Raw genomic sequence first — 67,391 nt, forward strand, 5'->3', positions numbered from 1 at the left:
CTCTCCTCTCTCTCTCTCTGTGCCCCTCTCTCTCTCTCTCTCTGTGCCTCTCTCTCTCTCTCTGTGCCTCTCTCTCTCTCTCTCTGTGCCTCTCTCTCTCTCTCTCTCTGTGCCTCTCTCTCTCTCTCTCTCTCTCTCTGTGCCTCACTCTCTCTCTCTCTCTCTGCTTCACTCTCTCTCTCTCTCGCTTTCTCTGGCTCTCTCTCTCTCTCTCTCTCTGTCCATCCGCTGCAATCCTCAGTTTCTCCCCTGCTGTCGATGTGGAACTGTCTCTGTTCACCAGCTGACCCTTTCTGTGACCTTTGTGGTAAAACGTGACTAATGATTTCTTTTCTTTCTGTAGACAGTGAAATTTCCAATCCAATTGATGCAGACGTGCCTGATGTAGTCTTTGTGAAGGATGTTGTCTGTTACCTATCCTTCCTGGAGGGGGGTCAGCCTGAAGATAAACTCAAATGTGAGTTCTGGAATGAATCGAAGAGTTTTGGAAAGTTCATGAGAAGAGCAAATATCGAAGCTTACTCAGGGCGTATTTATTCAGTGAAGGGACAGTGTTGGGAAGATGTTACTGCATGAGTAATCTAGACATTCGGAGCTGGAATCCTGCCAATGCACATTAAGAATTTCCTATTAACTGATGACGAATTTTCAAATAGCTGTGTTACAATTGTGAGGAAACAAATGGAGTTTTCAGGGATTTATACTTGTATTGGTAAATATTAGAAATAAGGTGTGGTTTTAAGTGAGACAACTTTAATGTTTCTGGAAGGATAAAACCTGTAGTTAGATTCATGCTAGACAATGGTATGTGTGGGGGTTGGTTCTTTTCCGACTGTGGTTCTATTGTGCTTAGAGAGGGCTACCGCATGAAGGGGAAATAAACCAGCAGTGGTTGCTTAGCAACTGGGGCCTTGTAAGGTAGAGAAGCTTTTTTAAGTTTTTCAGTTTCGGTAATTTGATTGCAGTTGGAGATAGGTATTGAGAGAGGGCAGCCCTCGTCGCTCTTCTCGAAGCTGTTGGTTTTAGAACGTTAAAGAGGGATCATCTCTCTCATCCTTGCTAGGAGCTCAAACTGCCAGAGATTATTCAGTACGGCGAAGGATTCTTCCTCGTCTGTCTCTACGAAGCGCCAATTCAGGTCCAGTAGGTTGGCATCGGAATGGTCGCTGACCGCTGCAGTGTCTTCTGTATCCGTTGTCTCTGACCTAACTTCGCAATGGGCTCCGAGATTCAGAACTTCAGCCGGGATTCTCCGTTGCCTGACGCCGAAATCGGGAACGGCGATCGAGCGGCGAATAGTTCCCGATGGCGGAATTGCGGCAGGCGCCGATTTGACGCATTTGTCTGTCCTGGGTGTAGTGGATGGTGCTTCTGCCAAACTGGCTGGTGAGCGTAGAAACCTCCTCCACCCTATCGAGGCTGAATTTCCACTGCTCCCAAATGAAGGTTTGGGGCAGCAGGGCAGCAGGGTAGCATGGTGGTTAGCATAAATGCTTCACAGCTCCAGGGTCCCAGGTTCGATACCTGGCTGGGTCACTGTCTGTGTGGAGTCTGCACGTCCTCCCACTGTGTGCGTGGGTTTCTTCCGGGTGCTCCGGTTTCCTCCCACAGTCCAAAGATGTGCGGGTTAGGTGGATTGGCCATGCTAAATTGCCCGTAGTGTCCTAATAAAAGTAAGGTTAAGGGGGGGATTGTTGGGTTACGGGTATAGGGTGGATGAGTAGGGTGATTATTGTTCGGCACAACATTGAGGGCCGAAGGGCCTGTTCTGTGCTGTACTGTTCTATGTTCTAAGATTATTCCATGAAAGACCAGCGAGACGTTCGAATGATGAGCATCACTTGGTTTATCTGGGGGTCCCAGAAGTATGGCAGCATCGTCACTCACTGGATATGCATGGATTATGAAGGACATCGAGAGAATAAATGATCTGCTTCCCCTTGTAGCAAAGAGGAACGATAAACCTTTGATTGAGTGACACCTGCACCTTGGAACATCGAAGCCTTGAATTTGGACTGTAGCTGACCAATCGTCTGAATGAAGATTGTCAATTTCTGCGAGGACCTTTGTAATTTCATCTTTATCTTGACTTGTCATTTCCTGGGTAGAATGTGTTTCATCAATATTTATTGGTCTGCGACTTTGGTTAAAATTGTCGGATTCGCAGGAATGATTGAAATGTCCAGCTTTGCCACACTGGAAAATTCCCCACCTCCTGTTGGCCAGTAAGACACGAACCAATGGTGTTTGTTGCATTTAGAACATAGAACATAGAACAGTACAGCACAGAACAGGCCCTTCGGCCCTCGATGTTGTGCCGAGCAATGATCACCCTACTCAAACCCACGTATCCACCCTATACCCTTAACCTTACTTTTTAGGACACTGCGGGCAATTTATCATGGCCAATCCACCTAACCCGCACATCTTTGGACTGTGGGAGGAAACCGGAGCACCCGGAGGAAACCCACGCACACACTTTGTTGGAGTTAGACCATAAAATCTTCAATAATCTTTATTGTCACAAGTAGGTTTACATTAACACTGCAATGAAGTTACTGTGAAAAGCCCCTAGTCGCCACATTCCGGCGCCTGTTCAGGTCACAGAGGGAGAATTCAGAATGTCCAATTCACCCAACAGCACGTCTTTCGGGACTTGTGGGAGGAAACCGGAGCACCCGGAGGAAACCCACGCAGACACGGGGAGAACGTGCAGACTCCGCACAGACAGTGACCCAAGCCGGGAATCGAACCTGGGACCTTGATGCTGTGAAGCAACTGTGCTAACCGCTGTGCCACCAAGCTTGAATAATTCTCGCAGTTAATAATTGGAGGTTTGAATCTCTTTAAAAATGATCGGTCTCTGCGGAGATTGGAACAGGTGACAACAGCAAATGAGATCATAAAACTGTTGGATTGTCGTAGAAATGCTCCTGCCTCACTTGAGTCCAACCAGGAAGAAGCATCTACTTTGGTTCACCTGTAGTTCCAGTTCAGTGGTGGGCGGCGTACGCCGTAGGGTTCTGAGTGCGGCCCAGAAGACATTTTGTTGACTCTTGCTCAAGAGTGGCAATGTGACTCGCGTACCGTCCGTGTTTTCCTACCAGTGTGACTGAAGTGATTCGCACGTAAAGCGAGGACAAGTGAAGTGAGGTGTGTGCTGATTGCTCACAACATTGAGTGTGAGAGCCGTGCGCTCCCTCTGTGTCCCAAAGTGGAAATATTTCTATTGTTTCCACCATTTGAAGTTGATGAGAGTTCCTTTAATATATAAACGCTGAAGCATTTTCTACAACTCGTTATGAAATATTCGGCGTGTATTAAATGGATTTAATCTTATTCATGGGGCCACAGAGCTGGGCTGAGAAGTGGCAGACGGAGTTCAACCTCGATAAATGTGAAGTGATTCATTTTGGAAGGTTGAATTTGAATGCTGAATACAGGGTTAAAGGCTGGATTCTGGAAGTGTGGAGGAACAGAGGGATCTTGGGGTCCATGTACATAGATCACTCAAAGTTGCCACCCAGGTTGATGGGGTTGTTAAGAAGGCGTATGGTGTGTTGGCTTTCATTAACAGGGGGATTGAGTTTAGAGTTTAAGAGCCGTGAGGTTTTGCTGCAGCTTTATCAAACCCTGGTTAGACCACATTTGGAATATTGTGTCCAGTTCTGGTTGCCTCATTATAGGAAGGATGTGGGTGGTCACCCCTGGAGTAGTGAAGAATAATGGCCACCGTTGAGTGGAATTATGAGCAAAATGGCAGGTTGCTGGAATAGAGTGGGCAAAAGCATCCAGTCCTGAGAGTTAATGGAAAAGAGAATATGAACGACGAGAGGGATTTGGAGTTTGAACGAAAGCTGAGGTGGGTAAATTCACACAGAGAGCCAATGAGTCCGTGTAAACTGGGAGCCAATGATGGAAGCAAACTCTTCTTGAGGAGGAAATAGAAAGTCAAGCCTAATATCTTGTTATATTTTTCTGTTTCCTTAATAGTTACCTTTAAGTTGTATGATACCGATGCAAATGGACTGCTGGATAGCACGGTGAGTTTTGTGTCCACTCAGCACTATCTGTACATTTTACACCTCTGATATATTTTGTTTGCTGTGTCTATGCTGAATTTGGGAATCGTTAGCAATCACGCTGGGTTATGGCCAATACCGGCAAGTGTTACAAAGTACCTCCTTAACCCCCCCCCCCCTCTCTCTCACTGACTGACCGCTGCTTGGAAAATCATTGCAATGTCGTTCTGCCCCAGGGTCATCCAATCAAAACAGAAAATGCTGGTTAAACACAGCATCTGTGGAGAGAGAAACGGAGCCGACCATTTTGAGTCTGCATCTGACTTCCACGGAGCTGGAGAGGGGGAAATGTAATGAGGCTCCTACTGTTGAAAAAAGGAAGGCTCCATTTGAACGTGAAGGGAAGGTCACAGACAGGTTTAAATATCAGAATGTGTTAATAGCAGAATAAAGGTCAGCACTGTCTGACAGTAAAATGGCAGAATGTGTTAATAGCAGAACAAAGATCAGCACTGTCTGACAGTAAAATAGCAGAATGTGTTAATAGCAGAATAAAGGTCAGCACTGTGTGAAAGTAAAATAGCAGAATGTGTTAATAGCAGAATAAAGATCAGCACCGTCTGAAAGTAAAATGGCAGAATGTGTTAATAGCAGAATAAAGGTCAGCACTGTCTGACAGTAAAATAGCAGAATGGGTTCATAGCAGAATAAAGATCAGCATTGTGTGAAAGTAAAATAGCAGAATGTGTTAATAGCAGAATAAAGATCAGCACTGTGTGAAAGTAAAATAGCAGAATGTGTTAATAGCAGAATAACGGTCAGCATTGTGTGACAGTAAAATAGCAGAATGTGTTAATAGCAGAATAATGGTCAGCACTGTGTGAAAGTAAAATAGCAGAATGTGTTATTGTTTATTGTGAGGGGAATTGAATATAAAAGCAGGGAGGTTGTGTTTCAGTTGTACGGGGTGTTGGTGAGACCACATCTGGAGTATTGTGAACAGTATTGGTCTCCTTATCTAAGGGAAGATGGAAATGTGTAGGGAGCAGTTCAGAGAAGGTTTATTAGACTAATCCCAGGAATGGGCAGGTTGTCTGATGAGGAAAGGTTGGGCTTGTATCCACTGGAGTTTTGAAGAGTAAGAGGCGACTTGATTGGAACCTTTAACACCCTGAGGGGTATTGACAGGGTGGATGTGGAGAGGATGTTTCCTCTTGTGGGAGAATCTAGAACTCGGGGTCACTGTTTAAAAATAAGGAGTCGTCATTTAAAACGGAGATGGGGAGAAATGCTTTCTCCCGGGGGTGGGGGGGGGGGGGGGGTGGGGGAGGGGGGGGGAGTCTCTGCAGCTCTCTCAAAAGGATATCTGAATATCTTTTAGCTAGATCGGGGGGGTCGGCAGGAATGTGGGCTTGAGGTTACAGTCAAATCAGACACGATCTTGTTGAATGGCGGAGCAGACTCGAGGGGCCGAGTGGCCTATTCCTGCTCCTAATTCAGACGTTCGCAATAATACAGGTGCCAAAATGGTTCTCCGGCCGCACCATGTGAAATTGCCCCCGAGAGACTTCAGCTTGCTGCTTTCCTGCAGCAGTGTAACGATCTGATCTGTCGCTCCTTCTGCCCCACAGGAAGTTGATCGGATTATTGCCCAGATGATGCACGTGGCAAAGTATTTGGACTGGGACGTGACAGAACTCGAACCTGTGAGTCTTTTTTCATGTGGTTAACGCGCAAATCGCATTCACTAATTGTTACAAAACAATGAATATGCTCGTCAGAAACCCCTACCTCCACTCGTGTCAGGAATGGGCTCCACTCGTGTCAGGAATGGGCACTCTTTCTTTCTCTTTCTTTCCCTTTCCCTTTCCCTTTCCCTTTCTCTTTCTCTTTCTCTTTTTCTCTTTCTCTTTCTCTTTCTCTTTCTCCTTTTCTTTTTCTTTCTCTTTCTCTTTCTCTTTCTCTTTCTCTTCTTTCTCTCTCTCTCTTTCTCTCTGCCACTCTTTTTCTCTCTAATCGCTGCAACCGTGATTAGTCCAGATCTTGAAAGCAGGAATCCCATTGGCGTTGGAGCCATTTCCACCGTTTTTCTTTCCCATTCTTCCACTTTTACATTCCCTCCTTCACATCTCCCCCAATGGTTTTTCCCGATCGGAGCCGAGGATCTGACTTTCAAACTGATTTTTGCTCCATTTAGATTCTAAAAGAGATGATGAGCGAGATTGATTATGACGGCAATGGCACCGTTTCATTGGACGAATGGATTAAAGGCGGGATGACAACGGCCCCCTTATTGGTTCTACTCGGACTGGAAGCTGTGAGTAACGTATCAACTGAGCTCTTTGACAGAGATCCCGCTGTTTGCAAAGTGCACTCGAAAGCTGACGTTGTTGAAATGGTTCAGTTGGAGCATTTGTGTTTTGACGACAGTGGAGAGAGTAGGAAAAATTGCTCACCTCCCCTCCCCCACCTGGTAACGGTTGGAAAATCCCTCCCGCCAAATCCCTCTCATTGCTCGTGCACGCTGTTTTGATACCCTGGGCAAGTGCATCATCAATTCTAGCCCCACTGGTCCCTCCTGTCTTCAAACTTAATTTCAGTTTGTGGTTTCAATTCCTGCCTCCTGTAGTTTCAGAAATGCAGCACTCGCAGGCTTTCTGGAGAGAGACAGCAGGATCTGGTCTTTGGTTACAGCCTGTAATGTTTTCCTGTAGCTAGACTCATTCCGGTTCTCCGCAGTTTCAGGAATACAGAAACTCACAGCCTTTCTGGGTAGAGAGAGAAGAGAGAAAAGGTCCTTTCCCCTCAGTGTCCATGATCCAAACACCACCTGTTACTGGGCAGGGTAGAGCCCTTTGGGCCAATTCATGGCAACATTCTGGTGAAATTGCCTCTGCATCCCCTCCAGTGCAATCACATCTTTCCTATAATCTCTCTGTCTCCTATAATCTCTCTGTCTCCCCCTGTCTGTCTGTCTGTCTTTCCTTTGTCTTTCTTTCCTTTTCTTTCTTTCCTTTTCTTTCTTTCTTTTTCTCTTTCTCTTTCTTTCTCTTTCTTTCTCTTTCTTTCTCTTTCTTTCCCTTTCCCTTTCCCTTTCCCTTTCTCTTTCTCTTTCTCTTTTTCTCTTTCTCTTTCTCTTTCTCCTTTTCTTTTTCTTTCTCTTTCTCTTTCTCTTTCTCTTTCTCTTCTTTCTCTCTCTCTCTCTTTCTCTCTCTCTCTTTCTCTCTGCCACTCTTTTTCTCTCTGCCACTCTGCCTTTCTGCCACTCTGTCTGTCTCTCTCTCTCTTTCTTTCCTGCTGCCTTTCTGCCTCTCTTTCAGCGCCCCCACACACACAGTGCCGTGTACCAGAATTGATCTCTTTCTTTGTGGGTGACTGTTGATGACTCTGTCCCGTGATGCAATATCTTTCTTTTTATTTTTCTCCGCAGAGTTTGAAGGATGACGGGCAACACATTTGGCGACTAAAACACTTTAATCGACCCGTGTATTGTAACATGTGCCAAAACATGTTGCTGGGGATCAGAAAGCAAGGATTATGTTGCACTTGTAAGTGATTCTGTCATCTCCTTTAACACTTCCCCTTTCAGTCAGACTCTTGACCAATATCTCCTTCCGTGTCAGAATGTTCTCTGATAACACTCCTGTTGACGTTGAAGGTTCAGGGACCACTGGCTCTTAGCCTGGCCTGGAATATCTCATCCATCCTGTCCATAAAGCACTTGCTTTCCTGTTCTTGATAATCCTTTATCCTTTGAAATCATTTCTGTCATAATATACATCCAGGTATATAATGGAGTGCAGACAGGCAGTGATTGACACACAGGATGAGCAGTGAGCACACAGAACACAGCAGCCAATCACCAGACAGGACACGGCCACTATAAAGCCAGAGGGCACCAGTTTTCCCGCTCTCTCGGGATCCAGCCTCTGAGACAGTCAGAGCTCGTGAGCAGCAGCCAGTACAAACACCATGTGGTAGTCAGTTAGTCTGGTCAGGCTAGCCTCAGGTCTCCAGTCAAGTCAGCATAATGTCAACCCACAGTTGACCATGTAAAATAGTTAAATGTTAAATAAAATCGTGTTGCATCTCATCAAGCGTTGGAAGTCTGTCTCTCGCTACACTGCATCAAACGCAGTCCCCATGGACCCAGCCAGCCCAACACATCAATTTCAGCCTTAATTAAGGATGATTAGCTTGAAGTTAATCCTCCCCCTCTGACCAAGATTCCTCGGGCAGCACCTTCCAAACCCATGCCCACTGCCATCTGGAAGGACAAGGGCAGCAGATATCTGGGAACCCCACCACCTGGAGGTTCTCCTCCAAGTCACTCACCACCCTGACTTGGAAATATATCGGCCGTTCCTTCACTGTCGCTGGGGCAACATCCTGGAACTCCCTCCCTAACAGCACGGTGGATGTACCTACACCTCGGGGACTTCAGCAGCACCCACATCCCATAAATTATTATTTTTTAAAAACACACATTCACACCCACACACACACTCACGCATGCATGCACACGCTCGTTCTCGCACAAGCATTCACCCACATGCATACATGCACACCGATTCATGCACATGCACATTCTCACGCGCACACACACAGACATGTTCATTCATGCACACACCTAAACACACATTAACGCACATACGTATTCACGCACACACACACATATACCCTCAACCAGACTCGTAGCCTTTCCCATCACTTTACTCTGTCCCATTCTCCCCAGTTAGTTTGCTGCCTGCGTAGTGTTACAGACTCCAGCGGCACTGTTGCACAGTGGTTAGCACTGTTGCACAGCGGTTAGCACTGTTGCTTCACCGCTCCAGGGTCCCCAGTTTGATTCCCGCTTGGGTCACTGTCTGTGCGGAGTCTGCACGTTCTCCCCGTGTCTGCGTGGGTTTCCTCCGGGTGCTCCGGTTTCCTCCCACAAGTCCCGAAAGACGTGCTGTTAGGTGGATTGACCATGATAAATTGTCCCTCAGTGTCCAAAGATGTACAGGTTAGGTGGATTGACCATGATAAATTGTCCCTCAGTGTCCAAAGATGTGCAGGTTAGGTGGATTGGCCATGCTAAATTGCCCTTAGTGTCCAAAAAAAAAGGTCAGGTGAGGGTTACGGGCATAAGGTGGAGGTGTGTGTTTATGTAGGAATGCTCTTTCAGTGGGTCGGTGCAGACTCGATGGGCCGAATGGCCTCCTTCTGCACTGTAAATTCTATGATTCTCCCTCGCTCCTCTCCACAGGAAGTGACCAAATGTTTGTTTTCCCTTTGCAGTTTGTAAATACACAGTCCATGAGCGCTGTGCCTCAAAAGCTCCATCATCCTGCATCAGAACCTATGCCAAATCCATCAAGGACACCAATGTAAGACATTTTGTTTTGTTTTTGTTCGTCATCGCTGCTTTCCTTTCATCCGTTTCCCTGTCGCCTCGCCTATGTGGACCTGGGCAGTCACTTTCTCGCTTTGCAGAACAGACATTTGTGAGACGTTGATGTGACAACATAAGATCGTATGAATTAGGAACTGGGGGAGGTCATTCAGCCCCTCGACCCTGCTGCTCCATTCAATAAGAGGCTGATCTGAGTGTGGCCTTAACTCCACTTTCCTGTCTGTCCCCCGTAACCCTCGACTCCCTCGCCAATCAGAAATGTGCCTAACTCGACCCTGAATATATTCCCATACCATCCTCCCCGAACAGGCGCCGGAATGTGGCGACTAGGGGCTTTTCACAGTAACTTCATTTGAAGCCAACTCGTGACAATAAGCGATTTTCATTTCATTTCAGTGGCTCACAGCCTCGCTGCTCCTTGTGAGGAGAATTCCAGACACAACCCACACTCTGGGGAAAACAAACGCCTCCTCATCTCCGTCTTAAATCCTTTTTAAGCTGTGTGCACCTTGTTCTAGATTCCCCCGCAAGGGGGAACAGCCGCTCGGCATTTCCTATGTGACACCTTTCCCCCCCCTCAAGGGGGTCGTCAAGTGAATCATTTCTGAAATGGTTTCAATGCACGTATATCCCTCTAACTAAGGAGATCGTCATCAATCCACCACCAGCGAATGGCGTGCGGCCACGAAACACAAATCTGGGGGACCCGAGATTGGTCATAGCCACATTTGGTCTACCCATGATGCTCTGCAGGGCTTGTGGTTCCGTGGGCAGCACTCTTTCCCCCCTCTATTCTGGCGGTTGTGGGCTCTGATTCCACTCCAGCGGCGGAGGAACTCCATTGAGGCTGACATGGCGGTGTAATACTGAGGGGGTATTGCCCTGTTGGGGGCGCACACGGAAGTGTTCAGCCGCATGGCAACCATCCTATGGCTCCATACTGAGGAGGAGCAGTGGAGGGGGCGGGGTTGGGAGGAGTTGGCCAATATTTATCTGTCAATCACATCGTGAAGAACAGACGATCCCGATGGGATCACGTTGCTGTTTTTGGGATCTTTCCCTCCCATGTATCGGCTACTGCCTTTTCCATATCCGAATGGTACACGGCACTTAGAAGGAGGCTTCCATGGATCTTGAGGTGCTTTGAGATGCCCTGCGGTTGCGAAAGGCGCTACGTAAATGCAAGTCTTTCTTTCACAGAGTCCATGGATTCCCACAGTGCAGAAGGAGGCCATTCGGCCCCTCTGAAAGAGCACCTTGCCTGGACCCACTCCCCGGAATGGGAAGAAAAACCATTCCAAACAAAGTAACAATTGAGGCGCCAGATGATCTCCTGTGGCATTGCTCATAGTGTATCAGAGGTGGCACAGTGATTAGCACTGCTGCCTCACCGTGCCAAGGGCCCAGGTTCAATTCCGGCCTTGGGTCACTGCCTGTGTGGAGTTTGCACTTTCTCCCTGTGTCTGCGTGGGTTTCCTCCGGGTGCTCCGGTTTCCTCTCACAGTCCAAAGATGTGCAGGTTAGGTGGATTGGCCATGATAAATTGTCCCTTAGTGTCCAAAGATGTACAGGTTAGGTGGATTGGCCATGCTAAATTGTCCCTTAGTGTCCAAAGATGTACAGGTTAGGTGGATTGGCCATGCTAAATTGTCCCTTAGTGTCCAAAGATGTGCAAGTTAGGTGGATTGGCCATGCTAAATTGTCCCTTAGTGTCCAAAATGCGCAGGTTACCTGGGGTTATGGAGATTAGGCAGGGGAGTGGGCCAAGGCAGGGTGCTCTTTTCAGAGGGTGGGTGCAGACTCGATAGGCCGAATGGCCTCCTCCTGCACTCTAGGGATTCTATGGATACAGTGTAACTAATCATTGGCTACAGCACAATGACTACATGGGCCTGTGCGCACAGTATATTCCCGTCTTCACTCAGGACGTTGGGATTTTCAGCGTTAAACTTTTGACATGTAAAGTATGATCGATGATTGTGCCACAGGAAGTGACATTTCAGGACAGGAAATGCAAACTGTTCTTTCCTCAGATCGAATGTATGCAGGGTTGAAACAAAATGGTGGACAAAAACCAGTTGAGTTGAATCTGTTAACCATTGAACCATTCATATTAGTCACTTCCAGGAAACCATCCTTCTTGCCAGAAATACATCTAAGAAACAGCCAGTTGAATGCAGTGACATTTCATACAGGCCTTTGCCCTGTGGAAAGTCAAGATGGTGATTAATTGGAGTGCGGCTATAATGAAACTTCCAGTGCATTTTCCCGGGAGAATGACAATTCAGCTCCTCAAACTGCTCATAGAATTCCCCTGGCCATTTTAATTTATGGACCAATGTCGTGGATACCAACCAGACAAACGGTTTGAAGGTCGAGATAGAAAGCTGAGAGGAATTCCTCTCGATCAGCACAATCCTCCCGACTGCATTTTCTCCCTTTTTTCTCCTGAGGACATTGCAGCCACTTTGCCTGTGGTGGAGCAGGATCACCGCCTCCTTTTCGATTGCTCTGCCCTGCCTCCATTTGCTGAGATTTTGTGAGGTACCATTGGAAGGCTGCTCAATCAGGAGCAGGCCTTTAAGGCCTTGTGTCTATCTCTATGTGGAAGGTCCGAGAAATCGTTCCGCAGGAAGCTTTCATTATTCCACCCATCCGGGATGTTGAGTCTGGGTTCAGTGGCACTTTTTTGTGCCACAGGTTCTTGTTTGGATAGGAATCGGAGGGCATTGACCACAGCAGCCATAGCTGAGGCTTCTCAAGCCCGCAGCTCAGGCTGGCGGCACGGTGGTGCAGTGGTTAGCTCAGTTGCTTCACAGCACCAGGGTCCCAGGTTCAATTCCGGCCTCGGGTCATTGTCTGTGTGGAGTCTGCACGTTCTCCCCGTGTCTGCGTGGGTTTCTCCGGGTGCTCCGGTTTCCTCCCACAGTCCAAAGATGTGCAGGTTAGGTGGATTGGCCATGATAAATTGTCCCTTAGTGTCCAAAGATGTACAGGTTAGGTGGATTGGCCATGTTAAATTGTCCCTTAGTGTCCAAAGATGTACAGGTTAGGTGGATTGGCCATGTTAAATTGTCCCTTAGTGTCCAAAGATGTACAGGTTAGGCAGATTGGCCATGCTAAATTGTCCCTTAGTGTCCAAAAATGTGCAGGTTAGGTGGATTGGCCATGCTAAATTGTCCCATAGTGTCCAGGGACGTACAGGTTACGGGAATCGGGTGGGAGTGGGCCTCGGTAGAGTGTTCTGTCAGGGGGTCGGTGCAGACTTGATGGGCTGAATGGGCTCCTTCTGCACTGTCGAGATTCTCTGACTACTCTTGTCCATGTCCAGTGATTACTCTGGGTGTTGGCGGGGGGGTTGGTGGGGGTGGGGGGCACTATAGAGGGTGTGACTGGGCCATCGCTCCAAACCTGGCCGCCCTGGGGCCTGGCAGGGGTTAGCGCAGTGCGCAGGCCAGCTCGATGGGCAAAGGCGTATCAGTAAAACCAGGGCCGCAGGCACTTGCGATTGGGTGGACCGAATCGGGGCGCAGGCTGCCGGAATGGCCCCCACAGGATGGTAATTGTCACTTCATCAACGCCGAACGTGTTGGCTCGTTTGGTAACGCTTTGATTCGAGAGCGGTTTTTATTCCAATGTCTTGCAACTTTCGCTTTTAGGTTATGAAGCACGTGTGGGTCGAAGGGAACTGTAACATCACGTGCGACAGTTGCCAAAAAACCATTAAAAGCTTTCAGCGGCTGACTGGTCTGCACTGTGTCTGGTGTCACAGCACTGTAAGTCTCTCCAAATCGGCTTGTCCATTCTTAATCATACTGTCATTTTAGTAACACCCTTTGGACAAAGTTATTTTGGGATACCAGTAATTGTCAGTGCTATTGCAAAGAGTAAAGGGCTTCATTACTATGTTGGTAACCTTCCTGAATACTCTGTACAGCTCAGTAATAACCTTCCTGAATACTCTGTACAGCTCAGTAATAACCTTCCTGAATACTCTGTACAGCTCAGTAATAACCTTCCTGAATACTCTGTACAGCTCAGTAATAACCTTCCTGAATACTCTGTACAGCTCAGTAATAACCTTCCTGAATACTCTGTACAGCTCAGTAATAACCTTCCTGAATACTCTGTACAGCTCAGTAATAACCTTCCTGAATACTCTGTACAGCTCAGTAATAACCTTCCTGAATACTCTGTACAGCTCAGTAATAACCTTCCTGAATACTCTGTACAGCTCAGTAATAACCTTCCTGAATACTCTGTACAGCTCAGTAATAACCTTCCTGAATACTCTGTACAGCTTAGTAATAACCTTCCTGAATACTCTGTACAGCTCAGTAATAACCTTCCTGAATACTCTGTACAGCTCAGTAATAACCTTCCTGAATACTCTGTACAGCTCAGTAATAACCTTCCTGAATACTCTGTACAGCTCAGTAATAACCTTCCTGAATACTCTGTACAGCTCAGTAATAACCTTCCTGAATACTCTGTACAGCTCAGTAATAACCTTCCTGAATACTCTGTACAGCTCAGTAATAACCTTCCTGAATACTCTGTACAGCTCAGTAATAACCTTCCTGAATACTCTGTACAGCTCAGTAATAACCTTCCTGAATACTCTGTACAGCTCAGTAATAACCTTCCTGAATACTCTGTACAGCTCAGTAATAACCTTCCTGAATACTCTGTACAGCTCAGTAATAACCTTCCTGAATACTCTGTACAGCTCAGTAATAACCTTCCTGAATACTCTGCACAGCTCAGTAATAACCTTCCTGAATACTCTGCACAGCTCAGTAATAACCTTCCTGAATACTCTGCACAGCTCAGTAATAACCTTCCTGAATACTCTGTACAGCTCAGTAATAACCTTCCTGAATACTCTGTACAGCTCAGTAATAACCTTCCTGAATACTCTGTACAGCTCAGTAATAACCTTCCTGAATACTCTGTACAGCTCAGTAATAACCTTCCTGAATACTCTGTACAGCTCAGTAATAACCTTCCTGAATACTCTGTACAGCTCAGTAATAACCTTCCTGAATACTCTGTACAGCTCAGTAATAACCTTCCTGAATACTCTGTACAGCTCAGTAATAACCTTCCTGAATACTCTGTACAGCTCAGTAATAACCTTCCTGAATACTCTGTACAGCTCAGTAATAACCTTCCTGAATACTCTGTACAGCTCAGTAATAACCTTCCTGAATACTCTGTACAGCTCAGTAATAACTTTCCTGTTGCATTGACAGCTGCACAATGAGTGTGTACCTAAGGACGAAGATGAATGTGATTGTGGATTGTTGAAGGATCATGTGCTGCCTCCCTCTGCCATATATCCTGTCGTTCTGGTAAATATTCACCTCCTGTTCATGATATGTAACTTTATTGTTGGGTTTGGGGACCTGTTTGCCACATTGGGTGGAGGACCCAGATATAAAGTGCGTTGCTTCTCCTTCTCCTTCTACTCTTCACCGGTTTCACATACACGAAATGTGAGAAATAATGAAACGTCACTCAAAGCTAAAACCTGTCTATATCCCTTTGAAGAATCTCGACATCCTCTCGACAACTTTACTTCCTGTCTATCTTAACTGTTATCGGCAAATTTAGCTACCGCTCGTTTGGCCCCTTCATCTGAATCCATGATATCCGTGTTTTTCACACGTTTTGCCCGAGACCCGTTTTTACCAACCGGCCGACTTTCATGAGCCACCCACGCCTACCTTCACAGCCCACACTGCCTCCTTGGTCCTTGTGATCTCACTTCCTTTGTCATTCATTCTGCCCAGGGCTTTAGCTGACGATTTAAGTTCTCGGTACATCCTTTGGAAAAAAATCAAGAGGATTGTCCTCCAAACTCGTCTTCAAATGCTTTTGAAGTTTTCACGTGCCAGTACTTCCCTGCATATAACACACATGGGCTTTGCATTCTCATTTGCATTGGCATAATTAGTAAAGTGATACCTCAAGAAATCATCTTTCTACTGCTTTGTTCCCGATTTCAGCTTCTTAATTATTTGTTCATCAGAGGCCCAGGGGCTCTCCGCTCACACCAGCACTGCTTTGTCCTGTCGTGGACTCTCCTGAGAAGCTCTCTCCAGCCGATTCAGTTGAGAGTTCCTGGCCTGTTTGTGTCTCTGACCCTCTCTCTTCCTTATTTAAAAACTTATCCAACTTCAGTTCTTCACACAGTCCTGTTGCTTGCTAGCTGGCAGCCACAAAATGGAGGAATCGCTCCTCCCTTGATTTTGCGGCCAATCGCGTGATGTCAGTGTACGTGCCGGGCACGTGACCTGCTCTCTGCCGCTTCTTCTGGTGCTGTTTGTGAAAATAAATTTGGTCCTGAGACAGCGCGCTGACGTCAGGAGGAGACGGTACTGATTTAACTCGGTTGGCTGGTTCGCCATGCCTCAGGCGGAGGGGCGAGGTTGAGAAGGTGGGGCCTTCATGACTAACCTCGGCGGGCACGGGAATTGAACCCACGCTGTTGGCCTCGTTCCCTGTCACAAACCAGCAGTCCAGCCAACTCCGCTAAACCAGCCCCAGTCTTCTCATAACTCGCAAGTAAACCTCTCGCCACTTAAATGAGCTAAATCTCAGCCATTTTGGTGCCGTCCAATTTAATTTCTTAAACCGATTTAAAGTTTCACCTCAGTTTGCATCAAAGCAAAACACAGCTTCGAAGTATGACTGTTTGTTTGTTTGAGCGCTATTTTATGACCGTTGAGCCTCAGCCAAACATTCCATAGTCGTAAAGTCTCTCACAGCCTTGTTTATTGTTACAAGGTGACAGCCTGCAGCTTTTAACAGGTTACGTTAATTTGAAAAGCATTTTGGACTTTGCAATGCATGCTGGTACGGTTTGGTTCGTTTCTGTACACCTGTCCTTGGCAAACGGAATTCAGCATTTCATTTAACCTATCCATATTCTTAGATTAGATAGCCTCACTAGAATCAACCACAGATTTTGCTGAAAATTATATTACCATTTCAAACAAAGAACAATACAGGACAGGACCAGGCCCTTCGGCCCTCCAAGCCTGTACCGGCCATGATACCAACCTTGGCCAAAACCCTCAGCACTTCCTTGTGCTGTATCCCTCTATACCCATCCTATCCATGTGTTTGTCAAGATGCCTTTTGAACGCCGTTAATGTATCTGCTTCCACAACCTCCCCTGGCAACACGTTCCAGGCACTCACCACCCTCTCTGTAAAAAACCTGCCTCGCATATCTCCTCTAAACTTTGCCCCACAGACCTTAAACCTATGCCCCCTGGTGACTGACCCCTCCACCCTGGGAAAGAGTGGCCATCCACTCTATCCATGCCCCTCATAATCTTGTAGACCTCGATCAGGTCGCCCCTCAACCTCCGTTGTTCCAGTGAGAACAAACCGAGTTTATTCAACCTCTCCTCATAGCTAATGCCCTCCATACCAGGCAACATCCTGGTAAATCTCTTCTGCACCCTCTCTAAAGCCTCCACATCCTTCTGGTAGTGCGGCGACCAGAATTGAACACTATACTCCAAGTTAACACTTTCCTAAGAATGGAATTAATCAGTTTGCAGTAACTTGTTTGGTGGAAGTGAGGGGGATGTTGTTTGTGTTCTGTTAATCGAGGAGTTTAAGCACTGTTTAGTCCAGCACTAATCCTGGTTCATCCGTCATACACTCATTGATCCAGTCCCGGGTATCTCCTCTGGTGTACCACCTCTCCTCTTCAACCACCCTTCCAGTCTTTATTCAGTGCCATGCCTTGTGATGGCGAAGAATCAAACTCCCTTGTTTCGCAGAGTGACCTGCTAATATCTTAGCCACCTCATCGTCAGCTCCCTACGTCCACGCAGGAGACTGCGTCCTCCGAGCATATGTCTGTTCCGGAGCCTATCACACCCCGTTAGAATCTCAACAAATAATTAGGAAGCAAAACGCTGCGGTAAGAGTGATGTATTGAGGCCTAACTGCATTGCAGAGCAGAGATGTGAGTTTGTGTGTGTCCCTCTCTCTGTGACCCTGTCCAGCTCTGAAATCGCTCGGGACCCCTGCTCTCCTCCACGTTTGGCTCTTCCACGCGGGACCCCTGCTCTCCTCCACGTTTGGCTCTTCCACGCCCCGTGTTGCATCATTGCTGGGCCATGTCTCCAGCTTGTTGGCCATGAAACTCGACTATTCCCTCCCGAAACAGCTCAGCTTCTGTACCCGGAACTCCTCCTCTAAGACCCTCTTTAAAGCCTTGAGCGAGATTTTAGTCTTTTGCCCCCGATGGTTCCTGCTTTGTCTCGGTGTCAGTTTTACCTCCTGTGTGGAGCCTTCGGACAGTTTGCCAGCCTGAAGGCGCGATATAAATGCAAGTGGTTATTGGTGCTGATGCCATCCTGTGATCGTGTGGCCCTTTTAAGGGGGGGGGCTCCACAGACCATGTGACTGGCTCTGGGCCAATCGTGCGGGAGTGTGTGAACCCGGCAAATGGGGGAGTTTGCGCAGGGCCCTGGAAGCAGGCCGTGTGCACCAGGGAGTTGAAGTATAAAGTCCTCTTGTCCACATGCTCTGTGCCAGTTATCTAACTGCCTTTATCTTCAATAAACCCATTTTGTTAATGACTAGAAAGGTGTCTTTTTCATGCACTTAATTGGTCTGACTGTTGAAAGATTGTGTGGGGTGGGCAGACACAGGGAAACCAGGGGAGATGTTTTAAGAGGGAAAGAGAGCAGCCTGTCAGAGTGAAGTCTTGTCTCACACCAGACTTTCTTTTCCCTTTTTAAAGGACAGGCAGAACAGTCTGAAGAAAAAAGAAGATGACGGCTCGTCATTGGACACCGAGCAGCCTGTCACCACTGTCGATGGCAAAATTCTCCAGGTACTTTCCTCACTGAGAAAAGTCATCAGACTCGCGCCGCACACAAACATCGAAGATAGAGTCGGGAGGAGGCCTTTTGGCCCTTCGAGCCTGCTCCGCCATTCGTCACAATCATGGCTGATTATCCACCTCAATAGCCTAATCCTGCTTTCTCCCCATAGCCTTTGATCCTATTCTCCCCAACTGCTAGATCCAGCCGCCTCTTGAATATATTCAATGTTTTAGCATCAACTACTTCCTGTGGTAATGAATTCCACAGGCTCACCACTCTTTGTGTGAACAAATTTCTCCTCGTCTCTGTCCTCAATGGTTTACCCTGTATCCTCAGACTGTGACCCCTGTTTCTGGACACCCCCACCATCGGGAATATCCTTTCTACATCTACCCTGTCTAGTCCTGTTAGAATTTTATAAGTCTCTTTGAGATCCCCCCCTCATTCTTCTGAACTCCAGCGAGAACAATCCCAACCTAGTCAATCTCTCCTCGAATGACAGTCCCGCCATCCCTGGAATCAGTCTGGTAAACCTTCGCTGCACTCCCTCGAGAGCAAGAACATCCTTCCTCAGAGAAGGAGACCAAAACTGCAGACAATACTCCAGGTGTGGCCTCACCAAGGCCCTGTATAATTACAGCAACACATCCCTGCTTCTATACTCGAAACCTCTCGCAATGAAGGCCAACATACCATTAGCCTTCTTTACCGCCTGCTGCACCTGCATGCTTACCTTCAGCGACTGGTGCACAAGGACACCCAGGTCCCGTTGCACATTCCTCTCCTAATTTATGGCCATTCGAATAATAGTCTGCCTTCCTGTATTTCCTAGCAAAGTGGATAACCTCATATTTATCCACATTAAACTGCATTTGCCATTCATTTGCCCACTCGCCCAACCTGTCCAAATCATTCTCAAGCATCTCTGCATCCTCCTCACAGCTCACCCTCCCACCCAACTTTGTCCATGCAAACTGACTATCGTACTCTATTTTCCCCTTAATCAATCCCTTGTTCCTCCTTTGCTGAATTCTAAACTGCTCCCAATCTTCAGACCTGTTGGGTTTTTTTGGGCCAATTTGTATGCCACTTCCTTAGATGTAATACTATCTCTAATTTCCCTTGTAAACCATGCTTTGGCCACCTTTCCCATTTTACTTTTGTGCCAGACAGCAATGAACAATTGTTGCATACCCCCACGCGCCCTTTGAATGTTTGCCTATCGACTGTCATCCCTTTAAAGAATGCTCCATGGACCCAGGTTCGATTTCCCCGCTGGGTCACTGTCTGTGTGGAGTTTGCACATTCTTCCCGTGTCTGCGTGGGTTTCCCTCCGGGTGCTCCGGTTTCCTCCCACGGTCCAAAGATGTGCGGGTTAGGTGGATTGGCCATGCTAATTTGCCCCTTAGTTTCCAGAAGGGAAGGTTGGGTTACGGGGATAGAGTGGAGGCGCGGACTTAAGTAGGGTGCTCCTGCCAAGGGCTGGTGCAGACCCGATGGGCCAAATGGCCTCCTTCTGCACTGTAAATTCTATGATTCAAGAGTCAGCCACATTGCTGTGGGTCTGGAGTCACATGTAGGCCAGACCGGGTAAGGACGGCAGATTTCCTTCCCGAAAGGACATTTGTGAACCAGATGGGTTTTTACGACAATCGATAATAGTTTCATGGTCATCGTTAGACTTTTAATTCCAGATTTTTATTGAATCCAAATTTCACCATCTGCAGTGGCGGGATTTGAACCTGGGTCCCCAGAGCCTGACTCTGGGTCTCTGGTTTACTAGTCCAGTGACAATCCCACTACGCCACCCTCTCCCCTTCACCTGTGGTTACCACTACGCCACCCTCTCCCCTTCACCTGTGGTTCCTAACCTTTTATATCTCACGGCGCACCTCTGTACTATATTCTCTGTCTGTCCTCTCTTTGGGAACATCGTTTTAACTTCTCCCTGTCCTCGCTTCTCTTTTTTTGTTAAACCTCTCCCAATCTCTTGCTTCTCCCAGGGGTTTTTGTGCAGGCGCAATGGGACCTTTGTCTTCAGCTCCAAACTCTGTTGGCCAAGCGCACGGGCCTGACCAACATAAAAAATCTATACCACGCCTGTGCGGCTCTTTCCCAGCCGGCATATGCGCGGATAGCCCAAGATCTGTCGCGTTTTGGAAATGCCAACCACGGAGCTGAAGACGGAGGTTAGTTTCAGTTTAATTACATCACTTTTCCCCGGCACACCAGTGTGGCTAGGCACAGCGGTTGCTAGCCATTGTGCTACACTGCACACTGACGCCACCCAGCTCCACTTCATCTCTACCAGCACCTCGACTGCTTCTGTGTCCTTCGATTGCTCACCGAATATCCAGCACACGATGAGCCGAAACGTCCTCCAATTCAATACTGGGAAGACCGGAACGATTGTCTTTGCCCGCTGCTCGCCAGCCACTGATTTTGTTGCTCTCCCTGGTCACTGACTTGAGGCTGGAGCAGCCTATTTGGAATCTGACTGTCCTCTGACACTCTAAACTGATCGTCTGACCCTGTCACCTCATCCGGATCAAGCCCCTCCATAACATCACCGTCTTTACCCCCCCCCCCCTCTGTTTCGGACTACCTGCTGATGAAACCCTCATCCCCCCCTCTCTGCGCAGGGCACTATTCGGGGAAAGATCAAACCACAAGTCGGGCAAAAAGAACATTTCTAAGTTGCATCTCGGATAAGAGGATTGTTTGTGCCAGACATCTCAAAGAATGGGAAGGAAGGAAGTTGGTTGAAGTGTAGACCCGAGGAGCCGGAATCCGGAATGGCATCCATGATGTATTTGATGAAGACGGTGAGACTTGGAGCTCGCATGAGGAAAGATTCCAATTGTATCTCCTAGCCAATCAAACACGGGAGAACCTAATGGTCACAACGTTTGCCCGTTCGATCGGGTCTGTAACTTCGATGCTGGGATAAAATTTAGTTCATCCAGCAAAGCCGGGAAAAAAGACCAACGTCAAACGAATGGAAAGTTTAGAAGGGCGTTTTTCACCTGGACCATTTATAATTGCAGAAATATTTTAGTTCCACCGCGACAGTCAGGAAGAAACTGAAAGCAGTTTACAGTCCGTAACGACTTTAAGGAGGTTAGCAAAACACTGCGACTTTGCTGCAACACTTGATGACACTCTCGTGATAGGTTGGTTTGTGGGCTCCGCAGTGCAGCTATTCCGAGGAAGCTGCTCACCCTAAGTGATTCAACTCTTAAAAGCTGCTGTGGGGCAGCATGGTGGCCTAGTGGTTAGCACAGCTGCCTCACGGCACTGAGGTCCCAGGTTCGATCCCAGCTCTGGGTCACTGCCCGTGTGGAGTTTGCACATTCTCCCCGTGTCTGCGTGGGTTTCGCCCCCACAACCCAAAAATGTGCAGAGTAGGTGGATTGGCCAGGCTAAATTGCCCCTTAATAGAAAAAATAATTGGGTAATCTAAATTTTTTTTAAAATTTAAAAAAAAATAAAAAAGCTGCTGTGGAAGTTGCCACGTTCATGGAGCTGACAACAAGAGAAACTTCACAGATGGGCGCTGGAGCGAAGATCCACAAAATGGATACCACCAGGAACAAGACTGCAAAGGGGGACGTCAAGAGCTGAAACTATGCCGCTTGACATCTACGTTTTGGGCATATCCGAGGGTCACAACATCGAAATGGAAGTTGGATACGGGCGCAGCTGTATCATTGATACCTGAGACAATTCACCAACTTGAAGACCTTTTGACCAGATAATGAAATTAGTCAAAGAACACTTCAACCCGGGGTCCTCAATTATTCTCCAACGTTCTAAATTTAACTCTACAGTGAGCGACGATGAGTCCGTCTCGGCCTTCATAGCCAGGCTTGACCAGCTCGCTGAGCACTGTGGGTTTTGGACCGTGCTTCATGATGTGCCACGTGATCGACTGGTTTGTGGGACCCATAACTTCAACATTCAATAGAAATTCCTGGCTGAAACTCCTATGACGTTGGAAAAAGTGATCGTGATAGCTCAGTTGCCGGCGGCAACATTAAGGTGCCACTAAACTCCAAAGCTCGAAAAAGAGGTGGACTGCTGTTGTGGCAGAGGAGGGGGACCATCCCCAAGAGACCCGCCATTGTCGAGAGTTCATTTGATATAATCGTCAGGGTCACATTCACGCATGTTGCCGCGTGAGGTAAAGCGCGCCAATGCAAAACAAAACCGCAGCAGTCCACAGTGCCACTGCACATAGTGGGGAACCTCGATTATCCTCCCAAGTTTGAGATTTAACTCTGCTGTTAGGCACCCTGAAGGGTCTGTCTCGGCCTTCACAGCCAGGCTTCAACAGTGGCTGAGCTCTGAGTATGCTGTGCACCATTTGAATGCAGTTCAGTCGAGCAAGACGACCCCGATTGAAATTGTCCTTTGGAGTGGCCGCGTCACCCATAGACCATGGCCCACGTTGACTACGCGGGCAGTTTCATGGGCAGGATGCCCACTCAAAATGGCTGTCGCTAGAGGAGATGGGGACCACCGCTTCGGCAGCCATGGTGGGGCCTCGCTGCGGGTTTTCATCATTCATGGACATGTCGGAATGATACCCCACTTCCAGACTTTTGTCCGAACCAATGGCATTCGCTGTACTAGGATGGGCCCATACCACCCTGCCACCTCCGAACCCGTTAGGATTTAGTGGTTTCTGACTTGGTGAGGAGGGTGGAGCCACGTCAGTCCTCCCAGAGAGGTCAACAATGTGCCGGTTAGGTGGATTGGCCATGATAAATTGCCCCTTAGATGTGCAGGTTAACTGGGCCTACGGGGGTAGGCCAGGGGAGTGGGTCTAGGTAGGCTGGGCCTAGGCAGAGTTCAGACCTCTATGTACTTTAGGGATTCATGGCAGATGGGGAAATTTTAATTCAATAAACATAACAAAGTCTAATGGTGGCCATGAAACCATTACCAATTGTAAAAACCCATCTGGTTCACGAATGTCCTTTTGGGAAGGAAATCTGTTGTCCTTGCCTGGTCTGGCCTACATGTGACTCCAGACCCAGAGCAATGTGGTTGACTCTTAAATGCCCTCTGACATGGAGGGCATTAGGGATGGGCAATAAATGCTGGCACAGCCAGGGACGCCCACATCATGTCAATGAATTTTTTTGAAAAACCACTGGCGGCCGTGCCTTCCGCTTCCTGAGTTCTGGGAATTTGCTCCCTAAACCTCTCCACCCTCAACCTCATCTCCCTCATTTAGACACTCGCTGAACCCGACCCCCTTGGTCACCTGACCTAATATCGCCTTGTGTGGTCCAGCGTCCGCATTTGCCACGTTGTTATTGTTGACGGGACCGTCACCTTTGTCTTCTTGAATAAACTCTAATGGCAGGGGAAGCATTTTCCTTTTGAAATGATTGTTGCTGTTCTTACCCTCATTGACAGATTATCCCAGTGCCTCAGACTCACCCACTGCTGGTGTTTGTCAATCCAAAAAGTGGCGGGAAGCAGGGGGAACGGTAAGAAATGGCTCACCTTTTGTGGCCTTGCGATTCTGATTTGTGGATTGGGGAGGGGGGGAGGGGGGGCGAAGCTGCTTTTGACTGGGTTTCCTTGACTTTCTTGACCAGGGCCTCACTGACGGCCTGTCTCCTGAAGAGGTGGCTGACCAACTGCCTGCAGGCAAAGTGCAGGCCACCTGAATTCTGGCACCCAGCTCAGCTGGGGCCTGTTCTGGGAGTTTAAATTGCTGAAAGGGAAGAATGTGCAGGGTTACAGGGAGAAGGCGGGGGGAATGTCACTGGGTGAATTGCTTCTTCAATGAACCAGCACAGACACAATGGGCCAAGTGGCCTCATTCTGTGCTGTAACTATACTGTTCTGTGATTCTACATCGTTCTAGTATGGGGAGGTATTTAATTGGAGGAGGGGAGATTATACTGCTATTAGACAGAAGCTGAGGAGCATAAAGTGGGAACAATTGTTCTTGGGGAAATGCACAACAGTAATGTGGGGGTTGTTTAAGGAGCACTTGCTGCGAGTGCCGGATAGTTTTGTCCCACTGAGACGAGGAAGGAATGGTAAGGTGAAGGAGCCTCGGATGACAAGAGAAGTGGAGCTTCTAGTCAAGGGGAAGAAGGAAGCTTACATAAGGTTGAGGAAGCAAGGATCTGACTCGGCTCCAGAGGGTTACAAGGTCGCCAGGAAGGTACCCAAAAATGGACTGAGGAGAGCTAGAAGGGGGCATGAAAAAGCCCTGGCGGGAAGGGTTAGGGAAAACCCCAAGGTTTTATGTGAGAAATAAGAGGATGATCAGTGAGAGTAGGGCCGATCAGGGATAGTGGAGGGAACTTGTGCCTAGAGTCTGAGGAGGTGGGGGTGGCCCTAAATGAATATTTGCTTCAGTATTCACTAGAGAGAGGGACCTTGTTGCTCATGAGAACAGCGTGAACCAGGTTAATAGACTGAACAGGTTGATAGTAAGGAGGAGGATGTGCTGGAAATTTTTGAAAAGCATCAGGATAGATAAGTCCTCTGGGCCTGACGGGATATACCCAAGGTTACTACGGGAAGCGAGGGAGGAGATTGCTGCGCCATTGGTGATGATCTTGCGTCCTCGCTCTCCACTGGAGTAGTACCGGATGATTGGAGGGAGGCGAATGTTGTTCCCCTGTTGAATAAAGGGAATAGGGAAATCCCTGGGAATTACAGACCAGTCAGTCTTGCATCTATGGTGAGCAAAATATTGGAAAGGATTCTGAGAGATAGGATTTATGATTATTTAGAAAAACATAGTTTGATTAAAGATAGTCAGCATGGCTTTGTGAGGGGCAGGTCATGCCTCACAAGCCTCATTGAATTCTTTGAGGATGTGACGAGACACATTGATGAAGGTCGGGCAGTGGATGTGGTGTATATGGATTTCAATAAGGCATTTGATAAGGTTCCTCATGGTAGGCTCATTCAGAAAGTTAGGGGACGTGGGATACAGGCAAATCTGGCTGTCTGGATACAGAATTGGCCGAAAGAAGACAGCGAGTGGTGGTGGATGGAAAGTATTCCACCTGGAGGTCGGTGACCAGTGGTGTCCCGCAGGGATCTGTTCTGGGACCTCTGCTCTTTGTGGTTTTTATAAATGACTTGGATGAGGAAGCGGAAGGGTGGGTTAGTAAGTTTGCCGATGACACAAAGGCTGGGGGAGTTGTAGATAGTGTTGAGGGTTGTTGCAGGTTACAACAGGACATTGACAGGATGTAGAGCTGGGCTGAGAAGTGGCAGATGGAGTTCAACCTTGATAAATGTGAAGTGATGCATTTTGTAAGGTCGAATTTGAATGCTGAATACAGGGTTAAAGGCAGGATTCTTGGAAGTGTGGAGGAACAGAGAGATCTTGGTGTCCAGGTACATAGATCCCTCAAAGTTGCCACCCAGGTTGATAGGGTTGTTAAGAAGACGTATGGTGTGTTGGCTTTCATTAACAGGGGGTTGAGTTTAAGAGCTGTGAGGTTTTGTTGCAGCTTTATAAAACCCTGGTTCGACAACACTTGGAATATTGTGTCCAGTTCTGGTTGCCTCATTATAGGAAGGATGTGGATGCTTTGGAGAGGGTACAGAGGAGATTTACCAGGATGCTGCCTGGACTGGAGGGCATGTCTTATGAAGAAAGGTTGAGGGAGCTAGGGCTTTTCTCACTGGAGCGAAGAAGGAAGAGAAGTGACTTGATAGAGGTGCACAAGGTGATGAGAGGCGTGGATAGCCAGAGACTTTTCCCCAGGGTGGAAATGGCTGTCACGAGGGGACAGAATGAGGTGATTGGAGGAAGGTAGAGGGGAGATGTCAGAGGTAGGTTCTTTACACAGAGTGGTGGGTATGTGGAATGCACTGCCAGCAGAGGTGGTGGAGTCAGAGTCATTGGGGACATTTAAGCGACTCTTAGATAGGCACATGGACAGCAGTAAATTGAATAGGTGTAGGTTAGGTTGATACATACATAGATACATTGAAGATAGGAGTAGGAGGAGGCCTTTTGGCCCTTCGAGCCTGCTCCACCATTTATCACGATCACGGCTGATCATTCAACTCAATAGCCTAATCCTGCTTTCTCCCAATAGCCTTTGATCCCATTCTCCCCAAGTGCTATATCCAGCCGCCTCTTGAATCTTAGATTAAGATAAATGGTTGGCACAACATTGTGGGCTGAAGGGCCTGTACTGTGCTGTACTGTTCTTATGTTCTGTATCGGGATGCTGAGAAACTATCGTTGTCTGCTTACAGGGTCTTAAGAAAGTTCCAGTACCTTCTGAACCCACGCCAAGTGTTCAACCTGGCCAAAGATGGTCCGAAGCTTGGGTAAGGCTGAGTGAGCATTGAAATGCGTAGAAATCTCTCTTGATTGCCTGCAATGCACAAAGTGTCTGGTGAATATATTCTGGTCGCTATATCCTTGAGTGGATAGAACAAGTTTGCTGTATAACACACTATAACTGCAACTCCCCGCGATCCTTCATGAATTCCCTGTATTTGTTTTTGCTGAACCGCTTGTGGCTTTGTTCGAAGTCAGGGATGTTGAGAATTGAAGGCTGCCTCCCGTTTATTGGAGTTATGTGGGGTTAGCCCGGTGAAACAGATTGGCGGGGTGTTGCGCAACACCCTCATAAAGATAGATCTGGGTATTCACCCGCTTGCAACACACCGGGACTCGATGGGCAAGGAAGGTGCGTTCGTAATGCGGTCAAACCGGTGGAGTGTGCCATCCGCGAACCCTTCTAAACACGCTAAGGCCTAGCGGTGAGAGCGGGAGAGACTCCTGTTTCGCCATGCGTGATGGGATGGAAGTCTGCCTTAGCAACGAGAATTGCCGTTCATCCGCTTGGCGCAAGATTAAAAATGGCACGTCTACGGGATATTCTCTGATCCTCTGTCGCAATTGCAGCAAGATAGTAGTGGCGCGAGAAGCTGAACAGGCATTTTGTTTTTGCAGTTTTGCCCACTTCTCGGGGTTGTTGGTTCACCTCTTTCCCCCAGATGGGGTGGGTGGGAGGGGGCGTGTAGAGCGAAGCAGGGGTTGAGTTGATCTGAGGGGTTGCCACCTGCAGAGGGCAAGCGGTCCCAATGGGAGGTGCGGGGATGGGTCAATGTGACATTTTGGGAAGCTGTTGAACTTTCCTTCGGAAGAGGAACGCGATGGGGCATCTTCAGAGATGCAGCAGGATCAATGCGTTGAAAAGCATCCTCCGCGATGCGGAGCGAGGCCTACAGCGCGGATTCAATCCCCGTACCGGCTGAGGTTATTCATGAAGGCCCCGCCTCCTCAACCTTGACCCTCCCCTGAGGTGTGGTGACCCTCAGGTTAAACCCCCACCAATCAGCTCTCCCCCCTCACAGGGGAAAGCAGCCAATGGTCATCTGGGACGATGGTGACTTTACTTTAAACCAAAGACTCGAGCTAATGTTCTGGGGACCCAGGTTCAAATTCCGCCATGGGAAAGAAAATTGAATCGAACAAATATCTGGAATTAAAAGTCTAATGATGACCATAAAACCATTGTCGATTTTAAACGTTTAAAAAGGCATTTGGACAGATACATGGATTGGAAGGTCTAGAGGAATGTGGGCCAAATTCAGGCAGATGGGGTTAGCTTAGATTATCATAGAATTTACAGTGCAGAAGGAGGCCATTCGGCCCATCGAGTCTGCACCGGCTCTTGGAAAGAGCACCCTACCCAAGGTCAACACCTCCACCCTATCCCCAGTACCCCACCAACACTAAGGGCAATTTGGACACCAAGGGCAATTTATTATGGCCAATCCACCTAACCTGCACATCTTTGGACTGTGGGAGGAAACCGGAGCACCCGGAGGCAAACCCACGCACACACGGGGAGGATGTGCAGACTCCGCACAGACAGTGACCCAAGCCGGAATCGAACCTGGGACCCTGGAGCTGTGAAGCCATTGTGCTAACCACAATGCTACCGTGATGCATGGACTAGTTTAGGCCGAGGTCCCTGGCTCCGTGCTGTAGATTCTATTCGATGATTGTCGTAACAATCCCATCATGTTCACGAATGTCCTTTCGGGAAGGAAATCTGCCGTCCTTACCCGGTCTGGCCTACACGTGACTCCAGACCCACAGCAATGTGGTTGGCTGTTAAAGTGCCCTCTGAGATGGCCGAGCGAGACACTCGAGGCAATTAGGGTCCAGCAACAAAATGCTGGCCCAGCAAATCCATGAACGAACGAGACCGCTTGGAACCACCCCGCCCCACCCCGTACCTATGCACCAGCTAGATTCACCTCTCAGATTTGGGACTTTCACAGTGACTGAGTGACTATTGAAAGATCAGTGATTCGCCAACACACTCAACACTCATTCAGTTTGAGGCAGTTTGGATTCCCCTCCCCTCCCCTTATCTTGGGTGCAGTTCCACAGGAACGGACAGTTCCCTGGCACCCCACTACATGGCTGTTAAGCTGCAACGTAGCTCATTTTCCAGTGGTTGGTGGGGAGTAGTCACTAGAAGTGGAAGCACTGTGTTTCGGTGAATTCCCTGGGCAGTTGTGTGACGCGTTACATCATGCATTACCTAACATTCTCAGCTGCAAGTCCTCTGATTTAGATTTCCTGTGTGGTTTCTTTGTTCAAAAATTCATTCACAGGACGTGGCCGTTGATGACTAGGCCGGGCATTTGTTGCCCATCCCTAGTTGCCCTTCAGAAGGTGGTGGTGAGCTGCCTCCTTGAGCCGCTGCAGTCCCTGAGCTGTAGGTACACCCACAGTGCTGTTAGGGAAGGAGTTCCAAGATTTTGGCCCAGCGACAGTGAAGGAACGGCCGTGTGATCATCCCCACGAGGCCTATGGAGAAATCCTGATTGACCTCCCCGTGGGATCCACGGAATATAAGCTTCCCCATTGATGGGCCAAGGTCCATTCAGCTGGGGCTCAGAAGCACATAGTGTAAAGGTTGGCCCAGAGAGGGACCGTTGTTTTGGTTGTACCAACGGGACTTTACTCTGGAAATATATTCGCTGCCGTGGGCAGACATTTTGTGACCGTAAAATATCGGTGGTCACCTTGCCGCTCGGTTTCCTAAGTCTTAATAGGCCGATATACTTCCAAGCTGGGGGAGTTTGGAGGAGAACTTCCAGGTGGTGGGGTTCCCAGGTATCTGCTGCCCTTGTCCTTCTAGATGGTAGTGGTCGTGGGTTTGGAAGGTGCTGCCTAAGGAGCCTTGGTGAGTTCCTGCAGTGCATCTTGTAGATGGTACACACGGCTGTCACTGTGTGTCGGTGGTGGAGGGAGTGAATGTTTACAGTGGCAGCTGGGGTACTTCTGTCTCTTCTAAGTTTCAAACTCTTGTTCTGAAGCGCAGCATTTTACTTGGGCTTCCGAGGCCGGAATGCAAAAAAGCTGGCGCAGAAGCGAGCAGGCGGTGGCACGGGGCTGTTGGTGGAATTGTTGACGAGATCTTTGAGCGAGCTGGAAATTGCCCCACGTTTGCAATGCTGCCGCGCAAGCAGCCGCCACACTCTGGTGGACTTGTTGGCAGAACTACCCAGAAGGCTTTGCAACTCCTTTGGTCTCCCAACCCCCGAAAGGCGAACATTGCTCCCAGCTGTGTTCCCCCTCATCGCCCCTTGCAATAAACACCCGGCCTGACTCCAGAAACGGGATAGACGCTTCTTACCTGCGTTTGGACGTATCAAGTTAGATAGTTTCGAGAGCACGTTTATGGTCTTTTAAAAATGTTCTTTGCATCCTGTTCAAAAAGCGACTCAGCCTGCAAGTATCACACTCTCAGGAAATGATGTGTCTTACAAAAGGAATAATGTTTTGCACGTGCTTTATTCAGTCACGTGAAGCCACAGAATAAGAATTGGAAATGTAACTGTATAAGGTGTTAGTGAGGCCACACCTGGAGTATTGTGTTCCGTTTTGGTCTCCTAACATAAGAACTAGGAGCAGGAGTAGGCCATCTGGCCCCTCGAGCCTGCTCCGCCATTCAATGAGATCATGGCTGATCTTTTGTGGACTCAGCTCCACTTTCCGGCCCGAACACCATAACCCTTAATCCCTTTATCCTTCAAAAAACTATCTATCTTTACCTTAAAAACATTTAATGAAGGAGCCTCAACTGCTTCACTGGGCAAGGAATTCCATAGATTCACAACAGTTTGGGTGAAGAAGTTCCTCCTAAACTCAGTCCTAAATCTACTTCCCCTTATTTTGAGGCTACGCCCCCTAGATCTGCTTACCTGAGAAAGGACGTACTGGCGCTGGAGGGTGTGCAGAGGAGATTCACTAGGTTAATCCCAGAGCTGAAGGGGTTGGATTATGAGGAGAGGTTGAGTAGACTGGGACTGTACTCGTTGGAATTTAGAAGGATGAGGGGGGATCTTATAGAAACATCTAAAATTATGAAGGGAATAGATAGGATAGATGCGGGCAGGTTGTTTCCACTGGCGTGAATTAGTCTGGTGAACCTTTGGACACTCTCAACAGCAAGAATGTCCTTCCTCAAACTAGGAGACCAAGAGATGGGAACTAACGTTTTGAGAGGATGGCTCTTTGTCAAAGCTAAGAGTCATCCAGAGAGGAAACGTTCGCTCCCTTCTCTCTTTACAGACGCTGTCAGACCTGCTGAGATTGTCCAGCATTTTCAGTTTTTGTTTCAGATTCCAGCATCCGCAGTAATTTGCTTTTTAACTAGTTTGATAATCCAGTCACTTTATTCAAGCAGACACCAGAGGGAAGATTTGTTGTTGTTGCATGCCAGTTAGTGCTCACACGAGCGTTGCCTTCACGTTCAGCTTGCAGCCAAAGAATGTGGGGTGAGAGGGTTTTTTATCAGTCATGCAGCGACAGAAAAGGCTTGGGCCTAGTAATCGTAGGTTGAGCATCTGCAGCCAATCACGGTGGGCAGCACCCAAACTGTTGAACTAATTGAAAAGCCAGTGAGTTTACAGGAGGTGTCTGTTGATAATGCCGTGATGCTTCCCTCTCTTACAGACTGAAATTCTTTCACGATGTGCCGAATATTCGTGTCTTGGTGTGTGGAGGCGATGGCACTGTGGGATGGATACTTGACTCCATTGGTACTGTAAGCTTTAATGACGTTTCAACTCAATAAAAACAGGCTTTAACAATGTTATCACATTTTTCTTATAAATATTTGGCCCCCACAGGCAATTAATGAAGATGACATGGAAAACAATCCAATTAATCCCAAAGATATCTCTGCATAGCAAAGTAGGGATCCAAAATGTTGGCAAATTGAATGTTTTCCATTTCAGGCACTCGGTGCCATCTTCAAACCAGGGATAAGTACAGCACGGGGTTAGATACAGAGTAAAGCTTCCTCTACACTGTCCCCATCAAACACTCCCAGGACAGGTACTGCACGGAGTTAGATACAGAGTAAAGCTCCCTCTACACTGTCTCCATCAAACACTCCCAGGACAGGTACAGCACGGGGTTAGATACAGAGTAAAGCACCCACTGCACTGTCCCCATCAAACACTCCCAGGACAGGTACAGCACGGGGTTAGATACAGAGTAAAGCTCCCTCTACACTGTCCCCATCAAACACTCCCAGGGTAGGGACAGCACGGGGTTAGATACAGAATAAAGCTCCCTCTACACTGTCCCCATCAACCACTCCCAGGACAGGTACAGCACGGGGTTAGATACAGAGTAAAGCTCCCTCTACACTGACCCCATCAAACACTCCCAGGATAGGTACTGCACGGAGTTAGATACAGAGTAAAGCTCCCTCTACACTGTCCCCATCAAACACTCCCAGGACAGGTACAGCACGGGGTTAGATACAGAGTAAAGCTCCCTCTACACTGTCCCCATCAAACACTCACAGGACAGGTACAGCACGGGGTTAGATACAGAGTAAAGCTCCCTCTACACTGTCCCCATCAAACACTCCCAGGACAGGTACAGCACGGTGTTAGATACAGAGTAAAGCTCCCTCTACACTGTCCCCATCAAACACTCCCAGGACAGGTACAGCACGGGGTTAGATACAGAGTAAAGCTCCCTCTACACTGTGCTCCAGTAATCCATTGCGTCAGAAGAGCGTCCTTTGCTGCAAAAGTGAGAGATTTTTCAATTTGCCGTTCGCCGTGCTTGCTGCCTGGGAGTTGGCAAATGCATTCCGATCGGCGGTGGCGGGGGGGGGGGGGGGATTTGTGTTGCTGCTTCATGCTGACTGAACAGTGGATTGTTGCTGGACACAGTAACCACGCAGCCACATGGAATAGCTTCTGGGATTCCTGCTCCCCAGGTAGTTACACTCCTTGAGTTGTGCGTTGGACGTGCAGCTCGGCTTCAAGGCCACCAATGGAGTGGATTGAAATTCTCACATTCTCTTTCCTTCCAGACCAGTGGTCATTGTGTTGGCCCTCGGTAACAGCGGTTCCCCTTGCTGTGTGTGTGTGTGTGCTGGCGATGCCACACAACCCAGCGAGCTGTTCCTGAGCAGGAAGTTTGCGCAGTTTGGCTCGCTCTGATTATTCCTGCGATGCACTAGAAAGTACTGACGGTGGCTCCCAGATTTCTTGTCCCGGTTTTTCCGTGGGTTCGACACCCATTTCAAAACAAATGGGCTGGCTTGCTTGGCTGCCGTCTGATCCACACGCTGCGCTAATTTCCTGTATTTGAAGCAGGAGCAAAACCGGGCAAAGCTGCCACTGAGGTAGACCTGGGTAAAGGATGAGGTACTCGAGGAATCGGCCAAAACGGAACTTTCCTGAATTCAGCAAGGTCGGAATGAGGGCAAGTGTCCGTTTACTGGGCCTCCAAGAGGAGGCCATCTGGCTGGGAGACGCCAAGGCAATCGAGGTGAACAATACACGTGTCAGCAGTGCTGAAGATTGTGGACGGTGCAGGAAGAGATTGCACAAATCCTCACTGCAACTGGAGGAATCCAACTCGACTCTGAGCCCTTCCAAGCCCCAGCCAGGTGCATTACACACAGCAGTCCAAAATGCACAGCATGGCTGCAGCAATCTGGGAGCAGATACATGGACGTAAATAATGATGAACACTAATGTCCGGAGGCAGCTGGATCGCAGAAACTAGTGCGGCATATCCCAACGCTTTTCCATCAGGCTTGCTGAACTCTCGTCTGCTCACACCTCTTTCCCCAGTGAGGGATCATTGTTGTCCTGGCTGGGTTTCCACATCCTCTTCTCTGACCCGTCCCCTTGTTGATCTCCCTGCTATCCGTGTCTGCGTGGGTTTCCTCCGGGTGCTCCGGTTTCCTCCCACAGTCCAAAGACGTGCAGGTTAGGTGGATTGGCCGTGATCAATTGCCCTTGGTGTCCAAAAAGATTGGGTGGGGTTGCTGGGTTACGGGGATAGGGTGGAGGTGTGGGCTTGGGTAGGGTGCTCTTTCCAAGTGCCAGTGCAGACTCGATGGGCCGAATGGCCTCCTCCTTCTGCACTGTAAATTGTATGATTCCATCGCCTTCAGCTCTCCCCTCCCCCTGTCTGTGATGTAAATTGAAAACAGATCTCTCCCTGCAAAGTGAGGGGGCCGGACATTGGAGGACAGGGCCCTGGTCAGGCGAACAGAATGACCGCCCTCCCTGTGTTCAGTGATTACACATCGTAGACGCCCAACCGTGCAGAGGGGGCCATTGAGTCCATTGGCTGTGTTCTGACCCTCTGAAAGAGTACCTACCTAGGCCTATTCCCCCGCCCTATCCCTGGAACCCCATAACCTGTACATCTTTGGACACTAAGGGCCATTTTAGCATGGCCAATCCACCTAACCTGCACATCTTTGGGCACTAAAGGACAATTTTACATGGCCAATCCACCTAACCTGTACATCTTTGGACTGCGGGAGGAAGCCCACGCAGACACGGGGAGAACGTGCAAACTCCACAAAGACAGTCATCCAAGGCCAGCACACGGGTCCCTGGCGCTGTGAGGCAGCAGTGCTAACCACTGTGCCGCACAGAAAAAGGTGAGTACTCCGTTCCCTCTGTATTTGGCTACAGGCAGTCCTATCCCCACCCGTTACCCCACTCTGCCCGTACCATGTCTGCTGTCTCTCTGGGGAAAATCCTTACCAGGAATCCTCACTGAAGAGGATAACTGTGAATCCCTTTGGTCAGTGAGCTATAGCAATGCGGGGAATTGCGACGCAAGGCTGTGTCTTAGAAAGTAGCGCTCATGCGCGTTGTCTCTGATGGTCTGAGTCTTCAAGCTTGTGGTCTCCGCCCAATCTCTTCCTGCTTTGGGTTGGTCGGAAGTAAAATTGATGCACTAATCTCCTTTCCTGGTTGGAATCTCTTTTTTGCAAAGTGCCAGGATTATCGCCTCGGAATATCAGCAATATTTTGAGACACCAGAATCCTTTTTGCAGTCTCGTGTTTTTTTTTTCTCGGTGGTATTGACTCCCGGTTCATGTGGAGGTTTTTTTGGGATGATATGGAATTTCCCCGCCATGTCTATATTTTGTTCTATCGCTTGGCTGTCATTTGTTGCAAGAATGAAGGAATAACGAAACACCCGTGTTCTAACCAATTTGTTTCCCCCTTTTTTTTTAGATAAAATGCACTTTTCGGTAAAACCGCCCGTTGCCATTCTGCCGCTGGGGACAGGGAATGACATGGCAAGGTGCCTGCGATGGGGAGGAGGTAAGGACCACTTTGACTCTGCAATCCAATACTCTCCACCATCATCTCCTTTCCAATCCCATCCGCCCCGCCCCCCCCCCACCTTTTCCTCCCCTCCCTTCGAACCCCTTGCCCGTCGGTCGATATCATTCTTCTGTCTGCTTTGTGAGGGCTCGTTTAGCAGCCAGAGGAATCGGTGCACAGCAGCACGTTCTTCCCCGAGACTATCCGCTTCGTCAAGCAGCGAAGGTCAGAGGGCGTTTTGTGTTCCGTGTCATTTAGACGATCACTCTCGGGCATTGTTACTGCTGTGTTGAACGTCCAGGCCTCCATCTCTGCAATTCCCTCCCCGCAGCTCTCTGCCTCTCTCCTTCTCCCTCCCCCTGAAAGACACTCCTTAAAAGTTACCTCTTTGTCCCGGTTTTTGACTTGTCCCAACATTTGGAGGCAGAGGTAGACAGATTTCTGACTGACATGGGTGTCTGGGGAACAGGCAGGAATTTGGAATCACAGACACGATAAGATCAGCCACGATCTAGTTAGCAGTTTCAAATTCCTTAGGGTGCACATCTCCAAAAATCTGTCCTGGTCCACTCACGTCGACGCTATCACCAAGAAAGCACAACAGCGCCTCTACTTCCTCAGGAAACTAAGGAAATTCAGCATGTCCACATTAACCCTTACCAATTTTTACAGATGCACATAGAATCGGGCTGCATCACAGCCTGGGTACGGCAACTGCTCGGCCCAGGACCGTAAGAAACTTCAGAGAGTCGTGAACACAGCCCAGTCCATCACTCAAACCTGCCTCCCATCCATTGACTCCATCTACACCTCCCGCTGCCTGGGGAAAGCGGGCAGCATAATCAAAGATCCCTCCCAGCTTACTCGCTCTTCCAACTTCTTCCATCGGGCAGGAGATACAGAAGGCTGAGAACACGCACGAACAGGTTCAGAAACAGTTTCTTCCCCGCTGTTACCAGACTCCTAAACTACCATCTTATGGACTGACCTCATTAACACTACACCCTGTATGCTTCACCCGATGCCGGTGTCTATGTAGTTACATTGTATACCTTGTGTTGCCCTATTATGTATTTTCTTTTATTCCCTTTGCTTCCCATGTACTGAATGATCTGTTGAGCTGCTCGCAGAAAAATACTTTTCACTGTACCTCGGTACACGTGACAATAAACAAACCAATCCAATCCTATTCAATGGCAGAACAGGCGCAGGCTGGGAGGGCCGAAGGGCCTGTTCCTGTGCTGTAATTTTCTTTGTTCTTTGTAGGTAGGATGGGCCAATTGGCCGCCTCCTGCTCCTCCCTGTACGACCCTGTATCTTCTCACGTGACTTGGGGTCAGACTTTCTTCACTGACGCTCCTGTGAAACCCCTTGGGACACAAAATGCAAGCGGTTGTGAATTGTGCAGCTCCAGTTGAAGGCCGCTGGTTTGATGTGCACAGTGCTTCAAGAGCCTCCCCCCCCCCCTCCTCCTCCTCCTCCTCCTCCTCGAGTTCCAAGGAAATGAATCGTGTTCGAGGGTAACTTTACTTTCCATGTTTAGGCTGTTACTGGGCAAGGTCCGTCAACATCACGGACTGCGAACTCAGGAGGTACCAAGTCAGTGTGAATGACGGTTAGACTGCCCCCTGGAGGGTGCTGAGGAGATGACAGCATGCCAGGTGATCACTGTGTCTGGTCCTTTTTTCATATCCTAGAAGAATCGGAGAATCCTCACAGCACAGAAGGAGGCCATTCAGTCCATCAAGTCTGCACTGACCCTCTGAAAGAGCACTCTACCTAGGCCCACTCCCTCGTGCACCCTGTGCTATACCCGTAACCTAACCTGCACATCTTTGGACACTAAGGGACAATTTAACATGGCCAATCCACCTACCCTGCACATCTTTGGACACTAAGGGACAATTTAGCATGGCCAATCCACCTAACCTGAACATCTTTGGACACAAAGGGACAATTTAACATGGCCAATCCACCTAACCTGCACATCTTTGGACACTAAGGGACAATTTAGCACGGCCAATCCACCTAACCTGTACATCTTTGGACACTAAGGGACAATTTAGCATGGCCAATCCACCTAACCTACACATCTTTGGACACTAAGGGACAATTTAGCACGGCCAATCCACCTAACCTGTACATCTTTGGACACTAAGGGACAATTTAGCATGGCCAATCCACCTAACCTGCACATCTTTGGACACTAAGGGACAATTTATCACGGCCAATCCACCTAACCTGCACATCTTTGGACACAAGGGCAATTTATCATGGCCAATCCACCTAACCTGCACATCTTTGGACACTAAGGGGCAATTTATCATGGCCAATCCACCTAACCTGCACATCTTTGGACACTAAGGGACAATTTATCATGGCCAATCCACCTAACCTGCACATCTTTGGACTGTGGGAGGAAACCGGAGCACCCGGAGGAAACCCACGCAGACACGGGGAGAAAGTGCAAACTCCCCACAGGCCGTCATCTCAAGTCCGGAATTGAACCCGGGTACCTGGCGCTGTGAGGAAGCAGTGCTAACCACTGTGCCAACAACGTTGCGCTACTGATCATTCTCGTGCTAGTCACCACTCTTGTGTTGCTTTCTCCGTGTTGTCTGCAGCCTGATGCTGCAGACGTGCCTCTCCAGCCGGGTGCTGTAGACGTGCCCCTCCAGCCGGATGCTGTAGACGTGCCCCTCCAGCCGGATGCTGTAGACGTGCCCCTCCAGCCGGATGCTGTAGACGTGCCCCTCCAGCCGGATGCTGTAGACGTGCCCCTCCAGCCGGATGCTGTAGACGTGCCCCTCCAGCCGGATGCTGTAGACGTGCCCCTCCAGCCGGATGCTGCAGACGTGCCCCTCCAGCCGGATGCTGTAGACGTGCCCCTCCAGCCGGATGCTGTAGACGTGCCCCTCCAGCCGGATGCTGTAGACGTGCCCCTCCAGCCGGATGCTGTAGACGTGCCCCTCCAGCCGGATGCTGCAGACGTGCCTCTCCAGCCGGATGCTGTAGACGTGCCTCTCCAGCGATTCCTTCCCCACTGCGCCAATCAGACCATTCCCAAGCTGCCGTTTCAATGTGTTTTAAGCAGCTCAGATTGCAATGGCTATTCACAGAGAGTCGGCAGGCAGCAGCTAGTCTTGCAAGCTTTCAAATCCGGCAGCCAGAGAAACATTGCAGTAACCCTTGAACCTCTCTGAACTTTGAACCTGAGGTTAGAGCGGCCATCATCAAGTGGCCATGACGACGCCAAATAATCACAGTTTGAAAACTGCCTTTTGCTGTTGTCATGGGAATGTCACTTTAAGAAATGTTTGTCTGCTCAAGTGGCTGCAGTGATGTCAGAGTGTGGGTGGAGCTGAGCTCTGGCTCTTAGTTTCGCTTTGAGGAAAAGCTTGGGTGTCTGTGTTTTTTAGTTTTGTTTTAGCGTTGGAGCTGCAGCCAGCCAAAGAAGGCGTAATTTTGATCTCTCTGCCATCTAAAGACTATCTCTAGATCATTTGGTGAATTCAGAGTGATAACTGCTCTCAGTAGAGAATTTAAATCTGATGTCTTTCTGTAAAAAGGGTTCTTTTTTGTCTTATGGATGTTGCAAGGAAAGATTAAGAGTTACTTAGAGAGTACTGTATTCTTTGGGGGATTTATTGGTGTTGATAGTTGTTAAGATGTTTACTGTGGGTTTATAAAGTGTTAACTGGTTTTATAAATAAAAATTGTTTTAATTTAAAAGTACTGTACCACACCTGCAGAGTGGCCCGTGTGCTCCCCATAACCACAATCTATTAAACGTTGTGGGTCAGGTGAAGTCCATGATGCACTTTGGGGTTCTCTGAATCCTGGCCCATAACACTTGTGTTTCTCAACACTGTTTGTCAAGTGTTTCTGAGATGAATGAAGCTATTTTAGCAGTTTCAAACGTTGCCACAGGAGGGCTCCTGCTTACCCACTCTGCCATCTGATAGTTCAACAACAAATGCCAAAGAAGTCTGCCATTCACTGCACACCTTTTCGTCCAACCCTCGCCCAGCTGGCATGTGCGAGCTTGCCATGTGAGCCGGTCACAGTTGGAAAGTTGTGACCGATCGCAGTGGTTCTCTTAGCTTGAATCTCTGACCCCTGGTATTTGAACTGTCTGCCAAGGGAAACAGGTTCCTCCTGTCTACTCTATCTTTACCCCTCACAATTTTGTACATCTCAATCATGTCACCCCTCAGCCGTCTTTGTCCCAAGGAAAATAACCCTAACCTATCCAATCTCTTCCCCCCCCCCCCCCCAGCTACACTTTTCCAGCCCAGGCAACATTCTTATAAACCTCCTCTGCCCTCTCTCCAGGGCAATAACATCCTTCCTGTAATGTGGTGACCAGAACTGTCCACAATATTCCAGTTGTGGCCTCACCAGTGTTTTATACAATTCCAACATCATAGCCGTACATTTATATTCTATACCTCTGCCAATGAAGGAGAGCATTCCATCTGCTTTCTTCACAACCTTGTCTACTTGAACTGCTGCCTTTAGGGACCTGTGTACCTGTACTCCAAGATCTCTCACTTCATCTACCCCTCTTAGTATATTCCCATTTATTGTGTCCTCCCTATAACTGTTTGACGTCCTCATATACCTCACACTTAGCCGAGTTGAACTCCACCTGCCACTTTATCGCTCACTCCACTAATCCATGTATATCGTTTTAGAGATTATAACTATCCTCTACACAGCCCACCACTCTGCCAATGTTTGTGTCATCTGCAAATATCCCAATCATCCCCACATTCGGGTCCAATTCGTTAACATATAACACAAAGGGTAAGGGTCCTAACTTCGGGCCCTGTGGAACACCACTTGAAACTATCCAATTTCAAGGGCATCCATCAACCATTACCTTTTTGTTTCCTGTTATTAAGCCAACTTTGGATCCAATTGGTCACATTACCCTGTATCCCGCGGGATTTTAGTTTTTTGCCCAGTCTGCCAGGTGGGAGCTTGTCAAATGCCTTGGTAAAATCCATGTAGACAACATCCACTACACTACCCTAATTGATCCTCCTTGTCACTCCCTCAAAGAATTCAATCAAATTTGTACGGCATGACCTTCCCTGAACAAAGCCATGCTGACTATATGAAGTATTTAGCGGGTATGATGCTGGACCTGGACCATATTTTCAGACGGGACCCAAAAGCTGACAGAATTGTAAATGTTATAACCCCCATGGGGAAAACAGTGTCGATCTCCCTGTGGGATTTGTGGAGTTAGAGCTTCCCAGGTATAGCGACGGCCACCCAGCTGGAGCTTGTTAAAGACTACACCTAGAAACCGGCCCAAGCAGGGCCTGGTGTGTTTCGCTCTCTCAGCAAGGACTAGACTGGGAGAGAGTAACTGCCGTGAGCAGAATATTGCACCTAGTTTAATAAATCTTTGTTCCACTACCACCTGGCTTCCTCAAGGTACGAAATATTACAATTGTATTAGGGGCCTCTGTGATTACCAAGAATCTGGTTGAAAAGGGGGCCTTTTTCAAATGTCACGATCTACTCCATACTCTTCTTGCTGACCCTGTACAAACTGCAGCTTGTCCACCATTTTGGCTGCACACAACACGCAGACTCCCACTCTCTCACCACCCTTGTCCTCCATTTTTTTTTTTTTTTTTTCTTTTTTTTTAATTAAGGGGCAATTTAGCATGGCCAATCCACCTACCCTGCACATTTTTGGGTTGTGGGGGCGAAACCCACGCAGACACGGGGAGAATGTGCAAACTCCACACGGACAGTGACCCAGAGCCGGGATCGAACCTGGGACCTCAGCGCCGTGAGGCGGTTGTGCTAACCACTAGGCCACCGTGCTGCCCTCCCTTGTCCTCCATTGATCTGCATTGAGACTCTCCACCCTCCGATGCCTCAAGTTTAAATTCCTCACCCCCTGCCCTATTTCCCCTAACCGTCTCCGGCCCTGCGACATCATTTCCTGCTGACTCATTCTCCACCCTCCCCCCCCCCCACACCGGCCCAGCCACCACCACTGGTACCAGAACGTCAAGCTCTGTGCTTCCTCCCTTCCCAGAATCCTTCACTTCCCCCTCACTCTCTCTTCCTTTGAGAACGATGTTGCCGTATCAGCCCGACGCTGTTCGCCACCTCGTCTCTTGTTGTTTTTTGCAGGTTATGAAGGGGAGAAGCTAACGAAAGTCCTGAAGGACATTGAGGTGGGTTCCCTCGTGCTGCTGGATCGCTGGAGCTTTGAGGTGACTGACTCCGCTCCTGAGAAGGGAGACCCGGTTCCCTACAGCATCATCAACAACTACTTCTCCATTGGGGTGGTAAGTTCCAGAAGATTCCTTTTCATGTTTCAGATGAGTTTATTCTATTTTTTTCTGTTGTGGGTTATTTCTGCTTTATTCGTGCTTGGGAAGCAGGTGGTCATGGGTATGACCTTTCTTGCCCATCCCATGATGCCCTGAGGAAGTGGTTCGTCCGCCATGGTGGGCCCCGACAGGCCACTTCGGAGGACAGATGGATATAAGACTTGCTATGCTCCGGAAACATTCCTCTGATTTTTATGCCAGCATTCAGGAAATCTTTGGCTCGCACCCCCAGACCATCGGAGCTGATGAAGTTCCCTTTCAGCGGAATCACAACTGTTACACAGGGGAACGCAGCATTTGCAAACTGTGGTTGTGCCGTTGCGAATGCAGGTTGAGGGATATGGACGACACAGTCACACAGTGGCTAGCACCGCTGCCTTACAGCACCAGGGTCCCGGGTTCAATTCTGGCCCAGGGAGACTGTCTGTGTGGAGTCTGCATGCTCTCCCCGTGTCTGGGCGGGTTTCCTCCGGGTGCTCCGGTTTCCTCCCACAGTCCAAAGATGTGCAGGTTGGGTGGATTGGCCATGCTAAATTGTCCCTTAGTGTCCAAAAAAAGGTTAGATGGGGTTACTGGGTAATGGGGACAGGGTGGAGGTGTGGGCTTAATTGGGGTGCCTTTTCCAAGGGCCGGTGCAGACTCAATGGGCCGAATGGCCTCCTTCTGCACTGTAAATTCTATGATAAATTGTCCCTTATCAGACCATAAGACCTTGGAGCAGAATTTCTCATCCCCATTCTCCTGCTTTCTCCCCATAACCCCTGATCCCCCTATTAATCAAGAACCTATATATCTCTGTCTTAAAGACACTCAGTGATTTGGCCTCCACAGCCTTCTGCGGCAAAGACGTCCACAGATTCACTACCCTCTGGCTGAAGAAATTCCTCCTCATCTCTGGTTTTAAAGGATCCTCCCTTTAGTCTGAAATGGTGTCCTCTGGTTCTAGTTTTTCCTACAAGTGGAAATATCCTTTCCACGTCCACTCTATCCAGGCCTCACAGTATCCTGTAAGTTTCAATAAGATCCCCCCCCCCCTCATCCTTCTAAACTCCAACGAGTACAGACCCAGAGTCCTCAACCGTTCCTCATATGACAAGTTCTTCATTCCAGGGATCATTCTTGTGAACCTCCTCTGGACCCTTTCCAAGGCCAGCACATCCTTCCTTAGATACGGGGCCCAAAACTGCTCACAATGCTCCAAATGGGGTCTGACCAGAGCCTTATACAGCCTCAGAAGTACATCCCTGCTCTTGTATTATAGCCTTCTCGCCATGAATGTTAACATTGCATTTGCCTTCCTAACTGCCAACTGAACCTGCACATTAACCTTAAGTGAATCGTGAACAAGGACTCCCAAGTCCCTTTGTGCTTCTGATTTCCTAAGCATTTCCCCTTGGGATAACCCCTTGGGTGGATTGACCATGCTAAATTGCCCCTTTGGGGGATTGGCCATGCTAAATTGCTCCATGGGGGATTGGCCATGCTAAATTGCCCCTTTGGGGGATTGTCCATGTTAAATTGCTCCATGGGGGATTGGCCATGCTAAATTGCCCCTTTGGGGGATTGTCCATGTTAAATTGCTCCATGGGGGATTGGCCATGCTAAATAGGAAGGTAGTCACACCTCAGGTAAAAGAAGAAGGTAGATGGGTTACCGTCAGGGGAGGGAGAGGGAACCGGCAGGCAGTGCAGGGATCCCCTGTGGTCGTTCCCCTCTATAACAAGTATACCGTTTTGGATACTGTTGCGGGGGACGACTTACCAGGGGTAAGCAATGGGGCACAGGTCTCTGGCACAGAGTCTGTCCCTGTTGCTCAGAAGGGAAGGGAGAAGAGGAACAGAGCACTTGTCATTGGGGACTCCATAGTTAGAGGAACAGACAGGAGGTTCTGTGGGAACGAAAGAGACTCACGGTTGGTGTGTTGCCTCCCAGGTGCCAGGGTTCGTGATGTCTCTGATCGTGTTTTTGGGATCCTTAAGGGGGAGGGGGAGCAGCCCCAAGTCGTGGTCCACATAGGTACCAACGACATAGGTAGGAAGAGAGATGGGGATTTGAGACAGAAATTCAGGGAGCTAGGGTGGAAGCTGAGAGCTAGAACAAACAGAGTTCTTATCTCTGGGTTGTTACCCGTGCCACGTGCTAGCGAAGTAAGAAATAAGGAGAGAGAGGAGTGGAACACGTGGCAACAGGGATGGTGCAGGAGGGAGGGTTTTGGTTTCCTGGATAATTGGGGCTCATTCTGGGGTAGGTGGGACCTCTACAAACAGGATGGTCTTCACCTGAACCAGAGGGGTACCAATATCCTGGGGGGGGGGGGGAGATTTGCTAGTGCTCTTCGGGGGGGTTTAAACTAATTCAGCAGGGGGATGGGAACCTAAATTGTAGTCCCAGTGTACAGGATGTTGAGAGTAGTGAGGTCAGGGATAGGGTTAAAAGTTCGAAAGAGGGCACCGGCAAGCAAGACGCTGGTTTGAAGTGTGTCTACTTCAACGCCAGGAGCATCCGGAATAAGGTGGGTGAGCTTGCAGCATGGGTTGGTACCTGGGATCTCGATGTTGTGGCGATTTCGGAGACATGGGTAGAGCAGGGACAGGAATGGTTGTTGCAGGTTCCAGGATTTAGATGTTTCTGTAAGAACAGAGAAGATGGTAAAAGAGGGGGGGGGTGTGGCATTGTTAATCAAGGAAAGTATTACGGCGGTAGAAAGGACGCTTGAGGACTCGTCTACTGAGGTAGTATGGGCCGAGGTTAGGAACAGTAGAGGAGAGGTCACCCTGTTGGGAGTTGTCTATAGACCTCCGAATAGTTCCAGAGATGTAGAGGAAAGGATTGCAAAGATGATTCTTGACAGGAGCGAGAGTAACAGGGTAGTTGTTATGGGGGGACTTTAACTTTCCAAATATTGACTGGAAATACTATAGTTCGAGTACTATAGATGGGTCAGTTTTTGTGCAGTGTGTGCAGGAGGGTTTTCTGACACAGTATGTAGACAGGCCAACAAGGGGCGAGGCCACATTGGATTCGGTACTGGGTAATGAACCCGGCCAGGTGTTAGATTTAGATGTAGGTGAGCACTTTGGTGATAGTGATCACAACTCGGTTATGTTTACTTTAGCAATGGGCAGGGATAGGTATATACCGCAAGGCAAGAATTATAGCTGGAGGAAAGGCAATTATGATGCTATTCGGCAAGATTTAGGATGTATAGGATGGGGAAGGAAACTGCAGGGGATGGGTACAATCGAAATGTGGAGCTTTTTCAAGGAACAGCTACTGCGTGTCCTTGATAAGTATGTACCTGTCAGGCAGGGAGGAAGTTGTCGAGCAAGGGAACCGTGGTTTACTAAGGAAGTTGAAGCACTTGTCAAGAGGAAGAAGAAGGCTTATGTTAGGATGAGACATGAAGACTCAGTTAGGGCACTTGAGAGTTACAAGTTAGCCAGGAAGGACCTAAAGGGAGAGTTAAGAAGAGCGAGGAGAGGACACGAAAAGTCGTTGGCGGATAGGATCAAGGAAAACCCTAAGGCTTTCTATAGGTATATCAGGAACAAAAGAATGACTAGAGTAAGATTAGGGCCAATCAAGGATAGTAGTGGAAAGTTGTGTGTGGAATCGGAGGAGATAGGGGAAGCATTAAATGGATATTTTTCGTCAGTGTTTACACTGGAGAAAGACAATGTTGTCGAGGAGAACACTCGGGTTCAGTCGACCAGGCTAGATGGAATTGAGGTTCAAAAGGAGGAGGTGTTAGCAATTTTAGAAAATGTCAAATAGATAAGTCCCCTGGGCCAGATGGGATTTATCCTAGGATTCTCTGGGAAGCCAGGGAGGAGATTGCAGAGCCTTTGTCCTTGATCTTTATGTCGTCTTTGTCGACAGGAATAGTGCCGGAAGACTGGAGGATAGCAAATGTTGTCCCCTTGTTCAAGAAGGGGAGTAGAGACAACCCTGGTAATTATAGACCTGTGAGCCTTACTTCGGTTGTGGGTAAAATGTTGGAAAAGGTTATAAGAGATAGGGTTTATAATCATCTTGAAAAGAACAAGTTGATTAGCGATACTCAACACGGTTTTGTGAAGGGTAGGTCATGCCTCACAAACCTTTATTGAGTTTTTTGAGAAGGTGACCAAACAGGTGGATCAGGGTAAAGCTATTGATGTGGTGTATATGGATTTCAGTAAGGCGTTTGATAAGGTTCCCCACGGTAGGCTATTGCAGAAAATAAGGAAGTATGGAATTGAAGGTGATTTAGCGGTTTGGATCAGTAATTGGCTAGCTGAAAGAAGACAGAGGGTGGTGGTTGATGGCAAATGTTCATCCTGGAGTTCAGTTACTAGTGGTGTACCGCAAGGATCTGTTTTGGGGCCACTGCTGTTTGTCATTTTTATAAATGACCTGGAAGAGGGTGTAGAAGGATGGGTTAGTAAATTTGCAGATGACACGAAGGTCGGTGGAGTTGTGGATAGTGTTGAAGGATGTTATAGGATACAGAGGGACATAGATAAGCTGCAGAGCTGGGCTGAGAGGTGGCAGATGAAGTTTAATGCGGAAAAGTGTGAGGTGGTTCACTTTGGAAGGAGTAACAGGAATGCAGAGTACTGGGCTAATGGCAAGATTCTTGGTAGTGTAGATGAACAGAGAGATCTCAGCATCCAGGTACATAAATCCCTGAAAGTTGCCAGCTAGGTTAATAGGGCCGTTAAGAAGGCATATGGTGTGCTAGCCTTTATAAGCAGGGGGATTGAGTTTCGGAACCACAAGGTCATGCTGCAGCTGTACATAACTCTGGTGCGGCCGCACCTGGAGTACTGCGTGCAGTTCTGGTCACCACATTATAGGAAGGATGTGGAAGCTTTGGAAAGGGTTCAGAGGAGATTTACTAGGATGTTGCCTGGTATGGAGGGAAGGTCTTACGAGGAAAGGCTCAGGGAATTGAGGTTGTTTTCGTTAGAGAGGAGAAGGCTGAGAGGTGACTTAATAGAGACATATAAGATAGTCAGAGGGTTAGATAGGGTGGACAGTGAGAGTCTTTTTCCTCGGATGGTGATGACCAACATGAGGGGTGATAGATATAGGACAGATGTCAGAGGCAGTTTCTTTACTCAGAGAGTAGTAGGGGTGTGGAACGCCCTGCCTGCAACAGTAGTAGACTCGCCAACTTTAAGGGCATTTAAGTGGTCACTGGATAGACATATGGATGAAAATGGAATAGTGTAGGTCAGATAGGCTTCAGATGGTTTCACAGGTCGGCGCAACATCGAGGGCCGAAGGGCCCGTACTGCGCTGTAGTGTTCTATGTTCTATGTTCTAAATTGCTCCATGGGGGATTGGCCATGCTAAATTGCTCCATGGTGGATTGGCCATGCTAAATTGCTCCATGGGGGATTGGCCATGCTAAATTGCTCCATGGGGGATTGGCCATGCTAAATTGCCCCTTTGGGGGATTGGCCATGCTAAATTGCTCCATGGGGGATTGTCCATGCTAAATTGCTCCATGGGGGATTGGCCATGCTAAATTGCTCCATGGGGGATTGGCCATGCTAAATTGCCCCTTTGGGGGATTGGCCATGCTAAATTGCTCCATGGGGGATTGGCCATGCTAAATTGCCCCTTTGGGGGATTGGCCATGCTAAATTGCCTCCTAGTGTCTGAAGGTTAGGTGGGGTTACAGGGTAGGGTGGGGAATTGGCCCTAAGTAGGGTGCTGTTTCAGAGGGTCGGTGCAGACTCAATGGGCCGAATGGCCCCCTTTTGCACTGTTGGGATTCTATGATAGCTGTTGGAGACTGTTCTTCAAATCACAGGATTCTTTATATCTTAACGAACACGCCGATGGGTTTACCATCTGATGTGAAAGGGTAGACATCAGGCAGTACAGTGTCCCTCAATACCACACGCTGTTCTCATTCCAGACTGTGTTGTTTAGACTCTGGGGTGGGCTCTCAACTCATGACGTTTTCCCTCGGAGGCAAGCGTGCTTTACTCACTGGGCCAAGCTGATGTCCAGAAGGAGTGACAATGAAACCGAGATAGATCCTGAGAGAGAAGAGTAAGAACTGAGGTGTTGGTCAAGGTCGTCAGGATTATTTTTTTATCATTTGCTCTTGGGCCATGAGCAGCATTGGATTTATTACCCATTCCTAATTGCCCCTCCAGAAGGTGGTGGGTGAGCTGCCTCCTTGAACCGCTGCAGTCCACGGGGTGTAGGTACACCCACTGTGCTGTTAGGGAGGGAGTGCCAGGATGTTGCCTCAAAGCTTTGACAAAGGGTCATCTGGACTCGAAACGTTAGCTCTTTTCTCTCCCTACAGACGCTGCCAAACCTGCTGAGATTTTCCAGCATTTTCTCTTTGGTTTCAGATTCCAGCATCTGCAGTAATTTGCTTTTACCCTGCACATCTTTTTGGGTTGTGGGGGCGAGACCCACACAGACACGGGGAGAATGTGCAAACTCCACACGGACCGTGACCCAGAGCCGGGATTGAACCTGGGACCTCAGTGCCGTGAGACTGCAGTGCTAACCACTGCGCCACCGTGTCGCCCACAGCCACATATTTGTGTGGCTGGGTCCAGTTCAGTTTCTGATCAATGGTAACCCCCAGGATGTTGATGGTGGGGGATTCAGCGATGGTAATGTCAGTGAATGTCAAGGGGGCGGTGGTTAGACCTTCTCTTGTAGGAGATGGTCATTGCCTGGCACTTGTGTGGCACAAATGTAACTTGCCACTTGCCAGCCCAGCCTGGATATTGTTCATTTGAACATGGACTGCTTCATTATCTGAGCAGTCACAAATGGTGCTGAACATTGTGCAGTCATCCGCAAACATCCCCACTTCTGACCTTATGATGGAAGGAAGGTCATTGATGAAGCAGCTGAAGATGGTTGGGCCGAGGACACTACCCTGAGGAACTCCTGCAGTGATGTCCTGGAGCTGAGATGATTGACCTCCAATCACCACAACCATCTTCCTTTGTGCCGGGTATGACTCCAACCAGCGGAGAGTTTCCCCCTGATTCCCATTGACTTCAGTTTAGCTCGGGCTCCTTGATGCCACACTCGGTCAAATGCTGCCTTGATGTCAATGGCAGTCGCTCTCACCTCTGGCCTTCAGCTCTTCTGTCCATGTTTGAACCAAGGCTGTAATGAGGTCAGGAGCTGAGTGACCCTGGTGGAACCCAGGTTAGTTGAATGTGCATTTATGGCCTTGTTTGTAAGGTCCTCCTTGTGAAATGGAGGTAGCAGGGGACTGGGTTTGGATTGCTAACATCTTTTTTGTACTTAAAGGATGCATCAATTGCTCATCGATTTCATGTAATGAGAGAGAAGTATCCGGAAAAATTCAACAGCAGGTTCGTCAAATTTTCGATAGAATAATAATCTTTATTAGTGTCACAAGTAGGCTTACATTAACACTGCAATGAAGTTACTGTGAAAAGCCCCTAGTCACCACATTCTGCCCTGTTCGGGTCACAGAGGGAGAATTCAGAATGTCCAATTCACCCAACAGCACGTCTTTCGGGACTTGTGGGAGGAAACCGGAGCACCCAGAGGAAAGCCACGCAGACACGAGGAGAACGTGCAGACTCCACACAGACAGTGACCCAGCTGAGAATCGAACCTGGGACCCTGACACTGTGAAGCAACAGTGCTAACCATGGGGTGCTGCTGTGCCGCATGTGTACAGTGGGTTGAATCTTTAGTGCCAGCTATACACCACTGGGCTGGTATTACTCCCCCCTAATTGCCCTCGAACTTGCTTTGTGAGGCCGTTTCAGAGGGCATTTTATTTTCGAGCGCCAACCACATTGCTGTGGGTCTGGAGTCACATGTAGGCCAGACCGGGTAAGGACGGCAGATTTCCTTCCCTGAAGGACATTCGTGAACCAGATGGGTTTTTACAACAATCGACAGTGGGGGGGGGGATTATAGGGTTGGAGATTTATTTTTTTATGAAATTCAAATTTGACTGTCGACCGTGGTGAGATTCGAACGAGGAACCCCAGAGCATTGCTCCAGCTTTTGTGGTTTACCAGATCAGTGGCCTGACCCCTATTTTGAGGTTGATCGGTCTTGATTGCCCCCCGTTTCCCTGGTAGCAGTTAATCAATGTGTCACAGGAGTTAAAATATCATTGAGTACTTCTATAATATAACACAGTGCTTGTCGAATTGACGGTATCTGCTATGTGAACTCTGAACTTTTAGGAAGCACCCTCTTGTGACATTTTTGCATAGAATTGACTCGGGTTAGGCTGGGAGAGGCTGGTAAGATCTGGATAATTCTAACATATGGACATGTGTACATACAAATCGAGAACATGAGTAGACTAGGACGTACCCCAGAACTGGTTTTGCGTCATGTTTCCCTCGGTGACTGTAGTAACGCTCCCGAGTACCACAGGGACAACCCGATTGATGTCCCCATGGGGCTTATAGAATACAAGCTCCCCCCTCCCCGCTGTGGGGTGAAGGCCCATTCGCTGGGGCTCGTAGAAATCACCTCATTAAACCGGCCTAGACCGGGACTGACATGATGGGTAGTCCCGGTTGGGACCTGTGTGCTGTCTGTCGCATCACAGCCTTTTCTTTTGGCAGAAAATAAATTGGATTTACCTTCTCGAGTTTCCCGAGCGTATATCGTGACGTAGTGGAAGGTTTCTCAGGCTATGAACATTCTGACAGGCCTTCACCGCCTCCGTGGCCGTCACCGCCTCCATGGTTGTAACTATCTTTCTATTGGCTAAGATGGCTGCTACAGCCCTCCGCCACGAGTATTCCCAGGACATCAATCCAGAGTCACAGCTCCCGTCTCCACTCACAGAGATCATGTGGGGTAGAGTTTGAAGACCGCCCCTTCTGACTCTGAGACAGGGATGTTCGCCCGACGCTGTGCATTGAAGCACCAACTGGCCAGGCGATTTCCCTCCCTTTTACTCACAAACTCATCCCCTCAAAAGAAATGCCCACAAAGAAATAGCATCTCGGTCACAAAAGAATACCCAGTCGCTGTACGTTTATGAAATCGTGCCTGCAAAGCTGATCCAAAACTGTTGTTTTCTCTTTTTGAAAGGATGAAGAATAAGCTGTGGTATTTTGAGTTTGCGACCTCTGAAACGGTCTCTGCTACGTGTAAGAACCTGCAGGAGGTTTTGGAGATAGAAGTGAGTGAGATCGATCCTGTCCAGCACCGCCTGAATGTTGCTGCTGGTTTAGCTGGTTAGGAAGGGTTGGGGGTCCCAGGCCTAAACGTCTATTGGTATAATTTCTACTCTTGACTCCATAATCTGGTTTGTTTGGCCTTCTTGGCAGGGGGGAGGAGAATGGGCCCCGAGTGTTTCTGGGGATGGCAGTGCCGATCTGACTGCCAACAATTAAAAAAAAAAAATACTACAGTTTTCTGCGGGATATTTGGAGCGGCCTCCAGCAACCCTTTGTCGAGATTGGGAACTAGTCGGGTAATGTCTGACTGAAAATTGCATCGGGTAGGCCTTGGGCCCACTCTTGCTTCAGATGAGAAGTGGCCATTCAACAGTTGCAGATGCTCCCCACCCCCCGACCTCGGGACCTTTTGTAATGGAGATAAGGGGCTGATCTTTGATTTCTTTTCTTTTCGCAGTGCTGCGGGAGCCTCTTAGACCTGAGCAATCTATCCCTGGAGGGGATCGCCATCCTCAACATTCCCAGCATGCACGGGGGTTCAAACCTATGGGGTGAAAACAAGAAAGGAGAGAACAAGGCCCTGCTAAACAAAACCTATGCGGCAATAACTGACTCCGAGGCCCTCAAATCGTGCACACAAGGTGGGTAACCATGGCAACCTGGATCTTGCACTATGTTTAAAATGTTAAAGGGATTTAATGGAGCTGATACAAAGAAACAAAAATATTTTAGCCTTGGACTGAGTGCAAAGTCGGTTTAAAAGGAATGATATCTAGATTACACGGGTTAAGTTATAACGATCGATTATACAAATTAGACCTGTTTTTCTAGAATCTCAAAGGTTAAGGGTCATCTGATTGAAGTATTGAAGATATTAACAGGAAAAGACAGGGCAGATAAAGATAAACTGTTGACGATTTAAAAATTGGGTTGAGGCCGTTCAGGAGAGATGTTAGGAAGCACTTATTCACTCGGAGGGTGGGAGAGGTTTAGAATTCTCCCCCTCAAACAGCAGCTGAAGCTGGAACAGTTGTTAATGTTAAATCTGAGATGGGTGGATGATATACCTTCAATTCACCGTGAGGCAGAGAGAGCGAGTGAACAGAAGGCTTTATTAGTCATGAACTTGCCTAGCCAGAGTCAGTAGTACAGATGAATGCCGCCCACAAGAGGCCGGCTTATATATGGCCCCAGTGTGGGCGGAGCCAGTGGCGGAGCCATACCGGGGTTACAGTACAGTACCTGGAAACAGTTCATATCACCACTTCCAGGTCATAGGTCACAGGTTACAGTATCATGCATGCATTATGGTGCATACATTCACCACAGTGGATTTTTGTTCAGCAAACCCTGTCCACCATCTACATGGCACAAGTCAGGGCGGCACTGTAGCACAGTGGTTAGCACTGTTGCCTCACAGCTCCAGGGTCCTAGATTTGATTCCAGGCTTGGGTAACTGTCTGTGTGGTGTCCGCGTTCTCCCCATGTCTGTGTGGGTTTCCTCCGGGTGCTCCGGTTTCCTCCTACAGTCCAAAGACATGCAGGTTAGGCAATTTGGACATTCGGAATTCTCCCTCTGTGTACCCGAACAGAGTTTTCAGGGACGGGCTTGCAAGCCTCTTTGGTCAGGTAACCATACCAAGGCACATGAAACAAAGGTGGGTCAATGGAGTTGGGGTGCCAATCAACCATGTTCTCATTGAATGGCAGAGCAGGCTCGATTAATTGAATAGCTTCATGTTGCTCCGACAAAGGGCATTGGCATTCCTTGCCATACGTGCCAGACTGAATCAGTCTGTTATGCAGCACTTTGTCAAATGCCTTCTGGAAGTCTAGGTACACCACATCCACAGGTTCCCCATTATCCACCTTGATGGTTACGCCCTCAAAAGATCTCAAGCAAGTTTGTCAAGCATGACGTACCCTTCATAAAGCCATGCTGACAATGGTGGATTGAGCATTGCCTTTCCAAAAGTTCAGTCATCTCCTCAATGATTGATTCCAGCAACTTCCCCACCACAGAGGTCAAGCTCACCAGTTTATAGTTTCCGACATTTTATCTCCCTTTTTGAATAGGGGCGTCACATTGGCGTGTTTCCAATCCACTGGGACCCTTCCAGAATCCAGGGAATTCTGAAATACCATAACCAATGCATCCACTATCTCTGCTGCCACCTCCTTTAGTACCCGAGGGTGCAGGCAATCAGGTCCCAGAGATTAATTTCGCCTGGAGACTTATCCCGGCAACGTTTGTCGAGGTCATGTGTGGTCAGTTGTTACATGTCACGTGGTCAGAACATTGTATTGTCAATCGTCCAGGACTGCCTTCACCACGAGTTGGCGACCAGCTATCGCCCTCCAGATTATCCACTCCGAAATGTCACGGCAGTTGTATAAGTTTCGAGGTTTAATGTTCCGAAGGGATTTGTTTGATCCTGGTAAAAGATTGTTGCAATATGTTTCTTTGCAGAGTTGAGTGATAAACTATTGGAAGTGGTGGGGCTGGAAGGAGTGATTGAAATGGGACAGATTTACGCAGGATTGAAGAATGCAGGGAAACGATTGGCCCAATGCTCTGACCTCATTATCAGGTAACAGAAATGGGGAGTGACTGAAGACAAATGGCCGCCATGTTAAATGGAACTAAAAGACACATTCAACCGTGACTCGAGTTTCTTTTGTACATTGGTCCAGGAGCCTCCCCAACGCTCACACATTTCCATCATTTTGCTTCCCCCTCAGGACAAAGCGATTGCTGCCAATGCAGATTGACGGAGAGCCATGGCTGCAGCCACCCTGTACGGTAAGTCACAGTTCAGGAGACCACCGCAGGAGGACATGTCCCAGTTACAAATTCTACAGTAAGCCATGGTGTAGACCAGAGCAAGGAGTGATGGCACGAGGAAATGTTCCACTGGCAGATGATAGGTCCTGTTCCACTGGCAGATGATAGGTCCTGTTCCACTGGCAGATGATTAGGTCCAGTTTCACTGGCAGATGATTGGGTCGTGTTCCACTCGCAGATGATTGGGTCCCATTTCACTGGCAGATGATTAGGTCCAGATGATTGGGTGTGTTCCACTGGCAGATGATTAGGTCCTGTTCCACTGGCGGATGGTTAGGCCGTGTTCCACTGGCGGATGGTTAGGCCGTGTTCCACTGGCGGATGGTTAGGCCGTGTTCCACTGGCGGATGGTTAGGCCGTGTTCCACTGGCGGATGGTTAGGCCGTGTTCCACTGGCGGATGGTTAGGCCGTGTTCCACTGGCGGATGGTTAGGCCGTGTTCCACTGGCGGATGGTTAGGCCGTGTTCCACTGGCGGATGGTTAGGCCGTGTTCCACTGGCAGATGATTGGGTGCTGTTCCACTGGCGGATGGTTAGGTTGTGTTCCACTGGCGGATGGTTAGGTTGTGTTCCACTGGCGGATGGTTAGGTTGTGTTCCACTGGCGGATGGTTAGGTTGTGTTCCACTGGCGGATGGTTAGGTTGTGTTCCACTGGCGGATGGTTAGGTTGTGTTCCACTGGCGGATGGTTAGGTTGTGTTCCACTGGCGGATGGTTACGTCCCGTTTCACTGGCAGATGATTGGGTCCTGTTCCACTGGCAGATGGTTAGGTCCCATTTCACTGGCAGATGACTGGGTCCTGTTCCACTGGCAGATGGTTAGGTCCTGGTCCAGTGGCAGATAGTTAGGTTGTGTTCCACTGGTGGATGGTTAGGTTGTGTTCCACTGGTGGATGGTTACGTCCCGTTTCACTGGCAGATGGTTAGGCCGTGTTCCACTGGCGGATGGTTAGGCCGTGTTCCACTGGCAGATGATTGGGTCCTGTTCCACTGGCGGATGGTTAGGCCGTGTTCCACTGGCGGATGATTAGGCCGTGTTCCACTGGCGGATGGTTAGGTTGTGTTCCACTGGCGGATGGTTAGGCCGTGTTCCACTGGCGGATGGTTAGGTTGTGTTCCACTGGCGGATGATTAGGTTGTGTTCCACTGGCGGATGGTTAGGTTGTGTTCCACTGGCGGATGGTTAGGTTGTGTTCCACTGGTGGATGGTTAGGTTGTGTTCCACTGGCGGATGGTTAGGTCCCGTTCCACTGGCAGATGGTTAGGTTGTGTTCCACTGGCGGATGATTAGGTCCTGTTCCACTGGCGGATGGTTAGGTTGTGTTCCACTGGCGGATGGTTAGGTTGTGTTCCACTGGCAGATGGTTAGGTTGTGTTCCACTGGCAGATGGTTAGGTCCAGTTCCACTGGCGGATGGTTAGGTCCAGTTCCACTGGCGGATGGTTAGGTCCTGTTCCACTGGCAGATGATTGGGTCGTGTTCCACTGGCGGATGATTGGGTCCTTGTCCAGTGGCAGATAGTTAGGTTGTGTTCCACTGGCAGATCATTGGGTCCTGTTCCACTGGCGGATGGTTAGGTTGTGTTCCACTGGCGGATGATTAGGTTGTGTTCCACTGGCGGATGGTTAGGTTGTGTTCCACTGGCGGATGATTAGGTTGTGTTCCACTGGCGGATGATTAGGTTGTGTTCCACTGGCGGATGATTAGGTTGTGTTCCACTGGCGGATGGTTAGGTCCCGTTTCACTGGCGGATGGTTAGGTTGTGTTCCACTGGCGGATGATTAGGTTGTGTTCCACTGGCGGATGGTTAGGTTGTGTTCCACTGGCGGATGGTTAGGTTGTGTTCCACTGGCGGATGGTTAGGTCCAGTTCCACTGGTGGATGATTGGGTCGTGTTCCACTGGCAGATGATTGGGTCGTGTTCCACTGGCGGATGATTGGGTCCTGGTCCAGTGGCAGATGGTTAGGTTGTTTTCCACTGGTGGATGGTTAGGTTGTGTTCCACTGGCAGATGGTTAGGTTGTGTTCCACTGGCGGATGGTTAGGTCCAGTTCCACTGGTGGATGATTGGGTCGTGTTCCACTGGCAGATGATTGGGTCGTGTTCCACTGGCGGATGATTGGGTCCTGGTCCAGTGGCAGATAGTTAGGTTGTTTTCCACTGGTGGATGATTGGGTCGTGTTCCACTGGCAGATGATTGGGTCGTGTTCCACTGGCAGATGATTGGGTCCTGTTCCACTGGCAGATGGTTAGGTTGTTTTCCACTGGTGGATGGTTAGATCCTGTTCCACTGGCGGATGATTGGGTCCTGTTCCACTGGCGGATGGTTAGGTTGTGTTCCACTGGCGGATGGTTAGATCCTGTTCCACTGGCGGATGATTGGGTCCTGTTCCACTGGCGGATGATTGGGTCCTGTTCCACTGGCGGATGATTGGGTCCTGTTCCACTGGCGGATGATTGGGTGTGTTCCACTGGCAGATAATTTGGTACTGTTCCACTGGGATAGACAATGTCCCAGACACCACTATCACCATCGCTGGATACGTCCTGTCTCACCGGCAGGACAGAGCCAGCAGAGGTGGCGGACAGCACAGTGGGATACAGTCAGGAGGGAGTTGCCCTGGGAGTCCTCAACATCGACTCTGGACCCCGTAAAGTCTCATGGCTTCAGGTTATACATGGGCAAGGAAACCGCCTGCTGATTCCCACGTACCGGCCACCATCAGCTGATGAATCAGTACTCCTCCATGTTACACACCACTTGGAGGAAGCACTGAGGGTGGCAAGGGCACAGAACATACTCTGGGTGGGGGGCTTCAATGTCCATCACCAAGGGTGGTCAGTAGTAACACCACAGACCGAGCTGGCCGGGTCCTAAAGGACATCGCTGCTAGACTGGGACTGCAGCAGGTGGTGAGGGAACCAACAAGAGGGAAAAACATACTTGACCTCATCCTCACCAACCTGCCTGCTGCAGATGCATCTGTCCATGACAGTATCGGTAGGAGTGACCACCGCACAGTCCTTGTGGAGACAAAGTCCCATCTTCACATTGAGGATACCCTCCATCGTGTTGTGTGACATTACCACCGTGCTAAATGGGATAGACTTCAAACAGATTTAGCAACTCAAGATTGGGCATCCATGAGGCGCTGTGGGCCATCAGCAGCAGCAGAATTCTATTCAACCATAATCTATAACCTCACGGCCCAGCATATCCCCCACTCTACCATTACCACCAAGCCAGGGGGTCAACCCTGGTTCAATGAAGAGTGCAGGAGAGCACGCCAGGAGCAACACCAGGCATACTGAAAAATGGGGTGTCAACCTAGTGAAGCTACAACACAGGACTGTTTGTGTGTCCAACAGCATAAGCAGCAAGTAATAGACAGAGCTCAGCAATTCCACAACGAACAGATCAGATCCAAGTTCTGGAGTCCAGCCGTGAATGGTGGTGGCCAATTAAACAACTCACTGGAGGAGGAAGCTCCACAAATATCCCCATCCTCAATGATGGAGGAGCCCAGCACATCTGTGCAAAAGACAAGGCTGAGGCATTCGCAACAATCTTCAGCCAGAAGTGCTGAGTGGATGATCCATCTCGGTCTCCTCCGGAGGTCCCAGCATCACAGATGTCAGTCTTCAGCCAATACGATTCATTCCACGTGATATCTAGAAACGGCTGAAGGCACTGGATACTGCAAAGGCTATGGGCCCTGACAATATCCCAGCAATAGTACTGAAGACTTGTGCTCCAGAACTTGCCACACCCCTAGCCAAGCTGTTCCAGTGCAGCTACAACACTGGCATCTACCCAGCAATGTGGGAAATTGCCCAGGTGTGTCCTGTACACTAGAAACAGGACAAATCCAACCCAGCCAGTTACACCCCTATCAGTCTACTCTCCATCATCAGCACAGTGATGGAAGGAGTCATCAACAGGGCTATCAAGCAGCACTTACTCAGCAATAACCTGCTCACGGACTCTCTTGGGTCACTGTCTGTGTGGAGTCTGCACGTTCTCCCCGTGTCTGCGTGGGTTTCCTCCGGGCGCTCCTGTTTCCTCCCACAGCCCAAAGATGTGTAGGTTAGGTGGATTGGCCGTGCTAAATTGTCCCTTAGCATCCAAACGTTAGGTGGGGTTATTGAGTTACGGGGATAAGGTGGGGCATGTGTTGAGATGGGATGCTCTTTCAGAGGGTCGGTGCAGACTCGATGGGTAGAATGGCCTCCTTCTACACTGCAATGATTCTCTGATCTTTCGGTTTCTGCACCATACAAATAACAAGTGTTGGATTTTCTCTTGTCCTGTCTCGCCTCCAGATTCAGATAACTCACAAAAACCAATCGCCAATGCTGATGGGCCCATCCACAAAATCGACTGGATCCAAAAAGTGAGGTTGCCAAGACCGCCGCTTCAGTCCGATTCGGCAAACGGTTCAACCAGCTCATCGTGTTGGACTCTTCGAATTATGGGGATTCCTCAATGCGTTCAAATCGAAGATATTCTTCCAAATTCGCCAAAACGTTTCTGTCTGTTGGACCCTTGTGTACGCGGTTTCTTGGGGGGGGGGGGGGATGCTCTTTGACATGTGACCCCCCCCCTCTTAATCTTCCAGGTTCTTCAACATGTCTCTCCCTTTCCTGGTTACACAATTTGGTTCAACAGACGCTTCAGCATGCAAGTACAGCTCCTTCAAACTATCCAAATTCAAGAAAACATTATGATATGCTTATTGTTCTGACACTACTATTGTGACCCTGGGGCTGACGCTGAAAAATTGCCAAAGTATCTTTGAGGAATGAGCTTGCATGCTTTTGGGTCAATTAACTATTAGCATGTTCACCGAAAGCTTCCATTTAACTGACAGGGCGTAATATCTTCTCGCTAACTGTGAGGAGACTTTACTTCAATGTTCCTTTAGGAAGGTGTCTAAAACACTGACCAGCGATTCAATATTCATTCAATAAATGCATACTACCTTCAAGAAATGCAAATGTCCACATGAGAACCATGGATCACTTGTAAGATTTGCACCATAGCCATCTCAGTAATTCAAACTCCTGCAACTCCACAGAAATTGGAGTCTTCAGTATTAGACTCTTGTGATCAGATCGTCTGGAAGTACGGCAGGTTTGCCTGATGGATCCTGGGCAGATTGTATCAAATATAAGCTGTGGAAAGTCAAGTAATTGGAAACTTTTCATGGTCAAATCTTCTATTCACTGTATAGATCAGCTCTGTATGCATGAGAACAGAATGGAACTTGATGAACTGGAATTATTCACAGGGGAGTGAATGCAAAGTCCCATCAGAATTTATTGTACATAGGTCAATGAGAGGTGGATGTGGAAATCATTTTATCACCAAATGAAATTAGTAACTATCTATTTAATTGGGATTAATATATAATATAATAATGGGAGTGATGGTGAAAGAGTTTAATTCACTGGAGTAAAAGGGAATTAACAATTTGTTTGCTTTCAGTGCTTGAAATAAAGCTTTGCTTGGTAATCGAGTTAATCGGAATAAGCCAAATTTAAAATAGACAGCCTCTCTTAAGGGTCAAAGGTGAAGGAACATTTTGATGCTCTCCTGAAGGCATTGAATGCATTTCAGGATTTCTGATCATTCCTTTCTGTCTGGTTTTATTTCTTAGTCGTGGGCGTAAAATCAAGTTGGGAAGGTTTCAGAGACGAGGTGTTATCGACAAGAGGGAAGGTTAACTCTCGAGACTGGGACGCGATGAGGTCAGGGGGAGGGAGATGATATTCTGGTCAACCCCGACCTTCCAGATAGGTCCAGGTACCCATTCACACTGTTGGAACCTACCCACCTTGGCATCAGCTGAAATCCCACACACACGCGCGCGCACACTGTTGAGTTGTGGGAAAGTGGGGTAATTGCCGATAAGTAGCTCATTGTATTTTCTCTGTATATTGGGGGTATGTGGATTACGGAGTTGTATACAGGCGCATCATCTCCTCTTCCATTGTAACATTTTGTATTTAATAAGAGAAAATAAATGCTTCACATTCAGCAATTTCTTTTTGTCCCACGTTAATTCTTCGACCTCCCTGAAATGCCTCACATCTACCCGAACAGGCAAGCCCCAGGAAGTAGCCACCAGGAGATATCAAATCGACTGTCCTGGGTGGGGTTGGGGGTAATTCGCCCTCTTCGATCCTCTTCACCCACCTGGTAATCCTCCCCCAGTGAAAGAGATACAATGGAATAGAAGGTCTGTGTGCTCTCGGTCAGGCATGTCATATGAGAACCAACAGAGGGCAGCAGTTACCCAAGACTGGTACCACACATGGCAGAGATCGGCTGCTTTTTCCATTTCTTCAGCAGAACGATAATCTCTCCGATCACTGACTATTTGTCGTCTCGTCCACATTCATCAGAAACGGTGCCTGCCGTTTTCATGGATGACCGGGGGTGTCGAACAAACATTTTCTATTCCCTGCTGCCCCAAGCCACAGGGGAGAGTTGGAAACGTGACTCTAAACGAGCAGCTACCTACACGTTTCTTTAACACACTGAGAGAAATGAACTCTTCCACCTCAATGAGCAGGAACACACCGAGCTCCGACTCTCTGAACCAGGCACTCGCCTCTGACAAAATGAGAATCCCTACAGTGCCACTCGGCCCATCGAGTCTAGACCAACCCTCCGAAAGAGCACTCAACCTCGGCCCACTTCCCCAACCCTAACCCACCTAACCTGTACATCTTTGGACACTAAGGGACAATTTAGCACGGCCAATCCACCTAACCTGTACATCTTGGGACACTAAGGGACAATTTAGCACGGCCAATCCACCTAACCTGTACATCTTTGGACACTAAGGGACAATTGATCATGGCCAATCCACCTAACCTGCACCTCTTTGGACACTAAGGGACAATTTATCATGGCCAATCCGCCTAACCTGTACATCTTTGGACACTAAGGGGCAATTTAACATGGCCAATCCACCTAACCTGTACATCTTTGGACACTAAGGGACAATTTAACATGGCCAATCCACCTAACCTGTACATCTTTGGACACTAAGGGACAATTTATCATGGCCAATCCACCTAACCTGCACATCTTTGGACACTAAGGGACAATTTAACATGGCCAATCCACCTAACCTGTACATCTTTGGACACTAAGGGACAATTTATCATGGCCAATCCACCTAACCTGCACATCTTTGGACACTAAGGGACAATTTAACATGGCCAATCCACCTAACCTGTACATCTTTGGACACTAAGGGACAATTTAGCATGGCCAAGCCACCTAACCTGCACATCTTTGGACACTAAGGGACAATTTATCATGGCCAATCCACCTAACCTGCATATCTTTGGACTGTGGGAGGAAACCGGAGCACCAGGAGGAAGCCCACGCAGACACGGGGAGAACGTGCAGACTCCACACAGATAGTGACCTAAAATCAGCATCGAAGATGGCTATGATAAATTGTCCCTTAATGTTCAAAGATACCTCTGAGGGTCTGTGCCACATCAGCCAGTGACTGGGCCAACTCCCACTGGGACACCTCCCTCTGGCACTGGGACACCCCACCCAGAATTTGCACCACGCCAGCCAGTGCCCTCAGCCATGGCCTGCTGTGCCTGGGCCACACCCAGGATCACCGCTTGAATGTCCAGGTGGCTCTGGCACATGGCTGCCTGTGAGAGGGCAAACGTGTCCTGGGCCTTGGCCCCTGTCTGCACAGAATGGCCCAGGCTTTGCACACGCTGACCCATATCCAACACCGTCGCCCCCATTGCCACCGCCGCGGACCCCACCCGTGCGGTTTGGCCTGGGTGGCACACATGACCGACACCACCCCCAGCTCCTGGATGCGGATGGACTCCTCCACCTGCATTTGCAGATGCTGGAAGCTGCCGTCATCCTCTCTAGTCCCTGGGTCTCTGACTGCACCTACACTATGGGTGGGAAAGGATATTCCAGGAGCCCGGGACCCGCCTGGGTGGCAGCTGGGTGCTGGGGCTGGGCTGCCCTCTGACCGTCCGGCCCCTCGGCTGCTCGTACCTCCACTTGCTGTACCGGGACGGCTGTGTGCTGCTCACCAGTCCGTGTCCCAGAAGCCTCATCACTAAATTGCCCAACCGAGGTGAGAGTCTCTGTGATGGTGGCGGGTGTTGGAGACGCACTGACGGACCGTCAATTCTCTCCTCTGACCCGAGCTCCGGGGTCGCCTGGGTATCGGGCAGAGGGCTGGTGTTCAGGCTGCTCTCCCCGTCAATGCTCTGCCATCCGGGGGGGGGGGGGGGGGGGGGGGGGGGGGGGGGGGCGGGTGTCGGGTAGATGATGGCATCAGTGGCCAGGGCACCTGGCCATGGCGGTTGGCATGGGTGCTGGCATGTGCAGCAGGGTGGGGGTTTGGCTGGTGGGGGGGTCCGGGTTACATGTGGGCGGGGGGGGGGGAGGGGAGGTTGGTGCCAGGGGCACAGCGCTGCCCACTCACCCTGGCCGCCCTGAGGACGTCGTGCAGTTTTTCCCGCCACTGCATGCCAGTCCGGATGGTGTTGCCCACAGCGCTGACTGTGTCTGCCACCTGCACCCAGTCATGGTGCATGGTGGCGCCTGGCAGCCTTCCTCCTGGGCCGGGGTACAGGGTCGTCCACCTCTCCTCCACGGCGTCCAGGAGGGCGTCCAGCTCAGCGTCCCTGAACCGTGGCGCTGTTCTCCTAGCCGCCATCTCGTCGGATGGGACGGTGTGTGTGCGGGGGATGGGTCGTTTAAATGCGGCTGCGGCGTGGGAGCCTCATGTGCGCCAATCACGGACCCGGCGAATCTGCCACCGTTTCGCTTGGAATCGGTTGCGTTCCACGTGGCGATGGCGCGAACCCCTTTAGAGTTGCTGAATTGGGGCGGCTGTTGCACCGTTTTTGCTGTCGTAAAACACCACAGTCCCCACGCCGGCGTCAGCACTTAGTCTCAAAATCGGACAATCCAGCCCTCCAAGCATCTACTCTCCAGAAATGAGAATACAATTCCATGAGGCTCTAAGGTTGAGTAGATTAGGATTGTTTTCGTTGGAAAGACGGAGGTTGAGGGGGGACCTGATTGAGGTCTACAAAATTATGAGAGGTATGGACAGGGTGGATAGCAACAAGCTTTTCCCAAGAGTGGGGGTGTCAGTTACAAGGGGTCACGATTTCAAGGTGAGAGGGGGAAAGTTTAAGGGAGATGTGCGTGGAAAGTTATTTACGCAGAGGGTGGTGGGTGCCTGGAGTGCTTTGCCAGCGGAGGTGGTAGAGGCGGGTACGATAGCATCATTTAAGATGCATCAGGACAGATATATGAACGGGCGGGGAACAGAGGGAAGTAGATCCTTGGAAAATAGGGGACAGGTTTAGATAAAGGATCTGGATTGGCGCAGGCTGGGAGGGCCGAAGGGCCTGTTCCTGTGCTGTAATTGCACCCACCACCCTCTGCGTAAAAAACTTTCCACGCACATCTCCCTGAAACTTTCCCCCTCTCACCTTGAAATTGTGACCCCTTCTTTTATATCGGTAAACACACACAAGGTTAGAATGAATGACGATCTCACTTTTGCGACATCTGAATCACACCTTTTGCAGACATAGAATCTGCATGTATGTAAAACCAGGATTTAAAAAAAAGATATTACTGCAACAAATATATATCATACAATCTAAATAAAATAATTCCTACGTCAGCCAGGCCTTAATTCTGGCAGAGGTGGGAAGGTGACATGGATCTGCTACATCCCATCTAATTAATTATCCTTCCCATCTCCAAGCTCGCCAACAGACAGGCCAGGAGATTAGATTCTGAGTTGAATATTTATTCGAAAACACTTTTGTTCCTTGTCTTCTTACTCCTATCCAAGTGTCAATGATCCTTTCACAAGAGCAGCCCTGGGCAATTTTCAGATTTCGCCTGATATGAGTTCAGCTTGAAGATTAATACATCAGCTTCTTGCAAGTCTACGTAATAGACGAGAATATACTCAGGGGTAGATGACGTGCGAGATCTTGGCGCATAAGTGCTCAGGTACTTGTGTGAAGCCCCCGGCTTTACCTGCGGATACGGCCGCAGAATGGCCAGGTCCATAGCCGCGCATGCGCACAGCGGCGGCCTGCAACATGGCGCCAGTCGCCCGCGGACCCGGCCTGCCAAACACTGCCCCCCTCAGGAAATTGGGAGAATTCCAAGCAGGAACTTGCTGCTGAGCAACAGGGCTTCCACATCCCATCATCCAATGCAAACGTCTTCTCATTGCCATTGGCCCAGCGCCCTGTTTAAAAATCCTGATGGCTCAAAGCAGTGGATTGGACAATTCAAGCAAGCGATTGGCAGGGAAGAATACCTTGTTTATTTACATGGGGGTTGCTGCAGTGTTGCTGTCTTGTCACCAGGGTCAAAGTGCAAAGATTGAGTGTTCTAATCCCACCAGACAAGTTCAACGGCATTTGAAATCCAATTGTTGTAAAACAAAAACGGTCACCGGGCAGCACGGTGGCCTAGTGGTTAGCACAACCGCCTCACTGCGCTGAGGTCCCAGGTTCGATCCCGGCTCTGGGTCACTGTCCGTGTGGAGTTTGCACATTCTCCCCGTGTCTGCGTGGGTTTCGCCCCCACAACCCAAAAATATGCAGAGTAGGTGGATTGGCCACGCTAAATTGCCCCTTAATAGAAAAAATAATTGGGTAATCTAAATTTATTTTAAAAAATTTTAAAAAACGGTCAATTTGTGACGCTCGCATTTCTATCATGCAGAATTCAAGCCAACCTTTCAATACTTTCTCCATGGGATCAGTATGGAGATGCTGCACATTCCCTGAGCCTTTGCAAGGGTAGGTCTGTCCAAGGCTTGCAATATATCAGCTGAACTGGCCACGCTACATTTGGCATCATTGAACAGCATCTGAGGAGGAATTCTCCGAGATGTGTTCTTGACTCGGTGAACCAAGATCCAAACTCCAAGAATTCCCACCATAATTTCCACTCCTGATCATCCCATTGGTGTGTTTTAACGCCATTCATTGCCTTCTTTCCAGAATAGAATTGAACCTTACAGCGCACTGCCCCCTCATTGTTCCTGCCAGTTCTTTGAATAACAGCACCCAATTAGGGAAGGTCGTGGTGCCGTGGTACTGATAAATAACGAGAGACCCAGAATGATGCTCTGGGAAGCCGGGTTCAAATTCCACCACAGCAGATGGTGAAATTTGATTTGGATAAAAATCTGGAATTTTAGAAATCCAGTGATGACCCCCAAACCATTGTCGATTGTCGTAAAAACACATCCGGTTCACGAATGTCCTTGAGGGAAGGAAATCTGCCACCTCTACCTAGTCTGGCCTGCATGAACAAAGAAAAGTACAGCACAGGAACAGGCCCTTCGGCCCTCCAAGCCTGTGCCGACCATGCTGCCCGTCTAAACTACAATCTTCCACACTTCCGGGGTCCGTGTCCCTCTATTCCCATCCTATTCATGTATTTGTCAAGATGCCCCTTAAATGTCACTATCGTCCCGGCTTCCACCACCTCCTCCAGCAGCGAGTTCCAGGCACCCACTACCGTCTGTGTGTCATGAGAATGTCGCTTTCAGAAATGTTTGGCTGCTCAAGTGGCGGCAGTGATGTCAGAGTGTGGGTGGAGCTGAGCTCTGGCTCTGCTTTTTAGTTTCACTTTGAGAAAAGCTTGGGTGTGTCTGTGTTGTTTTGGTTTCCTTTTCAGTGTTGGAGCTGAAGCCAGCCAAAGCAGGTGCACTGTTGTTCTCTCTGCCATGAAAAGTCGATCTCTTGATCATTTGGTGAATTCAGAATTATAAATGCTCTCAGTAGTGACTTTAACCTGATGTGCTTCTGTTAAAGGTTATGTTTTTTAAAAATCTGCCAGATGTTGAAAGGACAGCTTACGGATTACTTAGTGTTGTATTCTTTGGGGTACTTGAATTAACGGTTGCTAAGATGTTCACTGTTTGTTTTTAAAAAGTTAACTTGAGTTAATAGAATAAACATTGTTTTGCTTAAAAAAATACTTTTCCATTTCTGCTGTACCATCCCTGTAGAGTGGGCCGTGTGCTCCCCATACCACAATCTAGTAAACATTGTGGGTCAGGTGAAGTCTATGTTACACTTTGGCGTTCTCTAAACCCTGGCCCATAACATATGTAAAAACCTTCCCTCACACATCTCCTCTAAACTTTGCCCCTTGACCCTTAAACCTATGCCTCCTAGTAATTGACCCCTCTACCCTGGGGAAAAGCCTCCGACTGTACACTCTGTCCCTGCCCCTCATAATTTTGTTACTGCCCTGTACACTTTCTAAAAAATAAAACCCCAACCAACATTCTCTGTACCTTCAAAGCAGTTTGAAAACATATCCCCACATCTCTCCCAAAATGCAACCATTTCCATTCCTCTGCCTCTTTGTCATCGTTCCCCCTTCCAACAGGCCCAGGCTGAAAATATTGCCGATGCCAGAAATCTATCAGAAAAACAGAAAATGCTGGAAAACCTCAGCTGGTCTGACAGGATCTGTGGAGCGAGAAACAGAGGGTGGGAATCTCCCGGGCCTTTTCCCCGTCTCCGGGATCTTCCAGTCCCCCGGCAAAGGTGGGTCCACCCACCCCGCCCCTCACCCCTGCAAGACAGCATGGATGTCAACGGGCCAGGATGAACGACAGGAGAGGGGCGGGTGGAAAATCCCGCCTGGAGTTGACCTTCCCGAGTCTGTCAAACTCTCCCTTCCAGCGAAAGAAAGATCAGTTGAGATCGATTGTGTCGGCCGTGTGTCTGTCCCTCTCACCAACCTGTCCACATCCTCTGTTACGATCCTGTTGACCATTTATCGCGTTGTGTCGTCTGCAACCTTCAAAATGACACTTTAGCAAAACCGAGTAAGAGGAAAATCTCCTGCTACCCTTCTTTTCAGTGGTACTTGTCAGCAGAGTTGTTGAGGGCCGATTCACCCCTGTCTCGGGTCATATTGTAAAGAGTTGAACAGAAGCTTGTCTTTATACGAAATGTGTTTGCGCCATTTTATGGCTTGACACCAACATGTCAAGGGGCCTCACGGTAGCATGGTGGTTAGCATCAATGCTTCACAGCTCCAGGGTCCCAGGTTCGATTCCCGGCTGGGTCACTGTCTGTGTGGAGTCTGCACGTCCTCCCCCTGTGTGCGTGGGTTTCCTCCGGGTGCTCCGGTTTCCTCCCACAGTCCAAAGATGTGCGGGTTAGGTGGATTGGCCATGCTAAATTGCCCGTAGTGTAAGGTTAATGGGGGGATTGTTGGGTTACGGGTATACGGATTACGTGGGTTTAAGTAGGGTGATCATTGCTCGGCACAACATCGAGGGCCGAAGGGCCTGTTCTGTGCTGTACTGTTCTATGTTCTATGTGCGTAAGGAATCGCTGAAATATTACTCACAATTATGACAGCTTTCGACTCGCTCCCCACTTCCACTACGGGCGGCACAGTAGCACAGTGGATCGCACTGTGGCTTCACAGCGCCAGGGTCCCAGGTTCGATTCCCGGCTTGGTCACTGTCTGTGCGGAGTCTGCACGTCCTCCCCGTGTCTGCGTGGGTTTCCTCCGGGCGCTCCGGTTTCCTCCCACAGTCCAAAGATGTGCGGGTTAGGGAGATTGACCATGATAAATTGCCCTTAGTGACCAAAAAGGTTAGGAGGGGTTATTGGGTTACGGGGATAGTGGGGAAGTGAGGGCTTAAGGGGGGGTGTGCAGACTCGATGGGCCGAATGGCCTCCTTCTGCACTGTATGTTCTATGTTCCAATGTCCTTTATTGATTCATTAACGGGATGTAGGCATCGCTGGTCGGGCCATAATGAAATGAAAAATGAAATGAAAATCACTTATTGTCACGAGTAGGCTTCAATGAAGTTACTGTGAAAAGCCCCTAGTCGCCACATTCCGGCGCCTGTTCGGGGAGGCTGATACGGGAATTTATTGCCCATCCCTAATTGCCCCTTGAGAAGGTGGTGTTGAGTTGCCTTCCTGACCCGCTGCAGTCCGTATGGTGTAGGTACACCCACAGTGCTGTTAGGCAGTTCCAGGATGTTGCCCCAGTGACAGTGAAGG

The 67,391-nt window shown here is 48.9% G+C and overlaps 1 protein-coding gene across 1 annotated transcript; it reads left to right on the forward strand.

The window, feature by feature from the left end:
• Window positions 1–347: 347 nt before the first annotated feature.
• On the forward strand, window positions 348–59,335 carry LOC119958207 (diacylglycerol kinase beta-like). Its single transcript, XM_038786594.1, has 20 exons — window positions 348–457; window positions 3,994–4,043; window positions 5,654–5,728; window positions 6,220–6,339; window positions 7,453–7,570; window positions 9,306–9,394; window positions 13,080–13,196; window positions 14,676–14,774; window positions 18,193–18,285; window positions 23,705–23,778; window positions 26,534–26,608; window positions 31,269–31,354; window positions 34,829–34,918; window positions 41,084–41,241; window positions 48,571–48,635; window positions 50,356–50,446; window positions 50,902–51,085; window positions 52,915–53,035; window positions 53,187–53,247; window positions 57,613–59,335. Exons 3-20 carry the CDS (start codon window positions 5,678–5,680, stop codon window positions 57,685–57,687), a joined length of 1,767 nt encoding a protein of 588 aa, XP_038642522.1. The 5' UTR covers window positions 348–457; window positions 3,994–4,043; window positions 5,654–5,677; the 3' UTR covers window positions 57,688–59,335.
• The last annotated feature ends 8,056 nt before the right edge of the window (window positions 59,336–67,391 follow it).

This window comes from Scyliorhinus canicula, chromosome 28 (assembly GCF_902713615.1).
Source record: "Scyliorhinus canicula chromosome 28, sScyCan1.1, whole genome shotgun sequence".
In the NCBI taxonomy this organism is placed as follows: Eukaryota; Metazoa; Chordata; class Chondrichthyes; order Carcharhiniformes; family Scyliorhinidae; genus Scyliorhinus; species Scyliorhinus canicula.

Coding starts and splice junctions, on each gene's coding strand:
- LOC119958207 (XM_038786594.1), top strand. CDS start 5,678: ATGATGCACGTGGCAAAGTATTTGGACTGGGACGTGACAGAACTCGAA. Junction 14,775..18,192: donor CCATATATCCTGTCGTTCTG/GTAAATATTCAC, acceptor CCCTTTTTAAAG/GACAGGCAGAACAGTCTGAA. Junction 48,636..50,355: donor CCGGAAAAATTCAACAGCAG/GTTCGTCAAATT, acceptor TCTTTTTGAAAG/GATGAAGAATAAGCTGTGGT.